Consider the following 72,089-nt stretch of genomic DNA (forward strand, 5'->3'; position numbering starts at 1 on the left):
AAAAAAGGTGCGAAAAAAGTCTAGTTACAACATTTTCCTATTGTTAATATTGAATCTACTACTCATTCCTTCAAATATCTCGAAAACCCCTTTCTGCAGATACTGCCGTTTATCAGCACACTGCAGATATCCTCGGATCATGAATAGAGGCTCCTTTTCAACAATCTCATAGGGGTGGACCCCGCTGCACAGAACTGCTTGGCGTGGAGGCGTGGAGAGGGTCAAGGAGCTGCTGGAAGCGGGATGCGACACCCGGGCCAGGGACGATGAGGGAAAGACGCCCCTCCACGTGGCTCTAAGGGCGCGAAAGGAGGCTGTAGCGGTGATCCTGGCCGATGCGGACAGCGGGAACGAAATCCAGGATAAAGGAGGATACTCCCCTCTGCATTTGAAGGATGTGTCAGAGCGTTGGAGCGGCTGCTCGAGGATGGAGCAGATACTCCTCTGAGAAGTGCAGTGGGGTTTACGGCTCTGCACAGAGCTGTGTATAATAAGCAGGGTGCACCAGTGGAGTTGCTGGTGGACGTCACCGAGGACCTCGACGCCAAGGATGTAGCTAAGTACACCGCCCTGAATTATGCAGCAGAAAAAGGACTCTTGCAGATAGCAGAAAAGTTGTTGTCGAGCGATGCGCATCTGTATAGGAAAGCTATCTAGAAAGTATTCGTTACAGCTTGCTCTGGAGAAAGGACACTACGATGTGGCGAGACTGCTCTTAGCCACCACTGCCAGCAGAGGCATCAGAATAAGTTTGAATGAGATGAACCTCCCTTCAAGTCTGATACGGCGCTGCGTCGAACTGCTCTCAGGGCCCCCGAGATGAGTCTTATCTACATAGCGACGACATAACCTAGAAATCTGGGAAAAGTCAGGGAATAATAACGATCCCCTTAGAAATTAGAACTTCCTTGCTTTTATTACTAAGCAAAAATGTAAAAACATTTCTTTTTAATAAATAAGTTATTAAAAATCAAATTTTAATTACTCCAACCTGCACTGGAATCGTTTTACATGGGAGAAAATATCCTGCTAAATCATAGGAAAAATATCTGAGCCCGCCTTACAATTTTGTGTATGGGCGCTCATGTGCTGATTATCTGTTTTAAAAAAGTAAAATTAACCAGGTGCAAACTATTTTTTTCCCGCATAAATTTGCATTTTAATTTTTCGTTAAAGTATTAAACCTTAGCTTGTAAACATAACTCACTTACTCAAGACTGCTTCAGTGTCTGTAGGGTTGTTAATTTTATGTAGTTTGAATTTTCTTTTCATGCATAACCTTTCTGCATTGATAGCAGCATATTTAAGTAACGATGTAAATGCTTCGTTTCTAACTTCGGATGATTTTCTGGGAAAAAAAATATGAACGAAGCATGGTTACACTGAATTTTACTTTTTATGCCAACTTCAAAAATTTATGGTTAAAAGTATTATCGATGGTATCTAAAGAATAAAATTATTTTTTACTTTTAAGAGCAATTTTAAAGTTGGCTCTATTTTTTTTTTCTTTTCAAAAATTGTTTATCACTTGCTTTTATTTGTATATCTATACACGTTGTCATATTTTTACTCATTTCATTGTACAGTTTTCGCACTAAGTGCAGCTCACATCACAACAGGTCTATGCTGCTCTTGTCCTACCAACATTGTTCCTTTTAAAAGTGCTTTCCAGACTCCAAGCCAAAGGCAGGCTGCCGAGAAAATGAATGGGATGCAATCGCCTTGAAAAATATATTGGCAAACTGTCTAGTTTAAGGCACTCATAACGTTACTTCTTATTTTCTTTGCAAAAGTGCAAATCATCAAAAGAAATAGTTCTTTTTTAGGCCGAAAAGCTTTGATTTCTTAATCACTGCACCGAGAAACAGTCCTTGAAGCCTAGAATAAGGGATGCAACAAGAGGGATGAAGGTCACTAGAAGTTTTAAATTACATTCCTATTAATAAGTTACAGGCGATATTTCGATAATTGGGAATCTGGCGCGGTCGTTTCATTTTTGGCGTAAATAATTTTATTTTGGTAACCCTGCTGATTTATAGTAACATCAGAAATGATTAATAAGAATTCCATGTTTTATTCGAAAAACCGACAACCGAATTGCATGACATTTTGCTAACTGATTCGAAATAGTTTCATAAACGTGTCGCTAAATCAGGGGTGACCCCCCACTAAGAGCAAGGGCGCAGCCCCAAAATTTTGCGAATTTCCTTACTCAAAAGCAAGAGCCTCCCTTAAAAATAAGAAAAATATCTCACAAAACACCCCCCCCTCCTAAAAGTTTCATTAGTGCAGTCAGCGCTATGACTCCCTGAGGTGGGCACCACTGGCTAAATTTTCAAACGGCTTAAAGGAGCCGTTGAGCGTGGGTGGAGCGCAAAAACGATATTTTTTCAATTTTTTTTATACCGATAACAAACTATGATCATTAAACTATTATAATACTATATACTTATTTATAAAAAATGAAATTCAAATATATTTACATTAATTTTTCAATATAAATGTTAATTTTAAAAAAAAGTAAAATTTTCATCTACATTTTTGGCATTCAAAATCTTCTTTAAATTCTTCATTCATTGAATCATCGTCCGATTGGAACCGGAATGGTGTCTGAAGTTTGATTACACGTTTAAAAAAATTGCAGTTCAGTTACTGTTCTTCTTTTTTTTTAATTGCAAAAAAGTCATGTTCATGCATCCATCCTTGCTTAATTTTTCTGGAAAGGTGTCTGACAATTTTGCTACATGTTTATAAAACTATTTCGAATCATTTGCCAAAATGTTCTGCAGTTCGTATACCGATTTTAAATTGTAGCAAAACGTCGGGTTCACGCGTCCACCCACGTTTAACTGCCCCGGAAAGCTGTCGGACAGTACACAGGGACATTAAGGGACATATTATGTGCCTTTTGCAAACAAAAGACTCAGGTTCGGTTTCCTAGTCGATTTCGTTTGGTAACTAGAAACCTAACATCCTAAACCATAAACGGAAAACCACAATTTTTTAACTTATGTTAGTCTGACACTGAGGTACAACTATATATTATACGAATATTTGCGACGTCAGACGATAGGCATTTGAACCGCATTTCTACATAAATAGTATAGAAAGTTAAAAAAGTTTCAAGCATGATATTTACTTTTCTAAGACAGTGTATTATTGTATGCACATAAAGATTTAAACCCTAAATTTTCATCAAAAGTAGAGTACTTTTCCAAATTAAAAAAATCACGAAATTTTTCAATTACCTTGTGAAATGAAAGGCTGATACTGATTATTTTTTAACAATATTAAAAAATAAAATAATCCTAACTTTCACAGATATTCAGAACTCGCATAATCTAGAGACAGAAAAACAATATAATGCTTTATTTTTCTCTCTCTTAAAACCTATGAAAGAATATATGGCAAATCATCTTTACAGTACATTTTCTTCGGAAGGCATTTTAATAAAAATACAAATCGTTTTTCTCTTGGCATATAAATTGTTTTGCGCTGTAAATTCCAACCTTAAAACTACCATTCACAACAAAGCATTAGGATTTTTAGCTATAACAGCAGTAATAAAATAAATTTGAAAGAAATGCTTTAAAAGAAATATTTGAAAGATAAAAACGGAAAATTGAGGGATACGCGAAGAATATCTGCAAATGAAACGGTAATACGAATAAACGAGCAAAGTCATAAGTTTTCCTCCGGGAAAAGGAAAATAATAGACTTGAAATCAAAATGCAAATTGCATTTCATGATAGAAAATACGAAATATTTCGGCAGCATTATAAGTTTCCATTCAGGTTATTATTTATTTTTTATATTACATTTTAAAAGCAAAAGATTTCAAATGCAAATTGACAGCCGGAAAATAACAACACATTTTTTTTTCAAAGTCATACACGTCAGATCGATGAATAGAACACTTTTTCCTTTATTAGTTAGCTAAAAAAGGTGGAATGTGATATAAATCTATGAGGATATTAATTTATAAAAACGTTGTAACCATATGTTTGCATGTCGCATCAGTTGATCATGAGGGTAGACTTATCCCATCTGAATTACTTAAGATTTGTTTTTTTTTTTTTTTTTTTTGGAAATTAGTATATAATATGCATGTTTTATAAATGTTTGCTATAATTTGGGTGATAATAATGTTTATCTCTAAAAACTGTATAACGTAACAATTGCATAAATAAGGTAGAAGTAGTGGGTGAATTGGATAGCTATTGTGGAAAAAAACAGTTTAAAGAAGTATTTCTTTCTAAAGAGGAATTGTTGCATTTTTTCTACCTAAAAATAAAAATGTGTGCTTATAATTGCAAAATGTAACAATTTAAGAGATATATTTTGAGTAAATACAATTGTAAACGTTTGACCACCTGTTATGAGTCCTTTTCAATGTTTACTCGATAAACTAGTTCCTTGCTAAGTGTATTATCACTCTCAATATCAGACGATTGCTATCGACTAGTCCACTTTGCTCGAAAAAGATAGCTTAAGTTGCATCCAGATTTGCTACATATGCAATTGGGATCAACAAAATTACATTGGTATTTTTATATAAGTTTTTTGTCAATATAAAATAATGGATTTAAGCTCGTTAACTTAATAGTTAATCTGCAAACTAATTTTCTCTACCATTCTTTATTTTTGTTAGCAAAATACAATTTTAAAATACGTTCTTTTACACGCAAACGTAACGTTAGCTGTTAACAAATTATAAATTCAGCTGTTTACTCGAGTTGTTTGAAATTAAAACAGATTTACTGTATGCTCTTTTTAGCATTAACCTACTTCACCATTACAATTTGAATACTGTTGGAATTTATTTCTAAGTCTGTCTCCATTCCATACTTGAAATTCTTATTGAAGACATTATGTTTAATTTTCAGCAATGATATTCAAACTTTATCACAGGATGTGCAACATGGTATTTATTATAATTCAAAATAATTTATTTGGAAAATCTGATCAAAAAAAGGCTTAACGAAGAAAATATACTTAATTAGGCTGTATGATTTACTCTTCCTAAATATATCTATTCCACAGTTTAAAAAAGTATACATTGGAGTTTGTCAATTATGCTTTTATTGCCGGAAGTAATGCGAAATTATTATTCTAGTCCAGTCAAACTAAGGAAAAAATACCCTTAACATGGACAAAATTGCCACAGAAAGTTTTTCACTTGATTTTTTTATCAGTAAATCGAACAGAATAACATATTCCAAAATCAGACAAAATTGGGTCAAGGGAACACTTCCAAATTCAGGTTTGAAATGGGGGGCTAGTAACAATTATCATCAAATTAGGTAAGCTAGTATTCTTCTTTAAAACATATTAAAAACACATTTAGCCTTCCCAACTGGAAAAAAAAAAGGTAAAACGTCTTGGTTAATGCTTATGTCTCATTTATGCCAAAGATTAGGTGGAACCGCGATAACCCGTCACTTGGATAATTTGAACTTTTCGATAACTCGACGCATTTGTTTCTCTAAATAGTAAAATGTTGTGTTCATATAGGTAGAAAAAATCGCTACACCATATGTTAAGAGGCAATACTCGTAGTTGACTTCTATATAAACTAGAGGTTGAAAAGCTGAGACTTGCGAGTCGTATATGGCCCATATTGCATACCGATCCATTCCGCATACCAAAAAAAAAAAAACGAAAGAAACATCCATAAAAAAGGAAAACATTGAAATGCTTTTTCTAATTTGAGAAGTTTCTTTTATTGCTCCAGAACTTTAAATACGTTATTTCCCATGCTCTGGGGAATAAGGTGCAGAAATAATAGTTAACTAGCTGACCCAGCCACGCGTTGCTGTGGCAAAGAAGTTGGATTAAAATAAACTTGAACTCATTATTTTGATAGAATCAAATAAATATTTTTAATACAGCTTAAAATAGTATAGCCGATTTTATAACATATGAGATTGATAATGGGCGTTATTCAATGTAAAAACGATTCCTAAATGTTCCTGGAAAATTATGGGCAGCTGATGTGGCCAATTTCTGCCAGTATCATGTCAAGCCAAAATCCGAAAAGTTTTCCGATAAAAGTTAATAACCTTCCTGAAATCATCTCGGAAGCCTCTTGAAAAATTCGAAGATCTTCCCGTTTGAAGTTAGTCGTGTTTCTGGAACTTTAGTGTAAACTTAGGAAGGGATACAAAAAAAAAGCTTAGCACCTTTCTGATTTATTAAGGAACTTCTATAAGCAGTAATGCAAACATAGCCAAAGCTTAGCCAGAACTGCAAGCAATTATCGAAAATTTTTACTCAGTAACGTTTCGGATTTGTTTTTTTTTTTGTTTTTTTGTTTTTTTTTTTTTTTTTGTTTGTTTTTTTTTACCGTGCAGGCTGAAGTTAGTACTTATTGAATTCAATAAGTACTAACTAAATTTTCTATGGAAAAAGCACTATACTTACGCTTAGTAAATTTTGTAAGTATAACTTCCTCAAAAAAAAAAAAGTAACTTGAAAGTGATAGTAAATATCGAAACTGATTGTAAAATAACCGAATGTAGAAACTAAGGGTAAACCACCATACACTTTTAGATTCTACACTACATTTTATTCACATTAGCTTTCTCTATAAATTGTAATCAATAACTTCTTTACAAAATACACTAACTTAATTAAAAACTTATAAAAATTAAATTTTTTCAAAGAAGTAGATAACATTGACTTCGAACTATTGTTTCTATTATTTGAAAACTGAAAACTGTCTAAGCACTAAGTTGTGCACAATGTTCTTGATCAACCAGTCTTTTGCTAATACGAAAAGTATGATAACTTTCCACGTGTGAGTAGGCAATATTTCGTTGGCCATAAGAGAAATATTTATGTTTCAAGTACAAACCGAAAGAAGACATTTTTTGTTCTTTAAATCTATTTATGGTCTTTGCAAAAGCTAAACGAATCAAAAATTGAAGCCTTTCAAATGTGTTTGAAAATTATGACGCTAATAATGGATTACGTGGCAACACAAACATTTCTCATTTAAACTTTTCCGACAAATATTGTTGACTTTTAATGTAGAAACGTGTACCGTTGCGTAATTTAGGTGGGTTTAAATCGCGAAAAAGAATAAGTTGTTGAGCCAATTTTCAACCGGAAATCGTGTAGACGCATTCCTTTTTTTTTAAAGCCGTCAGTAATGGCTCATTATTCGCAATAATTGTAGCTAAGACAGAGTCATTGCTCTGTTGTTATACGTTGCAAATCAGTGTTAACTAAGTCGGTGGCCCAACTATCAAGTGACGGCATATCATAATAACTAAGTGGCAAATTTGAAATTGAAACGCAAAAACCTTCAGTTAAAACTAAAGCTTCATATTCATCTCTGGTGTAAAATCTGGATTTGGACATTTGTGCGTTTGTTAAACTTTATGAAATACGTCTTCAAACGTGAAAGTAATATAGTTTCTCCTTAAAAAATAATAATTGTGCTGGATTATTATTTTTTAAGGATTGTCGTCAAAATTGTTTTAAACAGTTGACGAATACTGTTTCTCCTTATGTAAACCTGCATTAGAAAGTGTCAACTCCCAATGACTTTGTGCTACCAATAAATACAATTTGCGACATGCATCAGGATATGTATTTGACAGTCGACAATTGACGATCAACAAATATTCCTGTCTGTTCGGGAATGTTTACCGAAAACAAAACTGCTAAAAAACCAGCGCGATTACAGAGGCAATTATGATTTTTAAAAAATTAAATTTATCTGGAAATAGACTCTCAATTAGTTCACTTTTCGTCTCAACGGCAGTGCAGAAATTGTCTGGCTATTTGTTGTACTGTATATTTTGATACAGTTCAATTTCACCGTTTCCAATACTCAGCAATTGCTTAGAAATACTTGTGCGATTAGATTATTTTGCGTTTATACTCGCATGTTCATGGCCAATCGCATTATCTCGTCATTACGCTATAAAAAACGTTTTTTTTTAACAAGCGTTGATTTCATCGGAATAACTGGTAATGTCTGCCGGAATTCCCCAGACAGTATTCAGACAATTTCGCCTAAAAGTTTATCGTTGCCATTCAAATCTTGCATAATCCTATGATGTGCTTCGAAGGAATGCTTTTACTCATGAGCCATAGTACACTTATCCCCAATTATAATTTCACTCTCTTGCAACACTACAGCCATACCACGTCTTTTTTTTCTTTTTTGTACACATTGCGTTTTGTTTGTTATGAATATCTAATAGGCAACTTTAAAGCTAAATGTGCTGTTCGTGTACCATCTAAAAAAAGTAGCAGCAATGCCTGACGATGCAATTGTCACTGCAATTTTCTGTTGCGAATGTATCTTTGCAAGAATTAATGATATTAAAAATTTCCTGGTTAACAAAATAAAGAAAATAATTGTTTTCCGCTTAAATTCATTAACTTTCCTGAAATAAACCTGGAATATTTTTGAAGAATTCAGAAGTCTTCTTGGTTAAAAAGGCAGTTATGATTCTGGCACCTGCTGAGAAGCCTAACGCAAGATCAATATAATAGCCCGGAACCTTCCTGCTTTTCTAAGAAAGCTCTCAAAGCATTAATACACGCATTGCCAACGCGAAGACAGACTCTCAAGCAAGTAGCTCGAATGTCGTTCCTCTGCAACTCTTGCCAAGCTTCGTGATCCAGATAACTTTTCGCACTCATTGGGTGTTGAGTCAATCTGGACAAACCGCAATCACTCCGAAACCGATACACCTATTAAATACGTTTAGTTAATCTTGATACTGGTGGAGAAAAATACTTTCCACAACGGTGTGAAATCTGCAATTTGTAGCAATTCAAGGAAACGTTTTGAAAAATATAGTTGATTTTCTCAGGAAGTCAATAATAACCTGTAATATCCCGAAAAGTTAAATGGAAAATCTAAGCAACATCTCTGAGTTTTTTTTATCATGGTGTTTTTAGCAGTAAGTCATACGATGTTAGAGTTATATCGATTAATTAACTTACACCGCCATCTATTAAGAATTTTTAGAACTAAACAATTAATTCACACTATTATTGCATAATTAATATGAAATTTGCAGTAAAAAATTATAAAAACTATCCTATCTTTTAAGTTGGACCAAATGACACATAGATATGAAATTTGAGAAAAATCGGTTGAGTAGTTTCGGAGTTTACCCCGAACAAACATCGTGACACGAGATTTTTATATATATAGATAATAGAACAGTTCTTTAACGCTGAAACACGTGTCTGCAGAAATCTGTAATTTTTACCTTTTGACGTTATTTTTTTTAAGCAATAATCTTCCTTATTAGTGATTTATTGCGAAAACAAGGGTGCTCTGTTCTAAACACAGAGGATGATGCTGACGTGGAAATTGTGCGTGCTGCAATATTATCCTCTGCACATGAGCACACCACAGTAATAGGCAAAGACACCAACTTACTAATTTTGCTCCTGTATCACGCGAAGAATAACAGGTTCAAGCTGTATTACCACAGTGATATAAGCCAAATATCTACTGTTATTCCTGCCTACGATATTCTGAACATGCAATCTTTACTAGATCGTGAAATCTGACTTACTTCTATTTCTTCAATTCTTATACAGGCTGTGATAGTACATCTAGATTTTTTTTCCATTGGAAAATCATCTGCGTTTGTAAAACTGATAAAAAATACAGAGCTTCGTTCTTTTGCAAAGGTTTTTTTTAATGACTCTTGCTCGCATACAGAAATTGCAGTCGTTGGGAGAAAAGCAATGCTTCAACGATGAATCTGCTTTGAAAACTGCAGATGTACTACGACATCGGATGTTGGTAGCGAAGGTAGCTACAGCAAAATGTTTTATTACACCTGAACGTTTACTTCCAACTGATTCGTCTACGAAATGCCATAGCTACCGAGCATACTTGCAGGTAAATATCTGGAAAGCTTGTAAAGACAGACTCAAACTAGAAGATTGGGGCTGGTACGTTTAAGGTAACTCGTACTATCCTATACTTTGTGACTTACCAACGGCCCCACACTAGAGGTGCGACATCGATGGCAAAAACATCAATGTTAGCAATTAAAACATCGATGGTATTGATACATCGTTAAAAAAACATCGATGTTTTAAAACATCTATCTTTTTATTAATGCATAACATACATTTTTTAATATACTACACTAATTTAAGCAGAACAAAAGAATACGTACCCGACTAATATATTGACAATACTGAACCTCGAATCATCAGTATGATTTAATAAGAATAAATTCTCAACATCTTGGTATTATAGTAGGACAAAAATTGATATTAAGACAAGCACCGATTAATACAAACTAGTTATAGTATTTAGGAAATATTTTCAAACTGAATCAAACTTAAAGTAAATTTACATTAAAAAAAAAGAATCTAAGAAAAATGTATCATAGCACTTACCGTCAGTTGAATGATGAGAAAAAGTTGAGCCAGAATTTTAAAAATATAAAATTAATTCTAACAATTATTTTTAAGAGCAAGAAATATGTCTTTCTGTGTTAGTTAATAAGTAAACACAAATTGTAAGTAATAGAAAGACGACTTGTTGGGGGAAATCGATAAGTAACCCCGAATATTGGTGTTGACAGTTTGGAGAAAAAGAAGTTTGTTTACTTTGTTCTCCAGAAGCGAATTTCTCCTTTCGCAGACTATCCCACCAGTCAGAGAAACATCTCTTTCCGATGGAACAGAAGTTGCCATCACTATCAAATACTTCAAAGCAACTTTTACCAGCTTTGAAATTTTAAAGTTATCATTTTCACCGTAGTAACGTATAGGACTTTCCATTGGTTTAAGAATTGGAGCTTTAAAATAGACTGCAAGTTCTGGCACCAGACTACCAGTGTTAGGTTCTTTCAACAGATTTGACCTTTTCCACACTCTCTAGTTAATCTTCCTCTATCTTGTAGTGATCCTCTCAAAAATCATCCTCTACACAGAAAAATTGATCTTATATTTAAAATGGGTGCGAAAAAAAATGATTTTTTTTTTTTTGGCAACTCCATAAGTAAACTTGTAGACCGGGATCTGAAGGGGGTTGAGCATGCATGGAAAGGCTAACGCAATATTATTTTTGATTATTGATACAGGCACGATGGTGATTATGAAACCACATGTCGTCGCCCCCCTGGGTGGTCGACAACCCCGGGGAGGGGGGAAAGCAGTGGGGGGGGGGTCGTTTGCTAAAACACTCATAACTCGCGAACTATTTGAGATAAAACACTGAAAAAAGTGGCAATCGACGCACCAAAACAAGGGCTTCATAAAAGCTAAATATGACTATGATCATATCTTTGTTAATTTCTGAGTAAAATTCTATTTTTCGCAAACAAGCAAAAAACTTGAATAAAATACGCATTTGTTTTTTTAAATTATCAAAATTATTTAACTATTTAAGGAACCAATAAAATCTGAAATATCATTATCCAGTTTGTTTAAAATTACTTAAATATTATCAAAGCGTTGAAAAGTGAAATAAAAGCAAGCTCAAAAAGCATTTGAGGTAATTCACATAAGGAAAAAAAAACAAGTTTGCGGAATGTACCTTGAAGACTCGACATAAACCAAAGTAAATTTTGTGGCTCTCCTGTTTTGGGGGTTTTATTTCGTAATATTATCAAAACAATGTCCCAGTTAAGTAATTACTTAATTACTTAACCTTAACCGCATTATAGCTGCTTAGTATGGGTCACAATGGGACTTTTTTAAAAATTAAAACATGCAAGCTTGCAAGTACGAAGTAATTACAAAAAGGATAAATGATCAGGATAACCCTTTTGCAGATTTTACACCTGAGTTATGAAACATAGTGAACGAGGCTATTGCCACATAAGCAGCATCAAAATTTCAGTGGAACGTTAAAGGAAATGTGAATAGTCTCTTATCCAGAGAAGTCCTGCAATGGCAATGTCTTCAATAGCGACTGCAAAACATCAAAAGAAAACCAAAAAAAAAACATTTAACCTGGGAAACTTTAGCTCAAAAGTGATGTTACTACATCTAAAAATCATTCCCATACAATAAGCCCAATGATAGGTTAGGTTCATCAGAATGGTTCACTGAAGCAAAGCGCGAGGTCCGATTTCGTGAATGTAATTGAAAATGATACAGCAAAATTCTTGCAGCAAACTCTGGAAGAAGCACCCTATTTTAAGAACAAAGTTCAAGTTATCGATGGAATGAATGACTGTGGTCCATAATGTCCCAAACACTACTTTCAACTGTAGCAAAGATTTTGCAGGTCTCCAAATAAAAAATAATAAAATTTTCTCTCCAATTGTCAAGCTACACGAGTGGACCTTAAACACGATCGGTACACATCACTGTCGTTTTCATAACTTGAAAACCAGAAGTTCGGAAAGTACATAACAATAATTTCTTGTCATTTCCATCAGAAATAAATATAATATCACCTCTTTACCATGCTCCTGCAATTCCTTCCAACATGTGCTAAGAAGTATTGCTCAATACTGTACTATTGAATCAATTCCCCTGTACCTTAGCAGTGCCTTTAGATGTAACCAAGTTTGGGTTTCACTTGAATGAAAATAAATCAATAAAGCCCCACACCTTATGATGCAGCCAGTGTTACCAGATAGTTTAATTCCACCCTGCGCAGGCAAAAGCTGTAAATAATTTTGTAATTGTCTTATTAATAATTCATCTTGCTGTAAATACTGTGCTTTTAAGGCTAAAGCAAAAACCCATAAATTACAAAATACTCGGAAGAGAACGATTCAATAGAACAATTACAAGTCAACAAAAAAGAGTATGATCCAGCTTTCAGAATTTCTGATATATTAATGCTTTATGTATGCATACTGATATTCTACAATTATTTTTTAATACGCATTATTTTACTAATTTTATTTAATTAGTTTTTTTAGAACTCTAGTGTATAATTTTATATCTATATTCGTTTTCATAAAAACTCAAGCTTCTCATTTTTTATATTTATTTAGTACATATTAATTCTTGTATCATTGTTCTTTGTTGAGTAAATTATAAAAAGCAATATCCGCAAAACAATACCCGCAATATTCTTTTGTGCAAATTGAAAACACAAATTAATAGAAATAAATTAAAATTATATTTGAATTGAAACTACTCTGGGCCTGGTTCCCTAGTTCCTCTCAAATTTAAAGCAGTATATAACAAAATTTAAAGCCATAGTTAAATACTTTGCAATTAGAATAAGTTTGTAAACTGAAGAACGAATAGTTAGTCATAAGGATAATAAGGCTATTTTTTCTCCTTAGCATACTGCCGTTTTATTCAATGCGCTGACTTAGGCAAGTGCTTGCATTTTCTATTTTGCTTTTTAACGCTCACGTTGGTAATAATTAAGTAGTTTTAAACAAACTGAATAATGAAATTTCAGGTTTTATTGATTCCCTAAACGGTTAAATAATTTTAAAAAAGAACTTATTTTTGAAAAAAAAAGCTTTTTGTATTTTATTCAAAATTTTTGCATGGCTGCTAAAAAAGGAATTTTAATTAAAAACCAACAAAGATAAGATCATAAACATATTTAGGTTTTTCAAACCCTTGTTCTGTTGCATCTTTTGCCACTTTTTTCAGTGTTTTATTTCAAATAGTTCGCGAGTTATGAGTGTTTTAGCAAACGGCTCCCCCCCCCCACTGCTTTCCCCCCTCCCCCGGGGTTGTTGACCATCCAGGGGGGCGAAGACATGTGGTTTCATATTCACTATAGTGCCTGTGACGTTAATCAGAAATAATTTTGCGTCAAGTCTTCCATCCATGCTCAAAATACCCCTTCAGATCCTGAACTATAATGCAAATCGTGTTCGAGCTTGCTACTGTCATTTTGTTTTTCAACGCGTTAACAGTACTTAAATGATTTTAACAAACTGAATAATGATATTTTTGACATTATTTGAAAAAAAAATCAAACAATTTTGATTTGGAATTTATTTTGGTCAAAAAAAGTTTGTTTTGCGCATTTTATTCAAAAATTTTGCTTATTTGCGAAAAATGGAATTTTATTCAGAAACCAACGAAGATAGGTCCATAATTATATTTAGCTCTTATGAAGCACTTGTTTTGTTGCGTCGATTGCCACTTTTTCAGTGTTTTATCTCAAATAGTTCGCGAGCTATGAGTGTTTTAGAAAACGGTTCCCCCACTGCTTTCCCCACTCCCCCGGGATTGTCGACCACCCAGAGGGGCGACGATATGTGGTTTCATAATCACCATCGTGCCTGTAACAATAATCAGAAATAATATTGCGTCAGCCTTTCCATGCATGCTCAACCCCATTCAGATCCTGGACTATTGATTACTTTGCGAGAAAATTGGAGCAAAATTATGATAATTTTCAATTAAAATGCAAAAACATCAACGTCGAAAAAACATCCAAACCAAAACATCGATGATCCAAAAACATCGACATCGATGTCGCATCTCTACCCCAGACTTTCTATTAAATATGATTCGCTGTTTCTGCAAAACAAAATGTGCTACATTACGACGCGGATGCATAACCGTAATGAACTGAACTGCTCTACTGCTTTTGGGGCATGTCAAACCAATGACGGGTTAAAATCAAAGCGTTAAATACTATGAGTATGATGACGGTGATGAAAATGAGTAATTTGTACTTATTTCGTAGGGTCAGGTGGGGTAAAATGGGTAGTCAAAATACATGGTTTTAAAAACAAATTATTTTAAATTAAATTTGCATTTTTTTGAATGGGACATTATACTTGGCTGTTCTGAACTCTATTTCACCAAATATATTTTTTCAATAGATTATTTTTTAGTGAGAGATAATACTTTAAATTGAAGTAGATAAATTCAAGCCGCATGTTGTCTGCTTAAACTTCTATCTCCAGCTCCTGATTTTTGAGAAATTTTTATTACTGTGTCATAATATCTTTAGTTGGACATTTTTGCTGCTGCTTCAACTTACAGGGAAGAAAAAAATAGATTTTTTTTCTATTTTTAATCTGATATTTTGAAAATGGGGTAAAATGGGTATATGGTTAGGTTTATATCATTCTAGCAAGTTGTTTTAAAAAATACAGCATACTTTCTTTTAAATGAATATTAATTCATTTGTGGTTAGTTTTAAATGATTGAAACATAAAAGTATGCAATGCTATGACTTTATAAAATCAATTTCACTTCATCATAATAAATAATAAGAAGCCAACGGTATACTTATTCTAGAGTTTGTGTGCACTTGCGCACAAAATCACAATTTCCTCAGAATATGCTGGGCCCAGCCTGTTGCTGGTCGTCACATGTGTGTTTGATTGCAGATGCTACCAATTTCTCTAATGTACCTTAAAATTTTCAGAACTCATCCTCGTTTCAATCCAAAAAATATACGTCACAAAGCTCGATTTCATCACCTTATAAAGATTTGAAAAGTGTAATATTGTCTGCAATTTCAACAAGAGCTTCAGATTTGACAACTACCTGCACGAGTTATTTAAAACAACTTAAATGTACGCTGGCATCATACAAGAAATATTGACAAAGATGTTTTCGAAAGGTTAAGAGTTGAAAGTGAAAAAAATAATGAATTAAAAAACAAGAAAATAAAAAATAGTGGAAAAAGAAAGTTGCCATTTAGAGGAAGTATCTGGAATAGAAACTGCTAAAAGTATGCTTATTAAGCAAAGTTTAACCACAGGTGCCTGGGTATAAATATTATGCTTAGAGGAAACAAGCAAGAAAGAATTTATTGGCAAATATATGGCTGTTGAGGAAAATATTATGAGATGAAATGTTTTTAAAAAATCCCAGATGGGGGATTTTTTTAAATTTTTCCTGATGTATACAATATGGATTTCATTGAAAAACATCAAAAATAAAAAAAAAAAATTAATGAGCCACAATTTAACAATAGAGGCCATTACTTTTTTTTAAGAATGACAAATATAGATATCATACATTGAAAGAAACCTTATTAATATTTTGTCAAATTTACTGTTTGCACTTATTTTTTTTAATTAAATAGTTAAATTTTGTTAACTGACTCTTAAGTCTATATTATCACACTGCATTGAACAAATAGTATGCTTTTTATCACTTCTTAAACTTCAATACCCATTTTACCCCACAAGTTACCCATTTTTACCTGCGTGGGGTAAAATGGGTATAGAAAACATAGTCATAAACACTCCTCTCAAAAATAAATTTGTATCAAATTATGTGTGAAAATCATTTAATTCTACTCTCAACATATGTAATGTATACTTAAAACAAAAAGAAATTAGAAACAAAATATTTTGATAAAAATATTTGAGTCAAAATCCGAAAGTAGGCTATTTTATACCCATTTTACCCCACCTGACCCTATGTAATAGAAGCTTTCATACTATTTAAATGTATTTTAATTTTACATTTGAAAATAAAGTACTATTATGACATGAAAAACATAAAATAATTTGTGTTAGTCTTATTTCGAGACAAGAATTTATGCCATTTTGAAATCCTTTTATAAAGGCCGAATGGGGTTACAATGTAGGCCGCATACGGATCTTGGGCCTTAGGTTATAGACTCTGGATTAAATATAAGTCGACTTAGGGAACGACATGGGCAGAGCAACTTTTCTTTTCAACCCGTTATAGCATTGCACTAGAGAGGGAAACAAATGCGTCGGGTTATCGTAATGGTCGAGTTATGTAAGTGTCGAGTTATCGGGGTTCCGCCCAATATTTCGAACCGTAACCATTTATCGGGTCTCTAAACCTATGATTATTACAGCTGAGAATGCTAAATATGTTTTTGCTATGTTTTTAAAGAAGTTTGCTATCTTACCTATTTCGAGGATAACATTCACTAGCCCCAAATTTTCAAATCTGATTTTGGGGGTGTTCCCGTGATCCAATTTTGTCCGATTTTTGCTATGTTATTAAGTATCGTCTACTAACCCGAAAACCGTCGAAATAGCTTCTGTTGCAATTTTATCCAGGTTCAATCGTAAATTGCTTGGACTATTCTGACTAGTTTCAGGTTCCACTTATTTATCTTTGTTTGCAGTTAAAACACTGCTTTTATGCGACAACTTTTGTTTTTTTTAAAATCATTGATAGTTAATGTAAACACACCAATAGTAGCCATTGCCTTAGTAATATTCACTTCAAGGTTTTTGCAGAAATAGGATTCAAGGTGCCACAATGGGCTCGAAAGTGCATCAGACGTGTAGGAGATATTATCTCCCGAATGCTTGAATCCATTGGGGAACCTGGGATCCAATTTTTTCAAATACAAACCTTAAAATGGCCACTTTTGAAGACCTACTAAGCACTGGACACTACTGGTGTTTTTACATTCGAACGTGCTGAAACATAATGCATATTAATTAATTCAGTCGAACTTTACTTTCAATTTTGAAGAAATCTGTAGTTTTTTAGTTGAAAAAATAATAAAACATCTGATTCGAATCAATTATTTTAATGAACGGAAATTACTATTTTAAATTAGTTAAACACAGGAAATGGAATAATCAGCCTCACAAAATTGATATTATTGCATAACATGAATCTTAAAAAAGTTTAAAATGCTGATTTAAAATACGCTTTTGGTTATTAAAACATATTTACGACACATATAAATTAATGCTCACCTGAATAAATATTTTCTTAGTCTTCTACTTGGTTCTTATTCCTACTTAAAATAAGCATTTTATGAATATTAAAAGCAATAAAGAACACACTGTAAATATAAACAGTGAAACAGAAGATTTTCATAAAACGTCTTTGTTCGGAATAAAATCCTCAGGCTTATATTTCGCTTTAAAATCCACGTGGGAATTTCTGATGTTTCGAACGTGTGATGACAACGAAAAGCTAGGAGCTCTTTCCTTGATTGTTAGCTGTAGGCTGTTGTTTACGACACCCAAGAGCTGTGAACAATAATAGTAAATAATGCTTTATCACAAAGATCAGTTGCTGCTTTATCACGGTAGAAAGATTTTACTTATTATACACTGCAAAAAAATGAATTTAGTTCTATTTGTTGTAGAAGCCTAGAATCAGAAATAACACTTCGCCATTTTTGTATCATTTTCAAAAGTAATCATGGTTTTAAAGTAAAAATGTATTTCTCCTTTTTATTGTAATATTGCACAAAATAAAGCATGTTTTTTTAGAGGAATATAACTTTAAGTTGGCAACACTGTTTGATAAGGGCGCCGTTTTGATAGATGTCACTTGTTTTGTGTTTAGTTTGGTTTGTCATCTCATAATGAATAGACAACAAGACGGTGCAACATGCCACACAGCGCGTGTGGCAATTGATTTTTTGAATGAAACGTTCGGTAAACGAATAATTTAGCATAATTGACCCGTGAATCGGCCTGCAAGATAAGCGATTTAACACCGCTGGACTAGTTTTTGTGTGGCTATGTGAAGTCTCTGGTCTACACCGATAAGTCACAGACGATTGACGCCTTGTTATCACTGACATACGGCTTCCATTGCTGCACAAAGTGAGAAAATTGGACTTTCTCCAAATCAGCCGAGGTCGCCATATGTCGGAAGTTATATTTAAATGAAAATGGCAAAGAATCATCTTTCGAATAAAGCCAAATTCATAGCTATTGACATTATTTAACTTTGTGTTATTTGAACCTAAAGTTCTATACCTCTAAAAAACACCCTTTATATAACAACGCTATTGGTTTAAATATGACTTTAAGACTGCCATGTAAAAATTAGCCTTTCTAACCGTAAAAGTCTGAAAACAAAAGAACAAGAAACAAACGGCAAAGAAAAAAATAGATAAAAAGGGTAATTTGTTCAAACGTTTATATTTTGTATTTTAAGCATTTTTTGGTTAGTTTTTAACAACGAAAAAAGCTTAAAATTCGCTAAACATTTAACGGAGAGTAACTAGAGAAAACCAAGCTAGTTACAGCAGACATATACTTTTGGATGTGTATATTTGTGCTATAACTACGTTTGTTTTCTCCAGTTACTTCTCAGCACAAAGGTATTTATTTATTTATCATGTAACGGGGATTTTAAGGCATGCTTGAACGGATTGAAAGATGGTTTAGTTTCAAGTAAAATCTGGCAAAAATATTTTGATATATTTGTACTCGAGAAAGGATATATTTTATTGATTTTTCAAACACATCTTTTAAGCACAGAAAAAAATAATAACAATGGATACTTAAGAGAAATTATATATAAAATTGTAACATTTAATGTTTTAAAAATACCATCTTCTGTTATTGTTTTCTAGAAAAGATCCATGGAGGGAAGCTGGTAGTTCCGAATTTTTCAGCTTGGATTTTTTTTTTAAACCCGCTCCGAATTTTTAGTTTATTTTCTAAGCCTTGCAAATAAATGACGTAAGTTGTGACACATTTCTTTCTATATTTCATTCAAACTATTTGTGTGAACTACTGTTTTCTAAATGATTAAACTGCCGTTCCGTTTACAAATTAGTTCCTACACATATCGTTTTCATTTTGTTTTTAATTATTGAAGCTCATTACTAAAATTTCACTGTAATGATAAGTTACTTTAGTGATGACTACGCTAGACTAAGTTTTATCATGAAATTCAAGTGCGACCAGTATATTACAGATGATCTGCAGAAAAACTAGCTCCAATTGTTGTTCTGTTAATTTATTTTTAAACTTTTTGCGCTTTTTTTTCTGAATTTATTAGTTTGAATGAAATGCATATTGTATTAGTGCCACCGAGTGAGCATGTATTATTCTTATTGTTGATCATACTGTAATAGTACAGATATATTTATTGTTTGAAAAAAAAAAAACATTTTCCGCTGCAAAAAGGGAGTTTATGCTCTCTGCTTATTTGTCAAGATTTCTTGGCAATGCTTAATGACTATAATCAACGCGTTGGTTGTTGTCATTGAAAATATCGTTAAATTTAAAAAAAAATGAATTTTGATATCTTGTATTCGAAATAGATTTTTCGCAATCACGAGTGTGTATGTGTGTAGGCGTGTGTTTTTGTCTGTGTACAGGCATGAGTGTGTATGTGTGTGTGCGTGCGTATGTATGTATGCACGTGAGAGTATGTGTATGCGTGCGTATGCATGTGTGTGTGTGTGTGTGTGTGTGTGTGTGTGTGTGTGTGTGTGTGTGTGTGTGTGTGTAGGATATGGACCCAACCTGGCGAATGTTTTCGCAAGAGGAGCAGCATCGGGAGGGGTCGGTCGACGGTGGTGCAGCAGAGAGAGGCGGGGTGAAAATAAAATCATAGGAATTCAAAACAGTCAAATGAGAACAATAAGCAATGTGATTGCTCAAAAAAAAAAAAAAAAAAAAAACCGTCAACCGTCTGTCATTAAAATAACTTGCCACTACGCTGATTACTGGTTTTTAAACTTGTCCTCTAACCATATGACCCCTCTCTGTCCACTGTTAATTAATTTTACAAATAAGGATTCAGCAGCATTTGTCTTTACATGTATTTCTATGTCGGCCTCCTGATTCACGTTACTATTTTGAGCATAGAAAGCCTAAGCCTATCTAGGAAATCAGCATTTGCCAGAGTAAATGCTTATTTTTTGCATCATCTTGAAAAACCTTTTAAGGAAAATGTGGAGTTATTTACAGATCGAAAATAAAATTTAAAGTTAAAAAAGAAAGGTTATGCGCATTAGAAAAATATGGTAAATCAATCTTTATCATTAGCAAGAAATATTTTTATCTCTAAAATTAAATTTTTTCAATATTGTAATATGTCATATTTGCTTTTCCAAGACGTAAAGCCGTAAAATTGTAGAATACTCAAATTTAGAGACATATTGTAGCGGAACACTGGGTACGTGGATTTTTGGTCTCCCTTGGAGATACGCGTACCATTAATTTAAGAAATGAAACCTTTGACGAACGATTAATTTCACGAATGTACGCATGACTGTCCGCAAGTCATCTCGTCCTTTCTATTAGACATACATACGTAAAAGTAAATTACTCTGAGCAAAAAAAAAAAAAAAAAAAAACTTAGATGAGGATCAAAATTTTAAAAAGAGAAAAATGTATTTGAACCTGAAGTAGTGATTGTTTTAATATTAAATTTTCTTTATCTGTTGCTAAATTCCAGTAAAAACGCGCTAATGCTGTGACATATCATGAGGGTCTTAAACCATAACTATGCTTCAATTTACATCATTCTAATTGCTACCGTGCTTCATTTGCTACATAACTACAGTCTTAATGGTTGTTTAAATTACATTTTCACATTTCCGGAGGAGGATTATTTGCTGCTATAACTCCTTAATGCGAGTTTCAATAGAGTGTTAGTTCGAAAACTTTGACCATACAAGTGGAGCATTAACAAGTGACGAAATGTATTAACTTCATTTCTTTATCTCCTAACTGAATGCATGCAATTAATTTCATAATGTATTTAATTGTATTTTCATGTATCATTGCTTATTGCAATAATATGTTTTGGAAAATAAACACATAAACGCGCACACACAAAATAAATAAATTAATTAAGTTATATGTTTTGCATTTAATTTTGTATATATAGAGTGAGTGGTCTAGAAGGTGTGACCTCCATCTTTCTATTTGCTACATTACGTCTGTTATGGTTGAAAATTTGAACTGCACAGTTCCCTTTAAGTTTTATGACTCAGAAACATCGATATGAACCCCATCCATGTCACAACATTGCTGAGTTTTGGGCCAAATTCTGTTGAACGTTTTTCTGGGACACGCAATGCTGCAAACATGTAACAAAAAAACCTATACTGCGTCACTTTTAATTAAATGAATAACTGATGTATTCGCAATTTCAACTCTGGAATGTAATAACTAATATATTAGTTACTTCAATTTAACCGATTGCACGAAACTAAAAATATATGTAGTTGAACACACATTGTATTAATTGGTTATTTTGGCTGATATTTGTATAGTTTATTTTTTCATAGTGTAAATCCGTATCAAATCATAAAACTACAAAAAACCGCGCTCCTTTTTAAACTCAGTAATAAAATCTAGTAAATATGTCACTTTCTGTAAGATGCTGCTATACTTCGGTCTTTTTCAACGGTAAATACTCTTAAGAATCAGTCTGACATGTATATTTTGAAAATTATTTGTGTAGTTTAAGTTTTTTAGCAGAATTTTCAAAACGAAAAAAAAATTAAGAAAATAAAAAATGGATTTGCAGGAGAAAGGGCTTAAAGAGTTTGGGTTTTCTGACGATATCTATTTCACTGAAATTTCTATCTGAGGGATGAATACCTTTGATGGATGTGGGGAGGATAAGTAAAACCTGCCAAATACATATCCATATCCTTCTAGTAGAACAATGTGGATCTAGCGATCAAATGTTTCTCGTACTACAATGAGCGAAACTAACAAACTAGTTTAATACTTTTTTAAAGCAAATACGTGATAACAAATAAGATAAAAACGGTAAATAGCATCTAGTTACTAAATTAGCTAGTTATGGGGCATGAAAAATCAAGTTTTTTGTTTGCTTGCATCGTTTCGCAATAACTCTTTTTGAAATTTCTCGACAAAAGTGAAACATCATTATCTTAATCAATGCTTATTTTATTTACGTAACGGGTACATTTGTTAAATTTAAATCTAATTTTGCAATATCTTTATTATTTACTTCAAAAAGAAAACATCTGACTCTTAAAAGATGTTGAAATACATTTAAAGAATTTATTAACTGAGTTACTTATATATAAGGTTACTTTGTTTGGCTCAGCGCAGAAATTGTGTATTCTTTTTACTTTTAAATCTCGTTGATTTCTTCTCGCTCATTTCTAGCAATTATCCGTTTGCGATTTCAAAGATTGCTGCTTCAGGAAATAAAGAGGAAATGTAAACACAAAGGCCATTAAGCAAATCGGAAGAACACGCTTCGTGTCTGCACAGTAATTATAGCTTATAATTGAAAATAAGTTGCGAATACGATTTTCTTTCCTTAATTTAATTTCGTAGTTATGTACCAAATACCCCTGGAATCAAACATTCTTTGTGTAATAAAAGCATAGAAGCCGAGAAGTATAGAATCAATTTCGCATTTAATCCTGTTTTATAAACACCATTTTGGATTTACCAAAACAGATTTCCAAGCATGTGCGATGGAAGTATGATACAGAACACATTATGTAGATTTGTAGCCAGGAACACGAAGCTATGTTTGGTTAATTAATGTTGATAACGTGTTTGACTTACAGGATAAATTATATACCTGTCGGTAATATCTACAGTACAGTAAATGTACGATGTATATCAAAAACGTGTCCGACCTTTCCTTTTTTGTGTGAAAACCAGATGAATATTAATCAAGCATGCTTGCACGAGCTGCTCTTGATCCTATGTGCCTATGCATGAATTTTTTCATCATTTGACAGAGGAAGTGCGTAGTGCTCTCGTTTGTCGTTTTTTTAATCGCAAGGAAATTGACAGAACAACTAGAATAGTTCTACTGAACTAAATTCTGCTTGAAACTAGGCCACAACCTAGTGATAACCTTTTGTAAGATGCAGAAGGCTTTTGGTGACAATTTTCGAGCACGTTTTCTATTTTGCGCTTGATTGAGGCTTGTTTGGCGAACAAGTAGACCCTTGTGGTTCAAAATTCTATATACTTATCTGATATGTTCCCATTTGACTTTGTATGTACTCCAAGTTTAAGAGGACATTGAAACTAACGAAGTTTTGGGACAAGAGATAACTTTGTGGGTGTAATGACAGCTAAGCTGAACTGTGTTTCGAAACAGGGAATTTCAGATGCTTCCATCAATGACAAAACTATCCGGAGTAGCTTCTGGAGTCCCAAGAAGACCGTTTTTTAGGGTAAAAGGGTTTTGAACTTTCCAAGTGTTTGCCAGCTTTTTTTCTTCTTCTGCCAATAGTTCTGCCATTTGTAATAGACATCGAACACAGGATTATTTATGTATATATATATATATATTACATAGGAGAATATATAATGCAAAAGAACACCCTTTACTTTTGAATTAAGAATTCTCTATGTTTTTTCTCAGTTAGTTGTTCCACTTCCTATCATTTTTCAATAAAAAATAAAATTAAAAGGCAGAAAAATATTAAAAATTTGGAACGGAAATTAGTGTACTTCTTTCAAAATAGAATAATGTCTTTCATTCGTTATATTTTTCTCATTATATTTTATGTAAGCGGAAAAAGCATGTTCTTTGTTCTAACAGTTTAGTCCTTTACTCTTAAGAAATAAATTTTACCTTTCATTTTCAATATAGAGTTTTCTTCTTGTGCTTTCCATATCGAGTTAATTTTTTTTTTTTTGGAAAATTGGAGCTAGCGTATTTTTTTTTTCCTTACTTTAATGTACGTAGACAATAAAACGCCAAATAAAAAAAAATGAAAGCATATGTCGAAAAAAGTCGGAAAATTAATTTAAACCGTGATAAAAAAGACCCAATATTTCCATGTGAATGCCATGCAAAGTACTGTTAAATTACACATGATAATCGGTTTAAATTTTGACAAAGTGGTAAAAAGAGGGAGAAATATTGCAAATAACTTTTACGCTAAAAGAACAGTTTTTCTGAATTTGAAGCAAAAATTCCTGGAGTTAATCGGATTACGTTGTTTTTATAAAAGGTATGAATAATAAAATGTAGTCATTTTTAATGCCGGAGAAGTTTTTTAAGTATTAAGCGGTGAAATATTCATTGTAAGTGTCGAAAAAAGAATTAAACCGCTTTTATGTGGTTAGCTTCCAAAATTAGTGACTTACCCTACTTATGAACTAGTTATCATCAAAAAGAAAAGAAAATGATTTTTTGTAATTTTTTTTGGGTATAATGTGACATTTTTAAGGCATGTTTTTTCAATATCATAGTCTAATCATGGACTAGAATAATATTTTAGTATTATGAATTTCTAATTACAAAATATGTATGGCGGAGATGGATTGGAGGATCTATTTATTGGAGGAGATGATTCAATATTCCCTACTTAAATTACTTATTTTATGCTGTATAGTTACAAGTTTTATTCAAAAAAAAAAAAAAACATTAAAGCTCGTTAAAACGTTTAAATCACCTAATCTACTTTGACATCCTATTCGCTTAGCAAACTGATCCTCCCTATCTCTCAAAGCGGATATTTTTATTACATAATTTCTTAGTTGCAAAATCGTCCGTTTCTTCATAATTGAATTTTATTGAAAAATATAGAGGGAGTTTCTGAACTCTTGGGCAAAGCAAAAGTAAGGGTCCCAAAGGTATTTCGAAGGAGATAGGCGGCATCAAAGTTTAGAGTCCAAAATTTCAAATGATCATAAAAAACAGAAAAATTGGTCGATCCGTTTGCGGTTTTCGCTAAACTCGTTCTTTTTATCAGTATTTTCTTGAAGATAAATATTGAAGATGTAGTTAAAAAAAAAAAAATGTCGATAAAGAACGCTTTCGACTTTGGACTAACGAACAACTGTTTTTACAGTTACTTTTGGATCGCATTAAATGTTTTCTAATGCTTGGACTTAAACTTAATTTTTGAGCTTGAAATCTGAATTGTTGGAAGTGATCAAGTAGCAAAACTGAACTGTCTTCAAAGGCTGAAAAACGTTTTGTCACAAAAAAATGTATGCATCAAGAATAAATTGAGTAGCAACCAACAAACTCGGTAAAAATGTAGTTTAATAGAAAGGATTTAAATTTCATCGTCAGTGACGAAAGGGTAAGCGTGCTATACGCATACAAGTTGCGCAGATGGGTACGTTTGAAAGTGTGAAAGCGTGTGTCAAAGGGCACTTCAAACAAAACTGTCGAGTAGTAAGGACGCTATTGTGACCAGGACGACCTTTTAGAGGGATACCAACGTCTCAGAGAAGCAGGTTGGTTGTACGTGAGTATCTGCCGCCACCTCGATCGGAGCGATATGATAGTGCCTTAGTGTAGGTAAAAATAAATAAATAACTTCATTGCGGTCGGTTAAGGCATTCTGGAAACAGAAATGAACACGAAGATCACACATCATAAGATCACTACTACCGTATTAACAAGGTCGCTGACATTAGTTCTATGCCGTTTAACACCTTTCGAGAAACTAATGTTATCAAGAAAACCATCCCGAGTAGACTGAAAGACGCTGGTATCTCGAACCGGCATCCATTGCGATGGATTGGATTTTCGTCGATTGGATTTTCGCTACTCTTGATTAGCTGAGTTGGGACAGACAGGAGGCATGTTATCTTCAACGATGAATCCCAATTTATTCCCAGTGATCGTAGGTAACCTGTTTCACTCCATACCACGCCGTGTTTTGTCTTGTATAGTTGCTAGAGGAGGCTATACAACTACGGTTTTGTAACCTTTATTGTGTCATTACTTCTTAATAAAACAATCTTTTGTTCTGAATTTGTTATCATTTCCTTATCTTGTCATAGGCCACATCCATTTTAAGTTTCGTGAAGATCGCTCGTTCCTTCTGGTTAATATATTTTATTTGTGACAGAGTGTATTTCAACTTCTGAACACAGTTCAGTTTGTGCGACACTTAATCAAGCTCAATGATTATTATTTTGAGCAGAAAATTTAAGTTTAAGTCTAAGCATTAGAAAAAATCTAATGAGATCAAAATTAGCAGTAAAAAACAGTTAGTCGTTACGCCAAAGTCTAAAGCGCCATCTATCGGCATTTTTTAAACTATGTCTTCAAAATTTATTGTCAAGAAAATATTGATAAAAAAAAATAATTTTAGCGAAAACTGCAAACGAATCAATCAATTTTTCCGTGTTTTTGTGATCATTTGAAATTTCGGACCTAAACTTTAATGGCGCTTGTATCCTTCGGAAGACGTTTGGGACCCTTATTGTTGCGATTATATTGTTTGTCCTGATATGTACTATCACCCCTTAAAGTTTTTTTTCCATGAGTATAATAACACCCTGTACATTTATTATTGTCAGTTCCTTATATTATAAGTGAAGAACAGTACAATGCATCCTTTCAGTTAAAGCTTGCAGGATTTTTTTACGATAAGTTCTTATTCCTAGACATGACCATTCCGAAACATTGTAAACTACTGAACGCTAACATGAATTTGTTCAAATATTTTAAAAATTATATACATAGTTTCTTAAAATATCCATTTTAACCCAAAAATCATGAATATGAATTTTTGGCCACTTTAAAGAAACGTATTTAAGTGCAACTGTTTGCTAACATTACATAAAGAGAAAAAGAACAACAGCCATATTACGTACATTAAATCGGCACTAAATACTAAACGAACTAAATTGTTATAAGTTAATTGATTGCAGAATAAGAGGCTTATGATAAAGAAGAGGTGGTATTGTATTGCCAACACAGTTGAAGTTTTATATCAATAAATTTCGGGACTGTATCTATTTATGTACTGATTTATTTTTTGCATTATCTTACGAGTTGACATTTTCAAAGACTTCAAAATTGTGGACATAGAACCTTGCACGCACAGTTAAATAGTTTTAACATGTCTCTACAGAACATTTAAAAATATAAATACCAAACGTAACAATGCTGTAATAGTGAGTAAAAATCACTAAAAATGAACAAAAATAAAATATTGAATTCAAAAGCAGTTAGTTTCGGAATACAATTGTATCCGTAACAGGTTTTAAATACTACCTGATGATGTAATTCATGAATAAAATAGTTAATATGAATAATAATTCATCGTTAGTATTATTGTCATTATCATCACTATCTTAATTATCGTAATAAATGCAAAATTGTATGCATTTAGTTTTGTATTATTTACCTCCCTTTAAGTTTAGATAAGCTCAAGCAAAGTTCTTGCATTTCCAAAAATAAATCGCCTAAAACAATGAAACTGTTAATTTAAATGCTTATTTTGGAAGTAAATCTTAATGTCTCAAATGTTAAAATTAAAGTACTTGTCAACGTTAATTTTTTGCTGCTAGATTTATTGTTTGAATGTAAGCTTCCATAGTTGAAATGTCACAAAGTTCAACTATGGAACTACTACAAAGTATGGTAAATTAAAAATCTTAATTTTAATTTACCATACTCTGTTTCGTACATGCCGTAAAGGGGTGGGGGGGGGGCTTTGCCCTTCTAGGGAAAATGAAATAAGTTCTGCGGATCATACAAAACCCCGCATTTTGCAATTAAAGCTAGATAACCAAAAAAAAAAAAACAAATATTTCTACCGAAGAAAGAAAAATAAATTGCTAATGTTACATTATTTATTTCCAAATAAGAGCGGCAAACAAAGAAAGGAATTACAATGTGGATAATACTTCTATGTTTGATGAAAGGGAAGATGTGCAAATATTTGATATCTTATGTTTGCAAGACAAATATTACGTCTGTTTGTACTCAAAAACTATTGTTAAAACTGTGTGCTAGCATTCTGAAGTGAGAACATTAACAAATGCAGTTATAAATATAATTCACAGCTTTTTTTATTGCTACAATAAATTTAAGTATATATTTTAATAGTATGTTTATTGTATGTGTGTTTTTCTAAAGATTACACTCTGTAGAACCTCCCTTTTATTTTTACAATTTTGAAACAGCATTGCACCATTTACATTTCGCTCAAGAATATGTTTCTGGCTAGCTGTTTTTTCAAAAAAAGGTAATTTGAAAGTAACGCAAATTGTAGTAAGGGAAACCTGTACAAAATCGTATACCATTTCTGAAAGTTATTCAAATGTATATCTCGTGACGCGCGTCCGAGTAATGACTGGAATAAGAATATTAAAGTGCAGAAAATGGTATACAGCTTGGCACCCTCTGAACTTCTTTCAAAGTGTGTGGTTTTTTCGTTATTTGAAACCTTTTGCAGCGAGTTTCATAGAGTTAAGATAATTTGGTCGAATTAAAAGTAAAAACTTATTAACGAGGCCATGGTGATCTGATCGATAACGTCACGTAATGTTGAACTCGTAACTGAAGGGATCCAGGTTCAATGCAAGACGTTCGAAGATTCACCTTGTTCGTTAATGTGTTTGTAGTTTCTAAGTCTTTCAAGTTTCCATTGCAAATCAATACTGTTGAGAGTGCTAAGTCCGGAGCTTTGCTCGGCTCCTGGTCTCTATTAAAAAAATATATATGTATAAAAAAAAGCTGAGCTAATGTGTACATCACATGACTTCCTTTTACTCCAATTTAATGTCATTTCCCCATTATTGGCATTTTTCATGTGATTCAATAGTTTACTCTCTAAATGTCACCAACAGTGGCCAAATTGAAACCAGATTTAAAAAAAAAAAGAAAAAAATCGCCAAAATACTGGCAATATGTCGCCAAGTGTCCGCCAAATGATAACACCAATTGTTTACATCGAAATTAAGAATGATTTCTCCCCAAAAAGTGGCAAAATACCCCTTTAGAAATACCCGAATGCAACCAAAAGGGGAGGTGCACAACTAGACCCCACTAGGAGTCTACGTACCAATGTTCAACTTTCTAGGACATACCGTTCTTGAGTTATGCGACATACATACGCACATACAGACGTCACGAGAAAACTCGTTGTAATTAACTACGGAATTGTCAAAATGGATATTTTGCTTGTCTATACGTTCTTAGGCACTTATCCACATGTGGTCGAGTCGAAAAAACTCAACATTCACTTGGGGATGAGCAAAATGGAAATTAAGGTCGATTTTTCAGTGAAATTTTTTCGCGAATACAATACTACCTTCTTAGTAAAAGGAAGTAAAAAATACACAAAGTTCCCTTCATGACCGCATCTAGCAGATTAAGTCACGTATATTTGTAGGTACAAGAAACCCTTTTGTGTAATGTAATGTGTTTGTTGATTTAATTGACAGAACAACATTGGGTTTATTTTTGTTTTCCTTTTTTATTTATTTATTTATTTTTTTTTTTTTGCATTATTTACCTCGAGATAAATTCGTATAGTTGGCAACCGACGCTATGTATTATTCTTAATAATTTAAAATAATTTATCCTTTTGCATTAAAATATGTCTATGACATAAATAAATTTTTGTAAAACTGTTTTTCAACCGTTAAGTATCTGAGTTCTATGCTCCGATACATACGCTACACCACTGGTAAAAAAGAAAAGCAAAACATGCTTAATAATGAAAAAAGAACAAAAAAAAACTAATATAATTAAGAGGGTTGGTCACAAAGTAAGGTTACCAGGCACACCAGGTGTCTCTTACACGTCAATGCATCCATTAGCGTTGTTACTGTTGCTGAATGCTGTTTACAGTGCCAGTTCGTATGATCCGCCCGCCGAATCTGAAGTAAAATCAGTGTTTCGATTTTTTGTCAGCAAGAAACATTTCAGCGTCAGAAATCCATGGGATGATAAGACTGTTGATGTCGGGGTGTTATTGCGTAACAACGCCACACCCTATACTACAAAAGACACTATAAACTCTGATTAAGGCTTTTGACAGGAGCAGATAGACCCACCTGACTGAGCGATTTCCAACTGCTGCACTACCTGAAGGAGTCTCGTTGTACCGCAGATGATGGAGTAAAAGAAGCTGTTGAAGACTTTGTTTTTATAGATGGCAGATTTCTATGACTTAGGCATTTAATTGCTTAGTGGACGATGTAATAAGATAAGCATGGAAATTCCCAAAACAAATATAGAAAGCTGTAAAAAAAAAAAAAAATAGATATACTTAAAAAAAAAATTGAAGCTATTATTATTTTTTTAATTTGGACCTTTTGAAATGACCATCGTACACTCTGGTTGAAATGGTTTGCATTTGTGAGTTGATATCTCAAAAACTTAGTGTTTGTTGTTGTGTAGCTGTACAAATCTGCATCATGTAATGGATACTTGACTGACTTGATTTGATTCTCTTAATGCTTAGTGGCGCATGAGGCCGCTAGCGTGGCACTCCATCTGGACCGGTTTAATGCCGCTTCCCTGGCACTCCCTCAGCTTGGCCAATCAAAGGCATTTCTTTCTTGTATGGCCATCTGACGCCAGGTTACTTTTTGACGCCCGTGCTTCCTCTTGCCATCCACGTGAGAGCAGTACTTGTAGGGTCTATTGCCTGCACTCTGAGAACATGTCCTATCCATGACCATCTGTGCTCTTTTATCAGTGTGGTTATCGGCTTGCAATTTGTACGTTTGTACAGGTCTGAAATCGATATTTTATTTGGCCAGTAAATGTTTAATATTTTTCTCAGGCTTTTAGTTTGAAAGGCATTAAGCTCTTTTTCTTGCTGTTTGGTTAGCTTCCATGTGATGCTGCCATAGAGAAGGACTGCTCCAACTGTTGAATTGAAAATTTGTATTTTGATTTTTGTGTGTATGCTGTTAGATCTCCATAGTTTATATAAAGATTTAAAGGTGCATTGAGCTTTTTTAATTGTTATTAATATATCAGATCCTCAGATGAAACATATGCCCCAAGAAAAATAAAAGTTACAACTTCATCTATTTCCTTTCCGTTTACGCAATTTTTTTCATTTTTGTTACTTTTGATTTTCATCATCTTCGTCTTGGCTTCATTTATTTTCAAACCGACTGTTTTCGCATTCTCTTCCAGGTTACTGGTTTTTGATTTTATATTTTCAAGGTTTGATGAGAATAGTACGATGTCGTTTGCATAATCTAAATCTTGAAGATGATCATGCAAAGTCCATCTTATCCCAGTTTTACATTGTTTCAGGATGCGTCTCATTGTCCAGTCAATTGCTATGTTGAATAACAGTCCCGACAACTGGCATCCCTTTCTTACTCCCGTTTTTATTTCAAAATTTTCTGAACTATTTCCATTAATTAAAACACTGCACTTGCTTCTTTGGTATAAGTTTTCAATATTAACTATTTTTTGCGGCAGTCCGTAGATTTTAAAAATTTTCCATAGACACTCTGTATTTATACTGTCAAAATCTTTAGCAAAATCAATAAAGTAAAGATATAATGTTGAGTTAAATTCAATGCTTTGCTCTATTATATTTTAAAGTATGAAGATTTGATTCATTGTACCTCTACCGGCTCCAAAGCCTGCCTGTTCAATTCTTAAACTGCCTTCAATACTTTTCTTCATTCTGTTCATTATCATTTGAGAAAAGATCTTATAAGGAATCGATAGGAGGCTAATTCCTCTCCAATTGCTACAGTTCGTAAGATCGCCTTTCTTAGGTATACACACAATCTGGGCTTCTTTCCACGATTGGAGAATAGTTTCATTTTTCCAGATATAATTAAATGATTTGTGCAGCGTGTTTGTACTTGTATCAAGATCCACTTTAAAAAGTTCTACAGGTAAATTATGATTTCCGCTTGCTTTCCCATTCCTTTGCATTTTTATATCTTTTTTTTATTTCTTCTTTCGTTACTTCATTTAATTCCAAGTCCAGTTCATCGATCTCCTCATCGAAAGGCGAATGAATGTTCGAACCAGCCGAAATCTGATCCACATTCAAAAGTTTTTTGAAATGGATATAATCAATTGAAGTGTATTGAAACCACATTTTTGTGAACGTGCGTTATTCAATGTTTAAAAATAAATGCCGTTGTTTGTGTAAAAGTACGAACTTTTTTTTTATTTTTTATTTCTTTTAAGAATGTCCTTAATGGAAGTAAAGCTTCTATAAAGGAAGTAAATGATAGAATTATTCTATCATTTATAGCTTAAAAATAAATAGTGATATTTGTGAAGACAAACACACGAAAACACAGTGTGGTGCTCTGATTTTGCATCGTTCTACATAAATATATTTCTTGTTACTATAGGTAATGACAAATTGCTAAGTATTTGTAATAAAAAATATGCTGCTAATATTCGGATTTTCGTAGCATATTTTTACTTTAGCAGAAAATATAAATAGAAAAATCACTAATCTGAAAGGATATTGCATATCTTTGACAATTTTTGTAAAGGTATTGTCAAGGATTTGCTTCAACTGCTTACGTTTTTACTGATTATTCAAGGAACTTGACATACATTATAAATCCACAATGAGCATAATGCTGCTAAATTGGAAAAAAAAGGAAAAAACATTATGTATTTAAACCTTAAAACACTCATGTTTGGCAATGCTTAAAATAAATAAATACATAAATAATGCACTCTGTATGCAATTCTTGAAGCATTAAAGTATGCAATAATATCAAAGAATTTCTTTTACAGATAGATGACTCCTCATCCAATAGCTCACCTCTTTTGCTCGGAAATCTTTTGCAACATGGTAGCAAGTGTCTGCATTTGAAATAGCACGCTCCTTTGTGTTTGCGTTGTTAGGACTATTTTCATTTTCACTACAAGACAATCAATTTTCCCAAAGATAAAAAACTGAACAAATTTGTTCCAAGCCGTTTGAAAAGGATTTAAATTCTCGCTTAAAATATAAAACCTTTAACGAACATTGAAATACGTTAATGCAGAGTTTTAATGAGATTTTTTTTTTTTTTTTTTGAGACGAAAACTTTCAACTTGCGTGTTACAGGACAATGAAAAATATGCAAATATTACGTGCTTAGCTATATTTAGAAAGACACACAATTTTTTTTTACTGAAATATAACGAAAATGCTAATATATCTTAATGCATAGGATTAAATTTAGAAAATGAAATTTATTTTTCAAGTACTCGAGCATTTTGCATAAGAAAGAGAAGCCGAAAATAGAAGTTGCATGTGAATAAAATTGTCATTTGTGTTTAATTTTCTGTTGCATTTATTGAAAGTTATTACAATTTTTTCTTTGTGTTTTGTCTTAGGGGCATTTTGCCGTTCTTTTTTATCCGTACTTATTTTTCTTTTTATCTCGTACGTCGGTTTTAGATAATAGAGTTTTTGGCATACACTGGAACTTTTGTAGAGTTTTAGACTAACTAGAGTTATTAGTGTTTTAGCTAGAAATATACTTTTTTTTGCTTTGCACTGATGAAGAGAACAAAAAAAGTGCACTTGTGTCGACTTTTTCAAGCGTATTTGAATATGAAGAAGTTATCCGCAAACACTACAGCCATTTTCAACGAAAATTCAGCTCATACGAGATTATAAATAAGAGTTAATGAAAAATGTAGATACTTCAGTTCTGAAATTTTCCGCCACCATTTAGAACTATATAAAATTTATCAAACAGAGGTGCATCACTCAAGAGGGGGCTTTTGGGGAGGTCATTTGCGCTGGCTGACATCCTTGGAAGGGCGGTGACAGCCAACATGCATATAAGAGATTCTGAAAAAATAAATACTGAAAATCGTGATAGATTGTAAATTATATTAAATATATCAACGCAGTAGCATCAGTACGAGACAGTACGGAAGGGGGGAAAAGGCATTTGTTCCGATTGACAATTCTTTTGAAAGTAAGACGCAACAAGTAGTTAATAAATCAGCACTAGATATGAAAACAGTCGGAAAAAAACCGTTTTTTCCGAAGGGATTTATTTCCACTCCGGAAAAATTGAAAAAAAAAATCAACATTTCAGGAAGTTTTAATTGAAATTTTCAGCAAAAAGTGATTAGAAATTTCTCATACTTAAATTCTGATGCAATTTTCTCCCAAATCCCCTAATTGTATGTTTTGATAATGGAAGTTGTTGTATGATAATATGATTTGCACACAGAGCAAAAAACATATTTCTTTTTGCAAAAAAAATAATAATGATAATTATAAACCAATATCCTTAGTGAAGAATTTATTTTCCTTCTTCATAAAACAAACAAGCCTAACTTTAATCACAGCACTATGATTCTGCTGACTGCGCGAACCAAATGCACAGGGTGCGGCAAAACAACCAGGCAAGCAATGAACTGAACAGTAAAGCAATTTTCTAAGTAACTTTATTAAACATATATAAAAATTAGCAGCACACAACAAATAATAATATGCGAAGACATTTAGCAATCAATAAATTAATTGGTTTCAAACTGGCCGCTTTTTGAAGTAATTCAGAGGTGCAACTGTTTATTGAAATTTTCATTCAAGGGCCACAAGTCATTTAATCAATCCTATTCCCTATAAAAGCAATTGGTTTAGAGAGTCCTAACTTATGTGTAGTTTAGGGTAGACCTTTGACTCTAAGACAGGACAAACTGTGTAATAAATGGGATTGAGATCTAGCAAGCAGAGCGTCCATTTTAAACATGATATCATGTCAAAAACACTGTCCCTTGTACCACACTTGTCTTTTTGGAAGTATGAACTGGTGTGAAGTGAAGTTGAAATGTCTCGTCTACATTGCTGTGCTGAAGTGCTCTTATGTCCTCAAATATACAACTGCTTTTAAAATGTCCATCTGGTACACTGTTTGATTCATTTTATGGCCCTCATTCACAAAAAAACAGATTTTTTTACCGCTTGTGCTGATTTCATCACACACAAATCCTGGCTTCAAATTTTGGCGATTTTTTATATTTTCAAATGTGCTTAGAATGTCTACAGACCAAATCTTATTGTTCTTGGGGATTATGAATTGGTTGAACAGTAAAACAGTGAAAGGTATCTCCTCTAGCGTGAACTTGTGACCTGTCTTAAACGTTTCTGGCATCTTTGGAGTCACACGAATGTCTGAACGTTTGGAACTCGGAAAACTTCTGTTTGAGCTGTTTTTGACCTTAGTCGCATTATCGGACACAAATTCTTACCTTACGAACGACTTCTCTCGCGGACACCCAAGGATTTCATTGAACATTTTTGCATGACCTGCCGATTAACTGCAATGTTCACTGTTCGTTTTTGTACAATTCGTAGACTTCGACAATCATTTCCAAGCCACTTTAAATGACATACTGCATCAAATACTGTTTGCCGAGTCACAACAAACAAACGAACTGTCGTTCTGCTTGGTTAAACAACTTTAAAATAGCAGGTCTTTTGCTTGAAATTGTAAAAAAACCGAAAAACAATACATAGACTAGAAGATATATTGTAAATCATTTTCTAATAAAGTGAGAGAAAATAAATAAGACACTCATTAAAAAGAAATTACTTTACTTCCATTCGATGATGCAATCTTTTTCCGAGGTTGTTCTTTGTCAAACCCTGTGTATTGTCGTGCTAAAAACAGAAGTGGAACTTGCAGCTAAGCTCAAGCTGAGATATTGTGCCTCAAAGTTTGGCTCTTCCGTATATTTAATTCAGATGTCTTTTTTTTTTCAGAATTTTTATAAAAGAAGTTCCTGTTCAAATGACGCAAAAACATTTTTTATTTTTTATGTAAAATACGAAACAGAGAAAAACATGGTTATAATAACTCAGTTTTGTTCAAAAGTGCACGTATGACTACTTTTACTACTGTGCTTAACACGGCCATATGAATAAACTGAAATTCCAGTTTAAGTTTTGGTTCACCTTTAGAAACCATTACGCAGTTTTGGTTTGGGGTTTCTTTTGGAAAGAAAATGAAAAACCAAATTAGTTTTGATTTGGACTTAGACTGGATTGGAAAAAAATCAAAACTCAGTAGCTTTCATTTTCAGAGAGTAAAGTTTCATTGTAAGGAAGGGAAATCATACTTATTTTTCTTTCAAACAATATTAATCATAACGAATAAATACCTTTGTGCTGACAATTAAAATAATCAGTAATCCAACGTTTTCAAGCACAAAATTGCAAATTATTGCAGACACGTGTTTAGGTGTTACAAGGAACACTTTTTGCAATGCAAAGAAGTGTGAGCTTCTGGATGAAAAGTCATCCGAGAAAAGCAACACGGTGGAACAGGAGATAGTATAAATATCAAAAAATAGAAATTAAACGAAACAAAAAAGATAAAATGACACCTGGAGGCAAAATTTATTATATAATTCCATCAGGAAAAACTGTTAAGTAATAAATGTTCAAAGAAAACCCATAAACAATGAAAAAAGTCCAAAAATGAAACCACTCTGAATAAATTAGCAATAAATTTACCAGCGGGAAAAAACTATGTATGGAAGCAATGTATCAAATGGAGAAATGCAGGAAAAAACAGAGTGAAGGATAAACATATTGGAATTAGTTAATCACAAAACGAAATAAGAAAGCAAAAAATGAAAAAAATAAAAGTAAGAAATGTACGACGTTTACATAAAAATAATAGAAAAACTAAACCGATTTTAACAAAGGAGTCCACACAGAAGAAAAATAGGAAATTCCAGTAAGATCGTTAACTAAGTTAGAACGGTTTTCCTCAGGATGTGGAAAGATTCCCAAAAATCAAGATCCATCGAATTTGGGCATTTTTGGATAATTTGATAAGAATTAAAATCAAAAGAGTGATTCGATTCCCAACAATGTTGAGTAATACTGGATTTATTCAGCTGTTGTTTTCTCACATAGCTTTGATATTCTTTTAACCGAAATTTCAAAGAACGGCGGGTCTGTCCGATGTATCTGAGTCCGCAATTGCAGACAATTTTATAGATCCCACAAAAATTAAGATGATGAATAGAATCTTTAAGAGAAGAGAAAGAAAGTTTATTGATAGGAGAAAATACCACTTGGAATTGGAATCGCTTCAGAATCTTAGCAACCTGAAAACTAATACCAGGAAAGAATGGCAGAACAACTAAATTCGTAGCGTTAAAAGTTTTATAAAGAATAATATTTTGAGATTTTTTGCAAAGCTTTTTATAAATAGAATCAACTAAGGTGGGCGGATAGTCTCTATCATCAGCCACAGCTCTTAAATAGTTAAGTTCCGCATTAAGAAGCTGGATTACTGATTATTTAAATATTAATCATGTTTGAAAGTCAAAAATTACAATTATCATTTCAAGTTTCAAGTTAATCTAAAGTAGAAAATGTCAATGTTATGATTAGACACACCTTACCCAATATTATTGTTTGAATGTCTATAATGTAAGATTATTTAGAATTGATGTCATCGTAACTCATTCTAATATTTCAGTGTGTGTTAGCAATCAAAAGAAAAAAAAAATCGGTAAGTATTTTTTAAATTTGTTTTCTTTTTTTCTATTTTTTACAGCAACATATTCTTTAGTAGTTTTGTTTATTTTTTCAGCTATTTAGTTTGCAATGATTCCATATCTTCCGCCATTTTAATTGATTATTTTCTTAAACCAGTCTATGATTAAATACATTTTTCGACTAAAAATCTTGTTGGAGAATAGATTATTGGGATTACAACGCGGGGAATATTGATTCTACTAAAGAAGTCAACTGCACTTATGAAGTTGACGAGGCTATTTGTCTGAAAATATTGAAGTTGTGTAACTAAAATCATAGAGTTGTACTAAGTAACTAAGTTATTGTGCAACGGCTCTAAAGATGCGATTACATATTCAATAATTAGTCGTTATTCGTAAAATCTTTTTTTTTTCGTCACGTCTTTTTAAAAACTTATTTTATTTGCGTTTTCAGAGCTTCTATTTCGAAAAATTTCGGTTCTCTAAACGTATCTAAAGAAAGTCTAAAAACGCGTTTTTAAGAGATCGAAAATTTCCGGGATTGGGCCCTCGAGTCCCTTTAACCCCTAACATTCTTTAAACTAGATCAATTATAGTCGGAGATGTCTTTTAAGGGACATAAATTAGACAAATTTCCAGGAGTAGGCCCTAGCACCTATCCTCCACGTGACATCACCAAAGTTTGTCTAAAACTGCTTTGAGAGCTATAATTTCGAAACATTTCGGGGGTTTTCCTATGAACCTATCCTTCTCTCTAACATATTTTGAGATAACATCTGAGTTTTTATCGTTCCAACTTCAAAAACTGAATGTGTGAGCACTTTCAAACCTCCTCTCCCCAAAACATTTTTAAAGCCCCCCCCCCTCCCCCGAACATCTAAAATGCATTTTTGAGACAATAAAATGGAAACGTTTTGTATCTTGCGCGTGTGCGTCTACGGCAAGTTATATAAAAAGCATTCGTAGTCTTTATTTGGAGGTAACATTTGCATTTTTCATGCTTATTTAAAACTATGTTCAAACACATATGTAGCTGTACTCGAAAATTGTATGAATTACATGGTTACATAAAACATTAAATTATTTTATTTTTCATTTTTGTTTGCGTTTGTTGGGATGTGGGGCACCAAAAATTACAGCCTCGGGTGTCATGCATGCACGGTACACTGACTAAGATATATATATATATATATATTTATATATATATATATATATATATATATATATAGAGAGAGAGAGAGAGAGAGAGATAAATAGCATATTTAATTTTAAAACTAAACTTGGCAATCTAAAATATCTTTAGTATTATTTTATTTATCACTTTGTTTAGTCACCAAAACGTATTTTCGAGGGAAATAAAGATAAAATATCCAATATACATTACCTTCTCTATGATTTGATTCATTTTTTTATGCATCAACGGTAATCTGTGGAACTTCTAAAATAGCTAAGAATGAAAACAAATTGCAGATTTGAATGAATTATTGCTGCTACTGTGGATAAAAAATTCAGAGAGAAAAAGTAACTTAAATTATTTTACTTCTCAAAAGAATTCCCCATTCTCTTTTCATCACGTGATAAATCTTCTGTCACATCAATCTTAATTCATAAACTTAATGTTCTCCATTCTCATGTAAATCACTTCATTTCTAGCACATTTTTGAAGAGCGATCTCTTTGAGTCAGAGGAAAAATATTTATTTTTAAAATAATGCTTGACGCTTGCTTATGAATATAGTTATTTTTCTCCTGAAACTTTTTTAAACAGCTGAGACTTTTTATGTATTTGCTGGAGCATAAAAATATGTTGGACGTTTTCTAATAAGTATGTCTTTCGGCTTGTGTTTGGAGGTAGGCGATTTTGTCCCCTGCTCGCTTCGCTTACCATTATATTTTTCATCTTGAAGCGTTGCCTTGCGTTCTATTGCGACTAGCATACTAACTCGGCTTCGACGGTTTTTTCTGAGGCACCGACAGTTACGTCATCTTAACATAAAACCATCAAAACGGTATGCTTACATACCATTTGCATGCATTACTCTTTAACAGAAATCTTAAATCTTGTGGCGTGCCAGGCTCATCTTCCGCTTTCGTCACTTCCGTATTGAGCGGATCTGATCCACGTGGTGCCGACAAAAGAAAAGCAATTGTAAAAATGGTTTGTTATTTCGACATTAAGTGATTTGTCATTTCAATACATGTATTACAACTAGAAGCTGAAAATTTCAGCTAACCGCTTTCTACCTTTTTCCAAAGCTAAAATGTTGTGTAAAATGCTCTTTATATGATAAATTTGTGACCGGTTTCGCATCAACCAGTTTCTGGCTTTGTGTGCGTAATGACCTTGCGTTTGCCACCGTATGATTCGACATCATTCATTTTTTTTCTCCCCTCTACACCCATTAAAGTTTTTCCCAACAGTTTAGACTCACCCCAAATTATATACATTTCTGAGCATATTTGGAACGCAATTGCAAAAAAAGAAAAAAAAAAAAAAAAAAAAGCAGGTCATTTTTGTAGAAATTATGCAGAAATTTCGAGTATATTTGGAACACGTATGGTAACGGCACTAGTAACAGACAAGGGTCCAGTAACATTCAGTCGTAAGTTTGAACTTAAATAACAGGAACTTTTTGTCCGGTAAAACTGATGTAGCTGTGGCCCATGAATACGGAGGAACCACCTAGTGTTATCAGAGTGAATTTTATGAGACAGTTGGTATTTACAAGGCACATGATGGAATGTTATGAACAGCCACCTCGAGGTCAGCTGGTGTTTCATGTTCCTTTGAAGAGTTTACTTTCAAAACGGATTGTATCTAGTAATATGTTTTTTGGCAAAACGAAAAAAAAAATACGCAAAAACACTAACTAGTAAAATTTCGAAATTTTCACAAAGTTTTGGAGGAATAACAAGTGACTATTAGCATGAGTCTAGGAATTTTCGCTCAATTTTACCAGACTTACATTGCCAATTTTATTTTGGATACATATACACTTTTGGTATAAAACAATAAATATCATCCCATTTGCAAAACAAAACACGCGTTTTCTTCAAAAGTCAATTGGATTGAAACAAAATATTAATTTTTTTTAAATATAATTTATTTCTTTTTACTTACTTCATTAACTTCATTGAATATTTTAAAAAAATGACGGGCCTTCGATAAAATTAAGTATGGACAATGAAATCAAATATCAAGGAGATTCAAATAACAACGATGTACGCATTAATATTAATAGATTTTTCAATTTTTATCACAATTAATCAATTTTTATGACAACAAACCGCAATTTAATCATTAAGTAATCACAATTTAATAGTAATATTAATTATTTTATTTTAATTTAGTAATCACAATTTGGGGTCACTCTTGCCTAACTGACAACAGAGCTGCACATGGCGCAAGGTGCTGCGATCTCTTGATACGGACGTGTATCACGCTTGATTTTAAATGCTTAACTAGTGCTTCGCTATGCTATTTTATTTGTAATCTACTTTTGAACCGAATTCAAACTCAGATATGTGCCTTTTAATTATACAACGTTTCGGTGGTAAAACCAACGTTTAAGCATTTTTTAACAGTAGATACAAACCACTTCGAGAAAAAAGAAATTCATGGGTCAATAGGGATTATATTAGAGATTCTAAAAACGAAAAGTAAACTCCTTATTTGAATTTAATAATGCTTAGCTCTAAAAACAAAGAGCTTTTACATTGTGAAAATTAAAAGGGATTTTTTTTTTTACATTACTCATTCTATCTGTTACTGGGTATCATCAGAATTTTCTGTGTCTCTGTTACTGGAGGTTAGACCTTTTTTTTCGAAATGGAGCAAATAAAATAGAGTTAGCTAGTTCAGACGATACAGAAGCAGCCACATGTTAGATGAGATGTAGTTGCATGAGAGAAAAATAGTTAAAAAAAACCTAAATACACGAAAAGGCTCAGAAAATGGAGTTAACCTGAGAGTGATGTCTTAAGCATGTTTCTTAGTGTGGCCGTTACCATTTTTACAGGAAAATCTGAAAAAATAAAATGCAGAATATTTTTGTAGATACAATGCAGACATTTTGGGTATTTTCGGAACCCGTATATTGCAGAAAAAATCTGCCAAAAAAATATTCAAATTATTTTTTAAAGAAAATATGCAAACATTTTGGGTTATTTAGAGCAAATGTTTTGCTGAAAATATCTGCAAAAATGTTCTGCATTTTTTTTTTTTTTTTTTTTTGTAGAAAATACGCAGACATTTTGGGTATATTTGGACGGCATATTTTTCAGAGGCAAATCTGCAAAAATAATGCCTTAAATGTTTTTGCAAATTTTCTGCCCTCAACCTGGGAGGTGACCGTGTTTTTCTTATTTCTCCCCAGGGTATTGCAGAACGAAATTAATGATGCGGTCGAGAGAAATTACCGAAGCTATGTATTCATACTTATGGTACAATTATGGTGCATAAAATAAAAGACTGTACTTTGATCCCTCTCATGATCAACTTCTTGCAAATAAAGTTTTTTTTTTTTTTTTTTTAATTATGGAGTCAGATTACTCAACTAAAGTACCCGATTCCATTCAAAACGTCAAAATCTACTCAAAAATTTCAATTTATTTATTCTTAACTACTAAAACAAAGTAAATGAATATGTGTGATTTAAATCATCCTCATTAAAGTTCATAGTTACACTTTGTACATATTTTCTAGCTTACTTTCTGTAAAACTCAAGGAAGAACAAAAAAGCATAAAAAAATGCTTAATACAATTTTTAAAAAAAATCTCTAAAAATGAAACAAACATACAAAAATTGATATAAGATTTTAAAAAATATATGGAAAAAATTAAAAATTGGGAAGTAGGGGAGATCGGTTTGTATGCTCCCTGTAATACCTTTCGAAAAACGATTAAAAACTGAAATACCCTATCCTGTAGATTAAACATTGATGCAAATCTGAGATAAATATCAATAAAACAAAATTCAATAAATTCAAACAGCGAATATTTTTTCCAGGTCTGCGAAGTGGAAAAATGAGCTAAGCTCATTACTTTTTGCATTGAAAAATGCGTTCCCTGTAACGCCGAAACACGTTTCTGCATTAATCTGCAATTTGTGATTTTTTGACGTTGTTATTTTACTGTTCAGCACAAAGTTATTTATTTATCCGATGCACTAGGTTTTCTTTGCAACAAAGTTTCTTGATCTAATTTATTTTTATTTTCATTTTAAAATTTTAATTAATTCACTTTTTTTGGCAACGGAAAGTAAAAGTATATTCGGAGTACTTTATTTGTTTACAGATACAATGATCTGTGTAAACCATATTTTGTTTCTGAAAACTTTATTTTTAGCGATTATTATTTCTTTATTTATGTATTTTTATATTGTTGTTTTTTCTTATGTATATTTTTAATTTTAATTTTTTATTTTTACTGCTTAGTTTATTTATTTAATATTGTTATTATTATTTTATTTTATTATTATTTTTTTTATATTTTGATAAATGAGGGGAAAATCCGATGCTCTTCCTTTTTGTTCAGAAGAGCTGCAAACGATTTCTGCAATAAAATGTACTTATTTTAATCAACTTTTTAAAAAAATATACAATTAACATTGTTATTATAATTAATTAAAGAACATTTTTTTTGGAAAAGAAGATATTAGCTGCATTCTTCAAAAGGTGCAAATACTTTTTTTATTCACTTATTGTTACTTTTTTACATATCTCTTTTATCAGATGAGAGAGGCATATTTGGTTTCTAGAAATCATCTTCAGATGTTAAAAATATTTGTCTGGTACAATTTGCAGGTTAAATCAGATAATAGAGAGTTATTGATAAGATCATTTTTGGTATACCAAAAAATAGGCTATTTTAGTTCTAGGCGTAACTTTGTGTTAATTAACTTATTAACTTTAGAGGTAGGCGTTGGACATTTTAAAAACGAATAGTCATTACTAGGGCTTACGGGAAATTTTGTAACATATATACATTCTGAACTAAGAAACAAGTTGGCTAGAAAATTTACTTGGAAATGCTTTTGACGAGTCAAAAGTACAAAACAAATAAATAAATAAAACTGACATCAGCGTTTATGAAAAAAATTTAAACTTAATTGGGATTCAAACTTAATTAATGAGAATTTTATACATTACAAATTTGCTAGAAAATTCATTTGGAAATGACTTTGACGTGTCATAAGTAAAAAAATAAATAAAGAAAGAAAGAAATAAAATTGACATCATTGCTTATGAGGAAAAATCAAACCTTATTAGCGTTTGTCAGCGTAAGTGAGCAACAAAGGTAAGTGCGTCACGGTTTCTAGAGAACTTTTAATATACACAAACACCTTTATACTTTTTTATACCGATCATATCAAATTTCCCCACTGATTGGTTATAGATATATTTGCCTTTCATATAACTTTTCTCTGGTGATAGACCTTGTGTCAAATAAATGTAGTAATTTTTTTTAGTAAAATCATCCATAGTTTTTCAAAGATGTGTTTCAAGTTAGTTTTTATTATCTTTCTTATGAGATATTTGGCAAAATATGTATCCAATTTCAATGCTCTCCAGTCTAGACCATTTTCTGTTATTCTGACCTATTTGAATAGTGTATTTCTTGGATTTTCAAGATATATAAGGAGAGAAACATATAGTTTTAGATTTTCCATAGAGTTAGGACTCAGTTTGGGCCTAATTCATTTACATATATATGTATCTATGATTTAAACGTATTTGCATATTGCGGAAAAATAAGATATTGCAGTGTTCTATACTAATGTCTTTCCTTGGTGCATTTGAACTGCATTGTGTAAGTGTGATTTCTGATTTAAGAAGAACGTTTGAGAAACTTTATTCAGTACTTTTTACTCGTTTTTGCTTCGTTTCTCTAAGTATACCTATACAAAAGTGTTTTCTTGGTGACTTCCCATCATATGCAGACAATTCAATGGAAGGAAATCATTATTTTGTATACTGTAAAAACCTTCCGTTTATAAACCAAAAACTCGTATTCGCAACACCAGAGCTCGAATACGCTACCTTGCACTAATTAACAATACTAAAGAAAAAGGTAAAACATTCCACTCCACGTGTTTTCTTTGGGGTAAGTTACAGGTTTCGGACAGTTTATGGTGTAATGTAATTTCAGAAGAATAGAAAAGAAAGCTTCCCACAAACACGATGAAAAATTACTGTCATCCACGAAGCATCAAAGCAAGTTATAAGTTACGGCATGCGTTTGTTTTAACTTCTTCATCCGCCATTAGACAGTGGCTGCAGTGCCCCCTATAGTTTATAGGAGTTGCGAATAGAAACTCGAACTAATTGAAATATAATCCTGAGCAATCTAAAATATGAATATTGGTGTATAAAACTAGATAAAAACGACACACTAGACGATCCTATTGAGAAGAATATAAATTACGTTATTGTTAGTTGAGAATAATTTTTCGTTTATTGAACTTGAAAGAAAAAAATCTCCTAAAATCGATATAAAATAGTTGCAAAGAATATGATTGCAGCTGTTTTAAACATGCTTTAAACACAAACACGTCTAGTGTAACGATAGATTTATCAACTCGTTTTCACCGATGATTTATTGCAGCACAGAATACAAAACCCGAAGCACGTAAATTGATGAGAATTTCAAACTTTATTTAGGTCATTAATCTTGTATAAATACTTTTAAGTTAACAAAAACGTATCAAGTAGAAATGTAACTAAAAAAGGAGTGTATTTATTAATCGACTTTTAATGGGATAATTGCTTTTGCAAAACCATTTGTCTTCATAACAGGAGAAGTGTGAAGAACGATCAATTTTTATCTAATGATTAAGGCAAAACAAAAAACTATCTTGTTGGTATTAGGACGTAAACAGTGTCATAAAAAGTGCTAAGCTCTCTCAAAAGAAGTTGATGCCTGTGTTATTTTATATTGATTATTCTTTTAAAAATAACTTAAATGTGTCTACACGATACAGATGTAAAAAAAACGATAGTTTGTCCAGAATAATCTTAACATTCATATCTGGGAACAAAAGAATTATTTATCACGTATAATCTTACAGACATTATTTTGTCATGGTTCACATCTTATTTGCTTACAGTATTTCAACGAAAATTATATACTATACTAGATATTTATCAGGTTTATTTCCTTAATTTATCAAAATCAAGCTCTGGTAGAATAACTGGATGCTTACCGAAAAGAAAGAAATGCCATTACTTTGAAAAGGGCAATAGTGATAGCTATCTTATTTTTGAGAATTAAATCATTGAAAAATTATACTGTTTTGAAATTTGTTCGCAGAACAAAGCCTATTTTACTACATCAAGCTTTATCATGGCTATATTAGTTTGCTTGTTTTTAATGTCTTGTGAACATTTCTCAACATATTATGTTAAAATCTAAATTGAATCTCATTTCTGTCAAATGTTTTCTAAATTGTATGGTAAAAAGAGCCTTAGCTTTTTTATCTTACATTTTACATCATTTAAGTCTTCACATTACAAAAAGTTGCGATGTAAACATAAATATATTAACTAAACAAAACACGGGATAGGGAAGGATGAAATGTCTTGTGTACATATTTTCCTGTAGACCAATACCGACATTCTATCATCTGATCAGCGTTTTCTTGTTAAGTTGTGTTAAACATAATTTTTAACAATTAAAACTGATTTCTAAAAACAAAATATGTTTCTCTAATATCATGAAATGTATATGTACAAAATAAATAAAGAACCAAAGTAAGTTTTAGCACGTTTTAAATAAAGGAACTTATACGTATATTGTTTTCTTAAAATATTCTATATTTGTTTCCAGAAAAAAAATAAAGGAAGAAAAAGAAGTAAAATTAAAAGCACACCAAAATAATATATATTTTTTAAAGAAAGGGAAAGTTTTTGCTCTCTCTTTAGAAATAAAGCTCTTCAGGTTTTGTTTTCCCACCTTGCCAAAAGCTCTTTAAATGAAGTATACTTCAGAAAATAAATACTGAAGTCTCCTCCTAAATAAATATATTTTCGTAAAAATAAATTTTCCAGCTCCTTCTTTCTGTTAAAAAAAAGTGCTCCAAATTTCTATTTTATTTCCCATTGATAAAAATGAAATTAATTAGCTAAAGAAAATACCTATCCTTATCACCAATCATTATTTAATAGTGCTGCGGGTTCAGAGTCGGAGCTGCAGACTTTAACATTCCAAGAGTCAGGGTCGATCATTTTTCCTCTGGGTCTGTATTTCTGCAGGACTACAATTTAAGAGTTGAAGTCAAACTGATTTTGAGGATCATGAGTCGGAGTTGGGTGTGAAAGGCTTTAAAACTCCACGAGTCAGAGTTGGACATTTTCCCTCCAAGACTGGTTTTCTGCCAATTCCGTGGAGTCGGAGTTGACGTCCTAATATTCTTGGAGTTGAAGTCGGAAGTTAATCATTTTTCAACAGACTCGGTATGACTGGTGCAAAGCATATGCAGTTTACATTTATTTCATTGTGATTTAGTAATATTTATCTCTGGCTTGCGCGTCAATGTTAAGTCTCCAAAATATGGTATTTCGATTTTTATTAAATACTTTTTGCTTTCTTGAAACTAAAAATTGAGAATATATTCAACATCTGCCCATTTTCTATATTATTTTTCATGTCAACTTGTCATTTTTCGTGTTTTAATTATTGCTAATTTTTTTTACAAAATTTTAAAATGCATCTTTTTTACTGAGAGCCTGTTCCAACAAAGTTTGTTGAAACAAATCCGCTTTTGAGTTTGGAATCTATATTGGCCTTAAATTTTCTCGTAGGCTCTAAAGTTAAGGTTTTTTGAAGTGTTAAAATATTGAAAGAAAATTTGGTTAACTCAAAAAGTAAAATATGAGAATGTGATGTCCTCGCCGACATCTTTCGAACAAAAAAAAAAAAAAAAAAAGCTTTAAATGGGACTATTCCCTCAAACGTTATTAGACGATGTCTAACAGACCGCGAGACATACTTTTTGCTTCTGAAACCCCTACTTTCCAATATCAGCTTTTTAAACATTAATTTAAGTATTTAATCTATTTATCTATCTATTTTTTTTTTGTTTTTAGGGATGTTTTAAAGATGCACTAAGCCATATTCCATGCATTTTTTCTTTTCTTTATCTTTTATGGGAACGTGGAATAAAAAGAGAGTTATGTAGGTTTGTGACCGAATTCGTAAAATTTCAACACTCGAAAACAAAATGGGAATCTTTTCTTTTTGTTCTGTCTTTTGTCGCGATTTAAAAAAAGACTAAGTGCTGCGCATTTTTGGAAGAGGCAAAATTTGTCGCTATGTTAACTAAATAAATTAAAATGAAATGCAATTTTTTTTAACTTAAAATTATTTAAATAAAAAAAATTGGAATTTAAGAAAAAATCGTTTTTTAACTTTGAAAAATTGTTTAAAAGGATTTTTAAAAAGTTTTTCAGTGTTCCTTCATCATTCTGCTTTTGCGAATAGCAAACTTTACCAGTTGCGCTAATGTTCCCATTTCCGTGTCATCTAGAAACACATTAAATGAATTTAAAGTTTTCCAAGTGTTATGAACCGGAAACTTTATCTTAATATCGACAAATCAGAATACGTTTTTTCAATTGTTTGCTTTCAGACAGTATTTTTAATAAAAGTAACGGAGTACCATGATTTAAAAAAAAAAAAAAATACGTATGGTTTTTTTAAAAAGGAGTAATACGTTTTGCATTCCTTTTAGAGTAACATTTATATGATTTTTTTTCGTGCACATTAACATTAAAAAAAATCCGAAAATGTCTAACGTTGGTTCTTTTAAGTTTTAAGTTACATTTGATATGGAAAAATAACTGAAACAGTGAAAGTCCTTCAAATTTATTCTTTTGATGTTTGAAAAACTAAACTCGAATAACAAATCTTGATAAATGAAAAAAAAAAAAAAAAACAGCAATCGCTAAATACAGTTTAAAATAAAAAATAAAAAAACTGACACAACTGAAAACAAGTAGTACTTAGTGAATCTCTGCATTTCAAAACCCTTTCTTTGAAGAGAATTCTCTATTGTGCGATGTCAGAATCAATCAGATAGAGTAGATACAACAGTGTATGATCATTATACTCACTCTCAGGAAATGAAAATCCATAAATATAACATTTTTAATGTTTCTCCTGAAGCCATTTCCTGGGTTTTGTTTTTATCTTCCGTAGATACTTTTTCTTTCTAGTATTTAGAGCGATGCTACGCAGCATTACACGCAAGTGCTAAAATGAAACAAAACAGAACCATGCAATTATACCTCGCATCACGTATCATGAACATGTAGTTTTTCTCTTCCTATTACGAAAACAATTGTCTAAGTTATTGTCCATAAGAAACTTTATTGTTTGGCATGTAGTCTTAAAATCCTGCTTTCGTCTTTTGAAGAACATTTTAAATCAAAAGTATAAAACATAGTCTTAATTTTTACTTTTTTAATGAAGACAAATATTAATATTTTCCTTAAAACTTACCATTTTTAATTTTGAGATTTCTCGTACGTTTTAGAAACTTATTGGTACTTGAATCATGTGGTTATTTTTTTTATTTGGTAAAGCTATGAATGCGCTTTTGTACCATAGTGTCTTTATAGAAGAATTAAGGTATATCTTATTTCAGGCATTTAGTTTTGAAATTAGCTTGATTCTGGAACTTTCAAATGTACTTTTCTTTCGTAACTTGTCATTTGTTGTCAAAGGGGAGTGAGGATATCAATGCACTTGAATTCCCCTGAATTAGGCCGAAAATCAATGCTAAAACCGGTTTTATTTACAAATCAACTTAATCCATGCTTATACCACATGAGACAGTGAGAAGCAAAGGGATTTAAGTGGCAAAATTTTAAAAATGGAGATAACCAGTACCAGTAATACGGAAACATCTCCTCTATCGTTGGACAAGATATAGTACTAGCCCTGCTGGATGCTTCTGTATAGCATGATTTCGGAAAAAAATCTCAATGAAAGTCTACCTAGGACGTTATCTTTATGCGCGTTTTATTTAAAACTTGAAACTGTCCACTTGCATCCCTTTGCTTCTCACTACCTCACATGACCACTGAGAAAGCTCGGACAACATCAGTCACATCAATGTAATACACTAAGGGACTCCACCCCAATCCCGCTGGATGTTATCAGTTTATACTTCCGGCACTTCAGGGATTAGAAATGTGCAACAGGGCGGAATAGCTTTATCTGGATGTCCTGTATTCAACTATACCAGTACTGACCTGGTAGGCACTGGCATAAGGTTACAGACACACTCTTACTAAGTTTGAAAAAATAAAATCTGTACCTCAGAGGTATAATATCATAGTTCGCAATTTCAACACAAGCATTCATTATTGTATGTCCAAATAAAATAATCCTAAGTAACCCAGAAACTTTAGTTACAATAAAAATATTATTTTCAAGTGTACAGTTATTAGAAAAAAGACTTTCCGCCTCCAAAAAAGTTTGTTCACTTTGTGTCAAAGTATAATTTAGATATCAACTGAAAGAACGGAAAAGGAGATTAATAATTGAATCGCTGCTGTAAAATCCATCAATCACTCCTTAATAGATAGGTAAGTCCACTTCTCTTAAAGCTTTTGCTATTAAATGACCATTACTTCATACTCTTAATATTTTATAGAAGACAACCAAGGACAAATGATTAAGAAAAAATCATTTAGAATTTTATAGCGCATACTTCAGTTTTGAGGATTTCAAATAAAGTGTTTAAAAAAATGACACTACTTACAAAGTCAGATGATTTAATTCATCATTAAAATCTAAGTGACATTAGATATTTAGAGCGACTAGAAATGCGTATTAGCAACAGTATGATACATAGATATGATAATAAATTATATTTTTTGAAAAAACTACTTACTGATTGTGGGAGACTATAATATAGCCCCATAGATATAATAGAGGAAAACTATGATGCATATTTTTGGAGAAAACTTTAGTCAATTTAGAATTTAGATTTAAAGTAATTTCGAAATGATCAACGTCGTAACGGGCAGGACAAAATGATTGTCAAATCTTCTGTGATTTAAGTCTTCTTCTGAGAACACCGAACAAGAACAATGAGATATACGCCCAATAACTAACTAATAATGAAGCTTTTGTCAAAATTATAAACATAATCACTTTTTTTCAGGACATTTTTTTTTGTTCCGATTAAAGAATATCCACCTCGAAAATACATTGAACGCAAAACATCGATTTAAAAAAAAGCATCTACCCTAAAACATAAATGGTAAAAGCATCGACGTCTTAACAAAAGCATCGATTTCGCACCACTACTACAGTCAGTACAAATACTTTTTTAAGTCGTGCACGCAAAAGTGTTTCTTCATGTCCAGATTTCAAGCATGGGGTAAACAATATTTAGATGACATCAATTATTTGAAGCAAACATTAATTTTATACAAAATTTGTGTTCAAAAGTAGTGCTAGAAAACAACAATTTTTGCTGAAAGCATTACTAAGTTCACTTATTACTTAATATATTTCTTTTTATTTTCACTGATTCAGCATTGCTACATCAGTAATTCCGTTTTCACGCTAGTTAACGAAAACTATTAGTTCAGTACCGTATATTTTTTTAAATTGATCAATTGTGAAGCGTTTCGTACAAGTATCAGTTTTTTTAAGAAGTAATAATAACTTTTTGCAATATAAATTAACACGTAATGGTCAAAATGTTTGTTAAAACATGCATTTTAAAACCGTGTCTATATTAAAATATATTTTTTGAAAGCAAAATAATGCTCTTTATCCCGAATAGTAAAATCGCATCAGTATTCCCCGATGTATATTTTAAGAATATTTATATTTTGGCACAGTGTTGAAATTTTAACCTGTTGTATTCTATTTTTAAATGCGTTTTCAAAGTTAGAAAAAAGAAAAACCTACATGTGAAAATTCTTTCAACCACAAACACTTTTACTTCCACTCTCAAGAAACCTTAAAAAAGAAACCGGGCAGTAAAAGTAAAGATTTAGAGTAGCCACATTTTTTTCGAAAAAAGGAAAATGCAATCTGCAAGATAAAATTCTATCTACAAATTCTGAAGGAAAACTTTGGGGATTTAAAAGAAATGAAAAAAAAAATGTTTTTGAAATAGTTTTTAGTTTTTTACTTACTCTGATAAATTCAAAAGTACTCCTTTTATAGAATCGAAATCTAAAAGCCAATTTTAACTAAAAGCTGATATCAGTCAGCAGCCTGAGTGTGCGAGCTTTTTGTGCGGTGTTAAAGTGTTCATAAGTTTTTGAATTGTTATCTGCTGGTTTTTAATATATATTTAGTTTTTTGAAACAAAAAGCTGCTCGCGGTAGACGTGTTTTAGATTTCTTTTATTTAGAGTACACTTTTTTTAATCTTACGGAAAATGTCCAAGTCATTAATAAATGTTGAATAAATTTCATAATTTGAAGTTGAATTGACATTTTCTTACAAATTATATTATTTTACTAGCTGCGTGCTCGGCGTTGCACGAGCTACTTAAAAAATGAAAGAGATGTCCAAATGTTGTTTTTGTATTACTTTGACATCAGTTTCTAAAGCGCTAAGGAGTAAATAAATACGCGTAATGCAAGGTTTGCAAAACACCAGTAGAGCATATTTTTGGCAAAAATCTCTTTAACGTTAATCATAGTTATCAATGATACAAGTTATGAGTATTTTCGATTAGCACAAAAGATGAAAATATATGCATTATCAACTATAATCTATGCTCACGTTAAAATGAATTACATCTGATAGACTATATCTGAACTATTTATGTACAATTAAAATAAGCTTTTTACATAGAATGACACATACTTTTTGGTTGATTACGTGAAACTAAAGCACCAAGACTAAACAACTACTAATAAGCATTAATTTAATACCAAGTCATCAGATTCCAATTTAGTTTTAGTTAAAATCCTTAAAAACAATATATATTTTGTTCAACACTGTTTCACATAGAAATCCAAACAATCTTAATTTAACATGTTCTTTTAACGATATAAACTGTATTTTAAAAATAGAAACAGGAAAAAAAAAGAGACTTGTTACAATTCGAAAACTCATCCATGTGACGGGAAAAAGTTCAACAAAATAAACATAATTAGTCGCACATCCTAAGTGTACCAAAATATGAGGCCGGTGAATGATAAACTTACACTACAATCGATAAACATAGCTAATAAAACAACTTTCATATGCTGAAAAGAGTTAAGAACGTTGAATGTAAAAAATATAAAAAAGGACAGACGATAAAATAAAGACTACGTCCGAATAGGCCAACCAATTTTAAACTAATTTAAAATGAAATTCTAGATGGAAACGTTGTTTTAAGATTTGGACAGCAGCCAAAAAATCTGCTTTAAAACAATTATTAGAATTTTACTTGCTCACGCATATGCAAAATGGCAACAGGAAAGAAATAATATTCCTGAATAACGTTATGTTAATTAACGTTTTAATTAATATATCCGCTAATTAAAGTCGCACAATTACGAGATAGGTCCTATTATTTTCTTTGGAAAATTTCGAATTGATCGGTTTCTCGTTTGACTCCCGATTCGCAGCGGTTCTCGAGAAGATCGATCTTCAGACAGACAAACAGACGGACGCGAACAGATTTTAATATATAGTAGATTTTCTTTTCAACAGCAGACAAGCTTTAAGCATGTCTGGTCTAAGATTTTCCCTTTATTTAACTTTGTAATTACTCTACATTAAATCGCAAAATAAATGCTTTCAATGGTACTATTGAAAGATGTACATGTTCGGTTCTAGTTCAAAATGTTTTTTGTTTAAAACAAGAAAGCAAAGCAATTTGATTTCTTTTTCTCATTTTTTTAGAAAATGATGATGATTACACTCTTGAACAAATTAGTTTACTTGCTTTGTCTTCCATAAACATTAAATAATTTCATTACAAGCATCAAGTCTATGATTAAAAAGACATGAAACTTTATTTCGAAATACTGTTTGTGTAAATATTTAGCTTCCAACTATAATGAACGAAGTATCTATACTAATAATATAAAGCTGTAGAGTTTTTGTTTGAACGTGCTAATTTCAAGAACTACTGGTTCGAAATGATAAATTATTTTTCTGTTGAAGTCCATTGATTTAGGAAGGCTGTAGGCTATAAAACAGCACGCTATGATTAATAGGAGTGAATCAGCAATAAAAAATGTTATAAAAACGGCAAAATTCATAACATGATATAAAATGCTTGGAGCGCCGAAGAGTCCTAGAAACGATGGCTTGCCCAGCTTGCCCCGATAGCGCGGGCTTTGCAAATAGTGGGTGTAGGATCGAATAAGCCACGATGTAAAACTCGAGGTTCCTTATAATAGATCTAAATCTTACCTAAATTTTCACAGAAATCCTAAGCGATTCAAAAATTATTTGTAAAAAAAATACATATCATTGTTTTTATTTTCTTATTAATTAATTAACTATTAATATAAAGCTGAAGAATTTGTTTATTGTTTGAACGCGCTAATTTCGGAAACTACGGGTTCGAATTGAAAAATTCTTTTTGTGTTAAATAATAAATTAATTGTGGAAGGCAATCGCTATACTATTGCTATATCGCTACTATCGTATATCTCTATCGTATATCTACTATCGTATATCGTACTATCGTATAGATATACTAAGGCTATATCGTAAACTCAGAGCAATAGTAGAATATCTTAGTGATATTTCTGGGATTATATGTCTTAGTGTAGCTCTGTTTCGACGGTATATCATCACGCTTTTACTTGTAGGAGTGGAGCAGAAATAAGAAATGTAATGAAAACGGGAAACTTTATATCATTATATAAAATGCTTGCAATTCCGAATATACGTATATTTTTGAGGTAGACCGTGCAACGAAGGACAGTGCAGTTAGTTTTTATTAATTGATAATCAAATTCTAAAAGAAAACTCGGGAAGGTTTTGCTTCAACAGATTGTCGCTTACGCAATATACTGCGTTTAATGTTAAACGTACTAGAACATCGCCTGTCAAGGTATGCTGAGTGAAAATTGCTTCTACACTTGAACGAAGCAACTGCCTGTTTGGGGATATTTTGATAGTTTTAATTTCAACACTTCCAGTGGATTTGCCTAAAATCCAGTGGATAGTGTTCACGGTTCACTATTTTTATCTTCATTCTTCTTAAATGACAGTAGTACCAGTAAAGCAGTTAAACTACTGGGTCCAGTTAAGACGTATCAAAATAAAGCACTTCCCTGCATGTCAAATATTACCAAAAGTAGTATCAAGTTATCATGCCGTGGCGCGAGTTTCATTGATGATGAGATTATTGTTACTCAATCAGTGAATTCGCAATCTATACTAATAATATAAAGCAGTAGAAATTGTTTGTTTGAGCGCGCTAATATCAGGAACTACTGGTTCCAATTGAAAAATTATTTTCTTGTTGAATAGTCCATTCATTGAGGAAGGCTATATGCTATGTAACATCACGCTATAACTAATAAGAGGGAGCAGGAATAAAAAAAAATGTTATGTAAACGTTAAAAATTATACTATAATATAAAATGCTTGGAACGCAGAACCGATACGGCAGCCGATGCAGCTGCCAAAACCGCAAACACCATGGTCGATGATAGTGTTCCTTTTGATGACATTAAAAACGCAATTTCTGAATGTCTTAACACATATTGGCAGCAGATATGGAATCTTGAAACACTAAATAAATTACATTCGATCCAACCGTCGGCTAAAGGTTTCAAATCAATACAACTTTCCAGGAGAGAACAAGTTTTATTAAGTCGTCTTCGCATCGGTCATACTAGATTCACCCATAAATACCTATTATGCCGTGAACCAGCTCCAACTTGTATAAAATGTAATGTCAACCAGACAGTGTTGCATATTTTATGCAACTGCCCAAATTGTAATCAAATGCGTTTTAAATATTTTAATGATTTTAATCCATCTATGAAAGATTTGCTGGGGGAGCCACCCCATCGCAATTTGTACTTCTTCCTCCAGGAGATTGGATTCTCCTTTTTAATTTAGTGTTCGTCCCACCATTATGTGATTTCGTCCTTTCCTTATTTTTCAAGATATTGTTTCATCCATTTTTTCTTCCATGTTTTTAACGTTTATATGTTTTTAACGCTGTCCTTTTTTAACACTAATACTTAAAGGTTTATGTTTTTTACTACAAAATATACTTACTTTTACTTTTTCGTCTTATTCTTAAATGAAAAATAAATAATGTATAACAAAAAGTCGTTTGGCGCAGTATAGCCCTCAAGGGCTCTTGCGCCATAAAAATAAAATCAACCAACCAACCAACCAACACGCATCATTGTCTTACTTTTCTTATTAATTAACTAATAACATAAAACTGAAGAGTTTGTTTCAACGTGCTAATATCAGGAACAACTGGTTCGATATGAAAAATTCTTTTTGTGTTAAATAGCCCATTCTTTGGCGTAGGCTATAGGCTTTATAACATCACGCTACGACTAATCGGAGTGCAGCAGCAATAAAACAATTTATGAAAACGGGAAAATTTATATCTATAATATTATTATGAAGCTGAAGTGTGTTTGTTTGAACGCTCTAATCTCAGGAACTAACTGGTTCGAATTGAAAAGTTATTTTTGTTTTCAATGGTCCATTTACTGAGGAGGGCTATTGGCTATATTTTTAAATCAAATTGACCGAAATATTTGTAATTGCGAATTAAATGTTTAATTAATTGTTTAATTCTATAAATTCCTAATAGATGGTGGGGTAAGTTAACTTTTCGAAAGGGCGCTGGATGACAGTATTGATAGCTGCGAGGAACCATGAACATTGAACATGGTACGCTGTTTTGATCAGTGTATATATTTTTGAATGCGTTTTATTGCGATGCTCAGGTACATAATATGATTTTGTTGAATTTTTTATTGGGTTTTGTTTTCCTTATTTCTTCAACGTTTGTTTTTGTTCTTATAGTTGAAGATAGTTACTTATCTAAGTAAATAGTTTGATTTGTCGTATTATTCAATTTTGATTGTTCATTTTAACGTTTTTATTAAAGCATTGTTTATTTGGTGAAGCACTTTAAATTGCAGGGAAAAAATCGCCTGACTCGCTAAAGGGCAGGGTTGCGCTATTGTGGTTGCTTGGTGCGTTAAGGGCTGAACTCATTGAGCCAAGACCCCAAGTCGCGAGATGGATGTTAAAGCAAAGCATTGGAAGAAATCTGGTTTCTTTCGCTTGTTTCACGGAAAACAGGTCCAACTATTCGTCCTTCTTGAGTCACGTGACTTGGGTTCTTTGGGTCCGCTTTTGCCAAGCCAATGATTGGACTTGCTTTCTCCATTTTAATTCCTGCTCTAAGGATGAAGTATGTAGTTGAAGGATTACTTTTTTTTTGAGTTTTAAAGCTACTGTTAATATTTTTATGTGTTTTGGCGAATAGTTTTAAATTCCTAAGAGTCTTTAATAGATCTTTTGAAAAGGTTTGTACGCATTTTAGTTGAAGAAAAAGTATCGTCTCACATTAGAAGGGGAGCGGGGAGGGGTGTTTTTTCCTTTTGCTCAACGAACTTCCTTTAACTTCTTAGCATGGACATCGCCGCGCGGGTTGTGAGGAGAATTTTTGTTTTAAAAAAGCTTCCTTAGTAAACTCTTGCCTATTTATATAACAGAAACAATAACTATGTATTTTGGATGGATTTGATACGGGTTACAGGGAATCAGTCGTATGTTAAAAGGGCCGTTAAAAGGGCAAATATTTGTATCGCAGCTAAGATTTCAAATCTATAAAAAAGATAATAAAAAAGGGTATTAAAAAATAACTGTAAAATACAAAAATAATAGTGTTTTTCTTTTTTATGCACTAATAAATAGGTAAACTCATGCAGTGACTGCGATCATTGCCACATAACATCTTGGTATCATTTTTAGCCAAGAAAAGTTGATTTAATCATTCATTTACCTTTGTCCCTTTGTGAGCATCTTGTAAAAACTGTTAAAACAAATGTTTCTCGGTATATTAGTAGTTTTCTTCTGCTTGGAAGTGTCTTAACTTGTCCTTTCCAATATTTTTTTCAAGAAATCGCAATGGATTTATTTTTCTTTCCGTGAACTATTCGAGACATCTTTAAATCGTCCTGTTTTCTTTTTATCGAGAGGTAAAATGAACTGTTATCACGTAACAGGATGAAATAATATTCTTCAAAATATTTGAAAAGTAAGCAAGAACAAATAAAATCAGTGAAATTTAATTTTCCTTTTGAATCTGTAGCTTTTTCCCCCTTGAGGAAATTAAAAAAAAAAAAACAAAGGAATAATCACAAATAGGTTTTATCACAAATGGAGCTGACTGTTTCGTCTCAGATCTAATTTTTATCTTATGGCTTAAAACAACGAAAAAATGGTAGTTTTCACGCACGTAAGCGATTACAAAGTGGATAAAGTTTCAGACCATGACACAATGTATTTGTTCGTTTTCAGTCTTTTCTTTCTTAAACTTATGTACTACCTTCATGTCTTAAAATTAAAGTCACGAAGATAAAATCTGCGAAAACTGAAAAACTGTTCACTGTGTTGGCACGAAATTTATCGCAGAGGTAGATTACAATGAGAGAAAGGAAGTAGAGAAAAACATAACAACATGGAAACTTTTTTTATTATTGAATTAAGAGACAGTGCATATCAGAAATTTTTAAATTAGAAATCGAAGGTAGTACATTTATCTCGGAAAAAGGCTGTTTAATATGGAATGTGTCCTATATGCACTGCTATACAAGCTTCAGAACGAGCTGTTTATGATGGTGTTAAATAATGCTTGGGGGAACAAACCCCATTTATTTAAAAGCGCGGCTTTTAACTCTATTAAGGGGGGGATTGTGCTGTGCAGTGACTAAACCATCTAAACCATCCCAAACACGTTCGATAGGATTGAGATCCGGAGGCCTCAGAGGTTAGTCATTACGTCGAATATTATCTTCTTCAGCATATTTGCGACCTACATTTTTCGCATGACTGTATTTCTAAAAAATAAAAAAAATAGTATGTAAAATGATATTTGTTTATTCAAATATTTAGTTATTAATTTGTATAAAGCTGTTAAATAAGGAATTGCATATGATTGTAATACACTAGCAGCAAGAAATCACATCGTATTAAACATTTATTTAGGCTTTTTAAACCATCGAATGTCCACGACTCTAAAGTAACTTAAAATTATTTATATATTAATAATATTTCGTTGCGAGAGCGTTCTTCTTTCGCGACAAGTGCAACTTGATGGTGCGATATTTCTGTTTGATACTTAAGTTGTTCTTGCTGGCACAATTGAATTTTTCAGTCAAAAAGAACTTTGACTAGTGCGACTTGATTGGTGTGATATTTTGGTTTTACACTTAGGTTGTTGTTACTGACACAAGTTAACATTTAAATCATTAATATTTAAGTCACATAACCATCAACCTATTAATAAAAAAACAGAATAAAACAAATCTCACCTTATAACATTACAACGGCTGATTTTTAAGGATGTACCAATTTTTAAATAAAAAAAGTAGAGATAGAGCAAAGAACTTTATAGCACAAAAATCTACCAACCTCACACTATTTCTTGCCATTGCTCCCATAATTTACCAAGCGTTTTTCACAGCGTAGTATAGGTTTTTTATACCTATTCCTAAAAAGTTGCAACTAACTTTAACTTTTGTAGTCAACCATGAGGTAACATGTTCTCTGGGCTCATCATTGATGTTGTGCCATCGACCGCCAAGGGAAGACTTTAGATCAGAGGCATAGCGTGACCAAATATTGGGGGGGGGGGGCACCAGGCCTTTCGCCAAGAAAGATGTTGCCCCCTCCCCAGTTTTTTAGAATTCGGGTCAATTTTGTAAATTTAAAAAAACAGAAAGGTAACCTTGCGATGTTTAGAAAATGGAATAGAAATAATAAGTGAAAAAATAGAATAAAAGTTTTAAAAATGAGTTTTTTTTCGTCAAAATTTTGAAAGCAAATGCAATTTTTGAATATTATGTAGGAACATCCAAGGTTCTGCATTATGTTTTACCTAACTGAGGGCCGCTGAAACGAATGTTTCGAACATTTGTTTAACCAAGCTTCAATCAAATAAAATATTAATTGGTTGATAAACATAATTTCATGGGAGCAACTGATATAATTACATTTCTATCTTTTTTGTTTCTTTTGCCTTTTTTTAAATAAAAATACTTCCTGCATTGTCCGACTTTGCACGGTCTACCTCGAAGCTGAAAGTTATGTCATGTGATGCATGTTCAACAATCAGGCTTCAATTACAGAAAAAAAAAAAAACCTGTAAAATTTCCCGTCCAAACAATTATTCTGAAAGGAAGAAAACATCAAATCAAAAATTCCCGAACAAATTAATCGCAACTTTCCTGATTATCTTCTGCTGGCGGTACAAAAAAAAGAAAGATAAATCGCCAAATGGTAATCAAAAAGAGAAATTTTTACCTCAAAACAAAAACAAAATTTTATGTCGTCGCAGTCTAGAAAAAAAAGTGGCATCCTTCTGAAACTTTATTCACGTTAATTTAAAATGTGATTACGCAAACGATAATTTTTCGATTTAACATTTCTGTTCCATTAGGCTTAGCAGTGCATCTGATTTTTTTCTCGGTGATTTTACAGCCATTTTTTTTAATTCGAAGAAAGTGATTATACTCTATGGGTGTTTTTAGCGGACCTTCGAATGGGACATGAATTAACGAAATTGGATAATTATTTCGGGTACAAAAAGCCATTTAATGCCATTTTCGGGCCCTAAAATAAAAATTCGAACGGTTCGGTTCTTTTTAGGCGTTAACCCCTCCCCCCCTACGTTCCTTCTCGGGTGCACAAATATCTCCCAGCCAAATTTGGTCCGGATTCGACGAAAACTGTGGGTTTGTATAGGGAACATACACACAAATATACTACACATATATTTTCTGTTTTATTTATATAGATTGTGGAAATCGCAGTTAAGTAGAGAAAAATATATGTACCGCCAAAATACGTTTTAAATTGAGAAAAAGTTGAAACAGAATAAGCGAGATATTAAAAATGTCATGACTAGTTACACCAGTAGTTCTAAGTGTTTAAATAAAAGAAGCGAAAACAATTTACAAGAATTTTACAGCGATATTCAGGAGTCATGACATTTAAAACAAAAGAATGTCGAAAAGAATCGCTAAAAGAACCATATCAGTTCAAAATCTTGAAAGTTTCTTTTCTTTTCTTTTTCTTTCTTTTTTTTTTTTTTTTTTTTTTTTTTTTTTTTTTTTTTTTTTTTTTTTTTTTTTTTTTTTTCACGGGGACCGCAAACGGTTGCATTTCAAAAAATAAAAATATATAAGGCTGGAAATTGAAAATTTCACTATGGAAAAACCAAAGTAGTCAAATAATCTTGGAAAAGAAAAACTGGTGGAGAGGTTTTCAGAACATATTTATAAATAATTTAATCAAAAGAAAAGATAGAGACATCACCAAAAAAAGAGGAGGGAGAGAGGTCCGAACTCTATCGCTTCAACTCACGCTATCAAACTTAGCCTAGAAGAGAAGTTTTAAAAATTTGACTTAGAAAAAGTTTCCGAACCCAACGGCTTCTCCTCGCAAATCCCATCAAAGATGGTCTAGAATTGCGTAAGGACTTTGATTTCAAGAAGCATCTAGAATTGCGCCCCTGCTCAAACTCTCGAAAAACAGTCCTACCCCATCCTAGAACATCGTCTAAAATTTCATTTTTAGGACTTAGGGTAAATTAAGGGCTTCGAACTTTTCTTACCTCTAATATCACCAAGGACTATGAAATTTTGCATTTATGGCTTAGATTCTGATAATATTTCTGGGAAAAGTCTCCAAACATACCCTGCATGGAACATCTCAAGCCTGTTGTTCTGTCGCTAAACGAAATCTTAGTCATTTCTTTATCCAATACCATGATTTACTCCTCATTTTAAAGTTTCGTGTCTGCTAATGACGAAAAATGAATCCAGTCTTGCCTTCTTTTTACTTTTGTCAATAATAATAATAAGAAGAAGAATAAGAATAATTATAATGAATAAAAAATGTTCTTTTTCCAATTTTTATTGCACATTACTTCACAGCCGAAAGCGAAGACACATTGGCTCGATCGGATAAAGCAGCATGCTAATATGGGAAAGGGCTTTGGTTCAAATCTAGGTCGAAAAATATCGTTGTAATGTGTTTCTTTTCTTCGGCAGAATTCTTACTCAAGTTTCCATTGATATGCAAAATTATACTTATAGCAGAATTCTAAGCAGCAGTTCTGTTGTTGTTAAAATCAGGAAACAAAACACTTATTTTAACACTGTCAATCTCAGTTTAACTTTTAAAATATTTTTAAGAAGTAGTAGCGAAAATTTTAATTTATTTTGCTGCTTTACTACGCATTGGTTTAGTCTATAGCATCTCGTGGTTGCATTGAAATCAGAAAATTCTTCCTTTGAGTGCAGATGCTTCAAGTTGGTCAGCCTGTCATTTAAAATTGCGTTTCTGGAATTTCAATATCGAAAAATTGGCGAAGACAGACCTCGAAACTTTTCTCCCAATAACGTTACCAAAGATGGTCTAAAACCGCGTTTTAACAACTAACTTCGGAAATTTTATTGGGGAGCGTCCAGTTCTCTCCTCTTAAGCGCCAACATCAGTTAAAATAACCTTAAATTTCGTTTAAGGGCTTGAATTTCGATTAATTATAGGGGTAAAGCTTCCGGCATTATTGAAAGTCGACTCCCCCTAGCATTATTGAAAGTCGAATAAAATTGCTTCTGGATTTCCAATTTAGAAAAATCGTCGGTACTCATGACAGTATCAAACATGGGCCACAATTGCATGTTTTAGATTGTTCATTTTCGAAAAATTTCTGGGAGTGGGCCCTCAGATCGTTTCTCCGCTAAACATCTTTTAAAGTCGTCTAAAACTAATTTTGAACTACAATTTCAAAAAATTTTCGAAGGAGAATATTCAAAGCTCATACTTCTTTATGCAATTAGAGGAAAAATAACAATTGTGTTTTTTCAGTTTCAATCTAGAAAAATGGCAGGGGAAACGCCCCCAGACCTCTTTTCCACCCTAACAGTTGCAAAGATCGTGTAAATGCATTTTTAAGGCCATACAAATTAGAAAAAATTAGATACTAATTTTTATTTTGGCGCTAATTTCTTTATTGTTCTGGGAACAAAGGTTAGATGTCCAGCTATTTGGGGGGGGGGTGACGTGCCCCCTAGTGCCCCTCTCCCGACACTACGCCTCCTCTTTAGATGTCAAAACAAATGAAAATTTCAACGAGCAAGTTCGTGACAGACTGGAAAATCCCACCCAGACGTCCCACCCAAAGCAATGTAAGAAACCTCATTGTTGGCTACTCAGTCGGCTACTTTCGACGAATAGGTATACACAAACTTATGCCACGCCAGGAAAAATGCTTGGACAATCACGGGAACAATGTAGAAAAGCAGCGTAAGGGTGGTAATTATTTTTTGCTCTATCTGTACTTGTTCTTTTTTTATTTCAAAACGGTACTTACTTTAAAACAGCTCTCGTAAATACATTTTTATTTAACAGCTATAGTATTTATAAATATACTAGCTGACCCAGCCACGCGTTGCTGTGGCAAAGAAGTTGGATTAAAATAAACTTGAACTCATTATTTTGATAGAATCAAATAAATATTTTTAATACAGCTTAAAATAGTATAGCCGATTTTATAACATATGAGATTGATAATGGGCGTTATTCAATGTAAAAACGATTCCTAAATGTTCCTGGAAAATTATGGGCAGCTGATGTGGCCAATTTCTGCCAGTATCATGTCAAGCCAAAATCCGAAAAGTTTTCCGATAAAAGTTAATAACCTTCCTGAAATCATCTCGGAAGCCTCTTGAAAAATTCGAAGATCTTCCCGTTTGAAGTTAGTCGTGTTTCTGGAACTTTAGTGTAAACTTAGGAAGGGATACAAAAAAAAAGCTTAGCACCTTTCTGATTTATTAAGGAACTTCTATAAGCAGTAATGCAAACATAGCCAAAGCTTAGCCAGAACTGCAAGCAGTTATCGAAAATTTTTACTCAGTAACGTTTCGGATTTGTTTTTTTTTTTTTTTTTTTTTTTTTTTTTTTTTGTTTGTTTTTTTTTACCGTGCAGGCTGAAGTTAGTACTTATTGAATTCAATAAGTACTAACTAAATTTTCTATGGAAAAAGCACTATACTTACGCTTAGTAAATTTTGTAAGTATAACTTCCTCAAAAAAAAAAGGAACTTGAAAGTGATAGTAAATATCGAAACTGATTGTAAAATAACCGAATGTAGAAACTAAGGGTAAACCACCATACACTTTTAGATTCTACACTACATTTTATTCACATTAGCTTTCTCTATAAATTGTAATCAATAACTTCTTTACAAAATACACTAACTTAATTAAAAACTTATAAAAATTAAATTTTTTCAATGAAGTAGATAACATTGACTTCGAACTATTGTTTCTATTATTTGAAAACTGAAAACTGTCTAAGCACTAAGTTGTGCACAATGTTCTTGATCAACCAGTCTTTTGCTAATACGAAAAGTATGATAACTTTCCACGTGTGAGTAGGCAATATTTCGTTGGCCATAAGAGAAATATTTATGTTTCAAGTACAAACCGAAATAAGACATTTTTTGTTCTTTAAATCTATTTATGGTCTTTGCAAAAGCTAAACGAATCAAAAATTGAAGCCTTTCAAATGTGTTTGAAAATTATGACGCTAATAATGGATTACGTGGCAACACAAACATTTCTCATTTAAACTTTTCCGACAAATATTGTTGACTTTTAATGTAGAAACGTGTACCGTTGCGTAATTTAGGTGGGTTTAAATCGCGAAAAAGAATAAATTGTTGAGCCAATTTTCAACCGGAAATCGTGTAGACGCATTCCTTTTTTTTTAAAGCCGTCAGTAATGGCTCATTATTCGCAATAATTGTAGCTAAGACAGAGTCATTGCTCTGTTGTTATACGTTGCAAATCAGTGTTAACTAAGTCGGTGGCCCAACTATCAAGTGACGGCATATCATAATAACTAAGTGGCAAATTTGAAATTGAAACGCAAAAACCTTCAGTTAAAACTAAAGCTTCATATTCATCTCTGGTGTAAAATCTGGATTTGGACATTTGTGCGTTTGTTAAACTTTATGAAATACGTCTTCAAACGTGAAAGTAATATAGTTTCTCCTTAAAAAATAATAATTGTGCTGGATTATTATTTTTTAAGGATTGTCGTCAAAATTGTTTTAAACAGTTGACGAATACTGTTTCTCCTTATGTAAACCTGCATTAGAAAGTGTCAACTCCCAATGACTTTGTGCTACCAATAAATACAATTTGCGACATGCATCAGGATATGTATTTGACAGTCGACAATTGACGATCAACAAATATTCCTGTCTGTTCGGGAATGTTTACCGAAAACAAAACTGCTAAAAAACCAGCGCGATTACAGAGGCAATTATGATTTTTAAAAAATTAAATTTATCTGGAAATAGACTCTCAATTAGTTCACTTTTCGTCTCAACGGCAGTGCAGAAATTGTCTGGCTATTTGTTGTACTGTATATTTTGATACAGTTCAATTTCACCGTTTCCAATACTCAGCAATTGCTTAGAAATACTTGTGCGATTAGATTATTTTGCGTTTATACTCGCATGTTCATGGCCAATCGCATTATCTCGTCATTACGCTATAAAAAACGTTTTTTTTTAACAAGCGTTGATTTCATCGGAATAACTGGTAATGTCTGCCGGAATTCCCCAGACAGTATTCAGACAATTTCGCCTAAAAGTTTATCGTTGCCATTCAAATCTTGCATAATCCTATGATGTGCTTCGAAGGAATGCTTTTACTCATGAGCCATAGTACACTTATCCCAAATTATAATTTCACTCTCTTGCAACACTACAGCCATACCACGTCTTTTTTTTCTTTTTTGTACACATTGCGTTTTGTTTGTTATGAATATCTAATAGGCAACTTTAAAGCTAAATGTGCTGTTCGTGTACCATCTAAAAAAAGTAGCAGCAATGCCTGACGATGCAATTGTCACTGCAATTTTCTGTTGCGAATGTATCTTTGCAAGAATTAATGATATTAAAAATTTCCTGGAGAACAAAATAAAGAAAATAATTGTTTTCCGCTTAAATTCATTAACTTTCCTGAAATAAACCTGGAATATTTTTGAAGAATTCAGAAGTCTTCTTGGTTAAAAAGGCAGTTATGATTCTGGCACCTGCTGAGAAGCCTAACGCAAGATCAATATAATAGCCCGGAACCTTCCTGCTTTTGTAAGAAAGCTCTCAAAGCATTAATACACGCATTGCCAACGCGAAGACAGACTCTCAAGCAAGTAGCTCGAATGTCGTTCCTCTGCAACTCTTGCCAAGCTTCGTGATCCAGATTACTTTTCGCACTCATTGGGTGTTGAGTCAATCTGGACAAACCGCAATCACTCCGAAACCGATACACCTATTAAATACGTTTAGTTAATCTTGATACTGGTGGAGAAAAATACTTTCCACAACGGTGTGAAATCTGCAATTTGTAGCAATTCAAGGAAACGTTTTGAAAAATATAGTTGATTTTCTCAGGAAGTCAATAATAACCTGTAATATCCCGAAAAGTTAAATGGAAAATCTAAGCAACATCTCTGAGTTTTTTTTATCATGGTGTTTTTAGCAGTAAGTCATACGATGTTAGAGTTATATCGATTAATTAACTTACACCGCCATCTATTAAGAATTTTTAGAACTAAACAATTAATTCACACTATTATTGCATAATTAATATGAAATTTGCAGTAAAAAATTATAAAAACTATCCTATCTTTTAAGTTGGACCAAATGACACATAGATATGAAATTTGAGAAAAATCGGTTGAGTAGTTTCGGAGTTTACCCCGAACAAACAACGTGACACGAGATTTTTATATATATAGATTGTCTACAAAAAATAACATTTGTTGCAGTCATGAGTTAACATGTGCTTTGTTTCACCCACGGCTGTGGAGTCGGAGTCACAGTGGGACTCATTTTGAGGTAAATCAGTCGGCGTCGGGAGTCGAAGGTTTAAAATTCCGAGAGTTGGAATCGGATTCGGTTGATTTCCTTCAAATCATCAGCTCTGCCATTCTTCCGGGGTGGGAGTCGAACTTATTTTTTAGGTCAGGGGTTCGGAGTCGAAGGTTCTAAAATTTTCGGAGTCGGAGTTGGCGATTTTCATCCAACTGCACAGCCCTGGTTTCACCACATATTATCTGTTGCGTGCGTGAGTGAATGCATCTTTCCTTACATATTTTCACGCTTAGATAACACAAACATAAACCAAAGAAATGATCTTTCACTTTGTAGGAAAAGTTTTACTTATGGATTTCTGTTTCCTGTGAGTGATGATAATGATCATTCTTGATGGAATCTTTTTCTCTTTAATGGATTTTATTCTCTCGAACTTCAGCGGACAAAACGTAATATTTCAGAGTTCACATGATGCGTTTTCTTCTTGTACAAATCATGCTGTTATAATTGAATTAAAACCATCATCAGTGTTTAAGACAGTAGAAGTAAGTTTGAAAAATAGTGTGTTCCATGTCCCATCATTTTACAGTTGAGAAACTATACATTTTGCCGTTTTTATTCGTTTTAAGTAATTAATACAATTTTTGAGCTTGAAAATAATTAAAAAAGCAATTTGAACTCATAGCATCTACTCAGTTCATTATTTTAGAAACCATGCGTTTGGTTATAATTTATTAGACCAATTTCAACTCATGTGAATATGCAATTGGATTAAAAAATAAAGTTTAAGGTTATCATTTTAATTTAATTAATCTTTTTTTTTTTCTCGCTACACAAATTTAAAAAAAAACCTTGTAAACCTTCCAGGTAACAAAATATATTTTATGAACATGAATATAATGATAGAAAATTTCATTCGTAAAAGCAAGATGCTTTCCAGTTTTTGAATTCATTCACACGTTCACATGCTTGTGAAAACAATGCTTTAGAGACGCTTTACTTCTCTGGTTTTATTTTGAACTCTGGGTTTTATTTGAAAATGAACCTTATGTTTTTTTTTTTAATTGAATGACATTTAAGTATTACGGTGCAAAAATTTAGAAAATGCCATTAAATCTTGCCTAACATTTTTTTCCAATATGTATTTTGATTTCGGGATTAAATTTTTGTCACTCTTCTTATATGAGATAGCGAAAAGCAAAGGGATTCAAGTGGCAAAATTAAAAATTTGGAGATAACCAGTACAAATGGCAGGTAAACCTCTCCTCTGTCTTGGGGCAAGAGATGGTACTAGTAGCCCTGGTAGGTGCTGCTGTACAGCATGATTTAGAAAAAAAAATTCAATGAAAGCCTTCCTAGGATCTGATCTTAATTCGCGTTTTACTCGAAAATTAAAAAAGTCCACTTGCATCCCTTTGCTTCTCACTGCCTCATATGGTAAAGGCGAATTTTCTTCGCTTTTTTGATGCTTATATTTTGCATTAATTTATCTTTACTAAACCGTTTAGAATTTTCTTATTATTATTATTTTTTTTCTTTTGAAATATTCACATTCGACACTCTACTCTTTTTTTTTGTTATTTTCGTCACAATAATATTAACTAAAATGTTAGATAGTAATTAATCAAATGTAGCACACGTTCCTGTGAATGATCGCATATTATCTTTACTAATAATAAAGCTGAAAGTCTCTTTGTCCGGAGGATGTCTGTAGGATGTCTGTGACGCGCATAGCGCCTAAACCGTTCGGCCGATTTTCATGAAATTTGGCACAAAGTTAGTTTGTAGCATGGGGGTGTGCACCTCAAAGCGATTTTTCGGAAATTCGATTTTATATTATATCTTTTCTATTTTAATTTTAAGAACAAAAATATCATAAGATGGACAAGTAAATCACGAAATTATCATAACGTGGAACCGTAACATGGGCACAAGTCAATTGGCGAGATACGAAATTATCATAACTTGGAACCGTAACATGGGTACAAGTCAATTGGCAAGAAAATTCACCATTCATTATTTGCAAGTATACAGGCGAACCAAAAGACCTTTTAATTTTTCTATTACAGGCAAAGCCGTGCGGGTACCACTAGTTATTTATAAATTGTAATGAAATGTGTTTGAGTAATTTTAGCTTATTTTAGAACCATTCAATACTATTTTGAAACTTTGGTATGTTGTTTGAGAAGGCTCTTGCTTAACATCCCTTGAGCATTGGGTTAATAAAAAAATAATAATTATATTTAAGCCGAGAAATAACAGGAATAGCTAACGCTTTTACCACAAATAAGAAGATTTCTGAACACACGTGCTTCGAGGTTTCCAGGAATCCCTTTTCTAATTCAAAGATGTGAGCCTTTGGTTCCAAGTTGTGAGCTAAATAAAGTTGGATATGTAATATTATTGGGTTACTGTTTTATTATTTTTTCGCTTTCGTTAATGTTACACACAGTTTTGCCGAGTCATATAACACATGTAATGGATGTAATATTAATATCAGATATACTAATTAAATACTTCCAATTGAATGATGCAGCGAGAAAACATATATTTAATATTTTTAATCGCCGTGCAGTTTGCAATACGATCTTTTTTCCCAAGTTTTATATTTTCCTATTGCTCCCGGATCTTTCCCACTATGACCAGGATCGTTCATGATAATCTGCCAAGCCATATCGGTTGTCCAAAATTTAAACTAAGCCCAGATATTTTAAGGTTAAAAAAATCTTAAGTAAACTTCTTACATTCAATATTTTTATACAGTTCATTAAAACGATTTATTCACTAATGTAATTTTTTTTGTGGTTGCTATTATAACCAATTTACTAAAAAAGGTTTGCATGAGATATATCCTGCGATTCTGCTTTATAGTAATTACAAGTATACTTTTTTTCACATTGAGAATATGCAACATATTGTCTATTTTATAAATATATGTTTTGAATTATCATACGACAAACATTTTCATGTATTGGTCTGATTGCTGACCATAAGACTTTCTGATGCCACATTTTTTGATAATGTTACTGATCCATGAATCAAACTCTTGCTCTGAATTCAAAATCACTACTTTTAAAATTCAAGTGTGCTAAAATACTTAATAATTTCGTTTCTTAAATAGCAGAATGTACGGGTAGAGCCAAGCATTTTAAAGCATGTGATGAAGAAATATTAAGAAATTAAATCAAAAGAAATGACCATCAAATTTTAGCGTTTTTCTTCCACGGTTATCATTCTTATATTTCAATATCCTGAGAGTGAACATTTTCTTAACGATAATGATCTTTTCTAAATCGATTTCCAACCCGAGAGAAAATTGCTCATCAGAGCAAAGTACATGACTTTCCAAGAGATATCTCAGCTCCAATCATCACTTCATTTAAAGGTTGTACCTAAATGGGCAAAGAGATGCGGGAAGTAGTTTGCAAAGATTTTTCATGCGATTACGATTTCATTGGATAATATAGAAAATGATGGTTTTTGAAAGCAAATGACACTTTAAAAATATATTAAGATCTTTTTTTTTTTATGTTGGATTACGCAATTATTAATAAGTTGGTAAATCAAGAAGATAGTGATAGTGAATATATACGATGTAACTTCACATGGTATAAACAGTCTTGTAAAACTACTTTGCAGTACATTAACATGTTTCTAGATTTTGAAGCTTTGATTATAATGTTTTACCTGCATAGCTCTTAATGTTGGTAGTTGACTATAATTAATATTTTAAATCGTGATCGACATTTTTAAGGAAAAAAAAACTTTATTGTTTTAAATAAATACTTCATTTCATATAGTCCCATAACTTATTTTCTTCTAAAAACGCTACACCTCTGAAATAACTGATATGTACTTTACTATTGTCTTTCATAAAGAGTTAGAAAACCACTGCATGTTCCTACAGTATAGAAATATTTACGCTTCAGTCTGTAACATTGAACTTTTCTGTGCCCACTGATCTTAAGAAATGTTCTACGATGTAATACATTCCTTTAAAGAACTTAAGCGGTTAGTCTAGGATATATTATGTGTCCTGTCGCCCTGACAAAGCGCCATGTTTCATTTCGAGTGCTTCTGTTGAATCTGTAATTACTTGAAGCTCCAAATCTTCGTGATCCCTGAAGCCATTTTTGAAGAGCCTGATGCACTCAAAAGCCTAAAATTATTTTTCAAGTTCATTTTTCGTCCCATCTATAATGAGGCTTTTTTCAGAAATGCCTTGTTCTAGAGGGTTTTTTTTTTCAATACAAAATCTACAGACATTTGCGAAATTGATTTTTGTAGCCATCGTGCTGAATTCAGAAATTAAATTGCATACTGAATAAACAACAATCTACGTAGAAAATTGACGTTAGGAAAGTAGGATCGTTCAATTCTGTATGGAACTTCTCTTATCGTTGGCTCAAATTTTTTTAGAGAAGTTTACTAAAAAGAACACACTTACGTTTGAACTATGTGCCCATCTTGGAGGAAACATTCTTATATAATAATAACAATAATAATAATAATAATAATAATAATAATAATATAATAATAAATAATTAAATAAATAATTTTAAAAATATCATTGTTTGATAAAATAATTATTTTTGTTTAGTATTGTAAACGGAAAATCTACAAAAAGTTATTAATCTCATTTTCTTAAACCCATAAACCCTTCACTCACCAAATTTGAGTAACACTGAAAAGCCCAATTTATATTAAATATCTCTTTTAGGTCAATTCAAGGTAAAGTAGATAATCATTATTATTTTCCATTAATCACATTGATCAAGCACAGTTTATTTTCGGTTACACCAGTTTATTAATTTCTGTGAGATTCTAAATATGTTTAGGTGAAGACAAATGCAGTAAAATCTAGGCATTTACGATCAATCTATTTACAATTCAGTTATAAGCTTGGAAACATTTGGGTATTTCTTGCGTTGTTACTGTTACATTTACTAAAATTCTAATGTAATCAAATACGATGTGTGTAATATCATTTTTGTTACAAAATCAACTTTTCTCTGTCATAATATTATGTACATAGGTATAATGTATGTACTTTTAAAGAAAATGGCACTCGAAATCTTATATTTCAATTCGTTCTTCTTACAAATGTTAATATTTGCATGTATAATGTTTGCTGAGTTTTAAGTAATATATATGAAAGGCTGATAATACTTTACACTTTCGACAAATATGTTATTAAGAGTGAACATTTATGTGTCT

This window comes from Uloborus diversus, chromosome 2, assembly GCF_026930045.1.
Source record: "Uloborus diversus isolate 005 chromosome 2, Udiv.v.3.1, whole genome shotgun sequence".
In the NCBI taxonomy this organism is placed as follows: Eukaryota; Metazoa; Arthropoda; class Arachnida; order Araneae; family Uloboridae; genus Uloborus; species Uloborus diversus.